Below are 69,667 nucleotides of genomic sequence, written 5' to 3'. Positions count from 1 at the left end.
AGATGAAGCCACCTCTCAGCTTAGCTCTACCGGTTTCCCTCACCCCCTTACCATCTCTCCCAGAGTAAGTCACTGGGTGCCTGTCTCAGGGGCTTCTTAGACACCCTATCCAGCCAGCGAGCTACTATTCTTTTTACCCATTTTCTTGACCAGCAGACTGACCCAGAGGTTAACTTGCCCAGGACATACAGGTGACAGAGCGAGAATTCGAGCAGGCAGCCTGGTTCCACTACGTGATGCTGCGTCAGGACGCATGTGTATACCGCGTAAAGCCATGTTCGTGCTCACGTACGTGTGCTCTCATGAATGCACCTGCCTGTGAGCGCATCACACGCTCGGCATGTTCTGCATGATACCGACACACAGGTGCACGTAAATGGATATCAGTCCCTTCTAACATCTACTCACACACACACACACACACACACACATACCCCTGACACCTACAACCCCAAAGACGCAGATGTGCAAAATCGTTCATTCACTCAGTGAGCAAATGAATGATCTCACCTGTACATCTGTCCATCAGATTTCAACTCAGACATCACCCCCAGCCCCCGGAGCCCTCCCTGTCTCCCTGAGATTAGGTCTGGAGCCCCTCCTCCCAGCTCCCTCAGCTGCTGTCCTCACCCCTGTTCCAGGTCTGTCTCCCCAGCTCATCTGAGGGCTCCCCTCGGGCCAGACATACGGTGCAGGGCCTGGCCCATAGCAGGCGCTCAGTGCACAGTGGCTGAACTGCATGTCACCAGCTCTGCCATTTCCCAGTCATGTGGCCTCAGACGCATCCCTTCCCTTCCTGGAGTTCCCTCACCTCCCAGGGAGATGGCGCTGTGGCAACCTATAGTCAAAGGGCCCACTCCAGTCTTAAGGAAGGAACATCGAGTAGAAATCTGAGGGAGGAGCAGGATTTAGCCAGAAGGAGAGGGAAAAGGAGACCTCCAGGCAAATGGAACAGCGTGTGCAAAGGCCCAGGGGTAAGGGAACGTGGCTTTTTCCCATTCGAAAAGGAGAAATCCATATGTCTGGAGCGTGGAGAGAATTCTCCATGAAGAGGCAGGATTGAGGCTGAGGGGCCAGTTTGGATTTCATCTCGGGGGCAATGAAGAGCCCTTGAAAATGTTAATGATGATATGTGATCTGAGCTTTTGAAAGGGCACCCAGACTTCTATGAAGAGACTAAATCGAGGTGAGGGTGGGGGCCAGGGGCAAGAATGGAAGTGGGGGGACCATTTATTTTAAGTAGGCTCCACACCCAGGGTGGAACCCAACACAGGGCTTGAACTCACAACCCTGAGACCAAGACCAGAGCTGAGATCAAGAGTCAGCCACTTAACCAACTGAGCCGCCCAGGCGCCCTGGTGGGGGGACCATTTAAAAGACTGTTGCCAGCAGCCAGGTGCAAGATGATGGTATCTCGGACTCAGGTGAGATCAGTAGAACCAGAGAGAAGTGGATTGTGTAAAGATATTTAGAAGGTAGAATCAAGAGACCTAATGACAGATATGGTGAGACAACCCAGGCCTCAGACAGACCCCCCATTCTGACAGATCCTCCTCACACACACCCCTGCCCCACCCATCCCCACCAGAAGCCGGGGAGCCATTCCCTTTATTCACCTCTGGTCCACTCCCTTTACCTTTACCCGCCACAGTGAATCCCGCATGAACTCAGAGCCAACTCGGTCACAAGGCTGTTCTGCAGCCGGCTGGTCCTTCAGGGCCTTGAACTCCTGTCCTTCCCAGCCTCCTCTTCAGGCAGGGCTGCCCCACAGCACTGAATACAAAGACACCAGTCCGCACTGGTCTAAGTGCCCCCTACCCCCTCCACCCCTGCCCTCCCCCACCAGCCCCTGAACTGAAGACTCCTGTTCTCACTCTGCCGCTTACTTGCTCTGTGGCCCTGAAAAAGTTGCTCTTCCTCTCTGGTTTCCAATTTCTGCATCTGTCAATGAGAGGATGGGGTGCAATGATCTCTAAGGATCCAGCCAATCAGAGCACGAGATAGATCTCCTAAGTTGCAGTGATTGGTCCCAGACTGCGTGCATTGCCCAAGCTGAGCCAATGAGAGTCCATCCTGGGACTTCAATTGAAATTATTATAATAAGCACCTCACTTCCTGCTGAGGTTGCTAGCTGGCAGCCTGTGAGCCTAGAGATAACAGGTACACCTGGGAAGAGCCCGCCTTAGAACGAAGCCAATACTTATCCCTAAGGGTGTGGTTCAAGCACCTGGATCCAGCCATGCCTGAAATCAGTTACATGGACCAATAAATTTCCCTTTTTGCCTAAGCCAGTCTGAACTGCACTTCTGTTGCTTGTCTCCAACGGAGTCTTGGCAGGTGTAAGTCTTTCCTCGCCTATGTATTATATCGTATTTAGTGCTTTCTCCCGTGATTCATTTGGGATGCCTTCCCTGCTCTCAGCTGAGTCTCCCAATCCTCCCATCCTTGAATGTAGCCGAGGTGCCTCCTCTTCCAAGAAGACTTCCCTCACCATCCTGGTCCATGCTGATCCTTCTGTGTCTGGAATTTCCCAAAATATGTTTCTCAACACTAACCTTTTAAAAATCCCACTTAATAAAAAGGATCGTATGGTCAAACAAGCTTGGGGAACACTGCATGCTATATCTCCTTCTGGGGGATTCACTGCACTGAGCCTATTAAGAATTCTGAGGGGCACCTGGGTGGCTCAGTTGGTTAAGCATCTGCCTTTGGCTCAGGTCATGATCCAGGGTCCTGGGATGGACCCCCATGTCGAGCTTCCTCCTTGGCAGGGAGTCTGCTTCTCCCTTTCCCTCTGCCCTTTCCCCTGCTCATGCCCTCTCTCAAATAAATAAATAAAATCTTTTAAAAAAAAAGAATTCTGGGAAGTTCTAACGTAAAGAAATCAATTCACATTGTGTTTCACAAATTTATTTCCTCCTAGAGCCCCTTCTTTTTTTCGTGGGATACCTAATAACCCTCGTGTTCCAAGGGCTCACGGGGTAAACACTACTTCATCCTCAACTTCCATCGATTCAACCTCTATACCCTTTGGGGGGCTTTTCAGATCAATTTCCCTAGTTTATTAAATGCCTACTGAGTGCCAGGCCCAGACCAAGTGGCTGGGAATGCGTGAATGGGTCAGCCACTTCCCAGACTGGGAGGAACCCGTAGGCTGAGGGACAGTCGTGCCTGACTGCATGAGTCTGACCAGGGCCCACCAATGCCATGTGACCTCGAGCAAGTCACTCTTCCCCTCTAAGCCTCAATTTCTCCATCTGTAAAATGGGAGGATGGGATGTCATGGTCTCTAAGGATCTGGCCAACCAGAGCACCAAATCCCCAACGCTGCAGTGATTGGCTCCAGGCTGGGCATGTGACTCAAGATGAGCCATCCTGGCACCCTGGGGTCCTTCTGGAAGCCAGCTGCCACAGGAAATCATAAGGCAAGTATGCATGTATTTTTGGTGGCGGGGTGGGGGGGAAGGCCCATAGCCCTCAATACATTCCCCAGTGCCTCCCTGACCCAAAGGAGGTTTACAAATCCTGGCAGTAATGAAAATTCAGTAACAAGAAACTGTTCGGGTGAGGAACTTAAGACCCGTGTGAAAGGGCAGGGGATTAAGGCTCTGAGTGAATGAACTTGCTCAAGCCTTTGAATGCCTTTATGTTCACCAGGCTGAGGAGGTTTTGATTGCCTGGCAAGTAAAGACTTTGTCTCTGATGAATTCCAATGACTCTACTTAATAAGCTGTGCGTCTTCAGGCAAGTTACTTAACCTCTCTGCACCTCCGTTTCCTAATCTTATAAAATGAGGATGCTTTCAGGCCCGATCTCATAGGGGAGGATGAAATGAGATCACGCAGGCAAAGGTCTTAGTCCAGGGTCGGACACCAGATAAAGGTGAAATAAAGGTTAGCTGGTGCCGTTGCAGCATGGTGAAAATCAGACAGAAAGAAAAGTCCTACGTGAAGAGAACAGCAAGGGTTCATGCTCCTTGGGGCCCGTGATGGCAGCTTCTAAGCCGGCCCCCGATGATCCCGTCTCCCTGGTTTCAGTCCTTGTATAATCCCCTCCCCTTGAGGCTGCACTGGACCTAGTGACTTGCTTCTAACATTAAAAAAAAAAGAAAAAAAATGCAACAAAAGTATTGGGATGTTGCTTTCAAAATTAGGTGACAAAAGACTCTGCCTTCTGGGCTCCTTGCTTGCCGTCTCCGGCTCCCTCCCGCGCTCGCTCTGCTGGAAGCCCGTGGTCCCTTGTGAGAGGCCCCATGGCGCAGTTCACACAGCAAGGAACAGAAATGGAAGAACTGAGCCCCTCCACCCAACAGCCCCCAAGGAACTGAATTCTGCCCCCCCCCAAGTGAGCTCGGAAGCAGGTCCTTTCTCTGTTGAGCCTTGAGAGGATGCGGGTACAAGTCAGCCTAGGCTGACACATTCATTACAATCTCACGGGGGACCCTGAGCTAGAGGACCCGGGGACCCCTCCCCCCCCCCGATTCCTCACCCACAGCCGTTGTGAGATACTCTATGTTATTGCTGAAAGCCACTAAGGTCGGGGTAATTTGTTACACGGTAACAGGAAACGATTATCCATCTGGTAATAGATAACTAACAGCCATAACATAAAAAGGGGGACTTTTTTTTGGCTCAGTTCACTGCAAAGACCCAGAGTGGAGTTTGTTTCATGTATGGCTGGATCCGAAAGCTCAGATGTCTACAGGCATCTGTCTCACCTTGGGTTTCTGTGAGAACAGGCCCGAGACAAGGACCTGGATGCCAGCAGTTTATTTGAGAGGGGTTTACAGAAAGCAGGCACGGGAGAGAGAGAGAGAGGAAATTGAGACAAAGAAGAAGGAAAGCAGAGAAAGGGTGTGTTTCCACATTTGCTGTGATAAGCCAGACGGGCTGGACTCCTCTGGAATCTCTGAGAAGCACGCTGCCTCCCAGCATTGTCGTTCTGAAGAGCAGGAGCGGGGGGCATTGACCCAGCAGCCCCTCGCTACCGTGGCTGAGAGTGGTCCAAAAGGGGCTTAACCTCCCGAGTGGCAGAGCTGCGCCCGGGCTCTGGCTGGGTGGGCTCCTCAGCTCCGGAGACACTCAAGGTGGACCCTGGAAGCTGTGCCTGAGAGCAGGACTCAGGAGAGCAGGATGCCGAAAGCCTCCTGCATCCCTCAGCTCCCCTCCTCTGAGATGCCTGTAGCATCAGGCAGCCTCTTCCCCAGTGGCAGCGACAGTGACATAGGCCTTCCTCTCCTACAGTTCAGCAAGTCTTGGGGAAAGAGTTTGTCTTTCCCTGTAGTTGCAGCAGAAGTCTTAGGATCGGGTTTCATTGGACAGGAAGGATCCCATGCTCATCCCCAAACCAATCACTGCATCAGTTGACCAGGGGTCTTGACCTATCCTTGGAGCCATGGACTAGGGGTAATGCCTCTACCGAAATTTCGGGAAGTTGAAGAAGAAAAAGAAATGAACACTAGCAGGAAAACAGACTGACATCTGTTAAGTCTACATGAGCCTGACTCATATTAGTGGGTTATGAGATCAATTTAGTAGGTGATAACTAGCATTTTTTTAAAATGTAGTAAAACAGTGGTCCTCAAACGTTAACTGCTTCAGAACCACCCAGAAGGCTTGTTAAAACAGACTGGTAGGCACTACCCCGGAGTTTCTGATTCAGCAGGTCCGGGATGGGGCCCAAGAAACTGCATTTCGAGCAAGTTTTCAGGTGATACTGATGCTGCTGGTCCAGGGACGGCAGTTTGAGAACCACTGGGAGAGAAGCTATCAGAGGGCACTGCATGTCATAAGGCTAAGCTCTGTCCCAGTGACATATGTGTGTGGACACAGGGTCACCACGTAAAAGGCATTTCTTAACTGAAATCTTCCCAGTGCCATGAGATTAAGTAATTTCCCCATAGTTGCAGTAAGAGCACAGCGGCTTGAAGGCAGGTCTCACGGGCTTCGGACCCCAGTGCTAAACAAAATGCTGCTGAACCACACAAGCAGCTCGGGATCCGGGCCAGTATCACGTTGTGTTTGCCACATGAAGTAGGTAAGGTACAAATACGCTGTTGTAACCAATAGACCCCAAATACATTGGCTTAAACAAGATAAAAGGTTACTCCCGTCTCATATGACAGTCGAGAGGTACATGTCCAGGACAGCTCTGCCAACCTCCACATGTGGCTTCCATCCTGGATCCAAGGGGTCTTCCAGCCGCAGGAAGGAAGACCTTTTAAGGGCACACCCAGAAATTGCCTATGGCACTTTCACTCCCATCCCATTGGCTAGATACCAGTCACATGGTCATATTAACTGCAATGGAGGCTGGGAAATGTAGTCTTGAGCTGGGGGATTGGGAACACTGGGGGACAACTGGCCGACCCTCCAAAGCCAGGCAGTGTGGCCTGAGGTGCCCGGCCGAGGCACCCAGGGGGAAGGAGTGTAGTCCATAGAAGGGTCCCTAAGGGGGTCTTCTAGTGGCAGTGTCCCCTACAGAGGACTGGATGGTGGCCCAGCGTTCATCCCCAGAGACAGGAGCCGGCGACCTTCTCCGGGACCCAGCTGTGGATCTAATGCTGAACTCCTACCCACACCATTCTAACTCGGCTTACTATTTTCTAATAGGTTTCTACAGACAGCACATTTTCCAGTTTATTACATCGTGTCAAGGAGAGCTTTCGATTTTAAGCTTCAAAGTTTATTTACTTAGAAAATGTTTGCTTTATCAAAAAGGATGCTGTGTGGATATTAATAATGCCATGTATTTCCAGCCAACAAAATAATCTCTCTGGTTGAATGGGAATGAGACCGTTAGACTTTATGCTGGAGCTTATTTTTACTGGCCCTGCCACTGAACTTCACCCCCCTGTTTCATTCCCAACCACAGATGCTTCTTTTTCTAATCTTTCAAAAAAAAAAAATCAGTGACTCATAAACAAGTACAGATTTCTCTTGCTTGCAGAAAAGGTAAATTGCCGGCAGAAATAAATTTGCAGATGCTAGAATTTCACAGAAAGGAGCTCATTGGTCGAGAGGGTTTGCTATGCTGCCCCGCTCCCACCTTCCCCTTCAGAACTCTAGCCTCCTATCTTCCCTACTGAGCCAAGCTGGGTGCTGTGAGGGCCTGGCGGCCCGGATGCTGGGCGTGGCCAGGAGGTGGGCCCCGCCTTTGAGAATGACTCCCCTGTTTATCTCCCGGTTTGTCCCAGTTCCTGGGCCTGGGATTGGGCCGGGGGGCCCCTGAGGCGGAGGACTCCTCCGGCATCCCGGCTCTGCACGGTACACCGACCTCGATTTATGTGGGTTACTCCCAGCCCGTGGATCTGTCGCCTGGCGAGGAGAAGGCCTGTGGGACCTGCCCAGGGCCTGTGGGAGGGGGTTCCTCACTCAGGTAGACTGTGGGACCCCGGTCAGCAGGAGACAGCCTCGGATGCCTGCGCATCCTCTTCCTAAGAGCTAAGGCCCTGGGGTAGGGTCTGGAAACTTCCCTCTCTGACACAGAACTCATGGCAGAGGGGCCCGGGGTGCAGACTTCTGTTTCCCAAGCAACGCTGTGTGCTCTCACCGTGCCAGGCCTCCGCAGGCATCACCCCCAGTCCTCACAGCCACCCCGGGAAAGGAGTGTACCCATTTTACAGATAAGGAAACTGAGGCATTGGGGGGAGAAGCCACTCGCCCACACTCATGTGCCCTCTAGGGACAGACCAGGGATTCAAACAGACCCTGCCACTGGTCTCATTTTCCTTCAGACCTGCCTTCTCTTTCTCCCTCTCAGTCTCCCTCTCCCACCCACCCTTCCCCACCAATCCGCCCCACCCCCACTTCACTCCTCTCCTGGAATTCTGACTTCCTCCTCCTCTCCACTGCTCTTTTCACACTTAGTAGAGAATCCAAGGGAGAAGATGAGAACATTTTCCCAAGGAAAACAATTGTAGAGGAGCCAGAAGTGGGGGTAGGAGGATCTCGGAGCCCAGCAGAAAACACTCCGCTTCCAGCAGAGGCAAAGGCCTCACAGACACAGGCCACATGAGGCACGGGTCTCTCCCCTCCTCCTGCCAGCTCCCATGGACAAGTTAGATTTGCAGCGGCCCAACCACATACCCAGCACCACCTTCGCAGCTATTTTTGGGGTTTTTTTTTTTTTAAGATTTTATTTATTTATTTGAGAGAGAGAGAGAGGCAGAGAGCTCGAGTGGGGGAAGGGGCCAAGGGGAGAGAATCCCAAGCAGACTCCGGGCCGAGTGCAGAGACTAACATGGGGCTTGATCTCACAACCCTGAGATCATGACCTGAGCCGAAATCAAGAGTCAGACACTTAACCAACTGAGCCATCCAGGAGCTCCCACAACTAAATTTTTAAACGTCTAACATCCCTACACTTCCCTCTCATGCCCCAAATCTTCTCTATTGATAATTGGTTTATTTAAGCTTCTAATTCCTATTAAAGTCCAACTATCTCCACTCCCTCAACCCTCTACTCTTGCAGAAGGGGTTAGTCATTTACACTGTGGTGTGAGTAAGTCTTTGACCCTTCCCTGGGAGAAGATGTTACCAGGAGAGGTTAACCCCAGGGAGAACCATGGGCTCTCTTGATGTCCACTCTTCTCCAGCAGCCAGAAGGACCTCAGGCTGCATCATCTCCAAACTCTCCGGGGCTGAAAGGTGCCAGATGTGGCCAATAGCCACCCCGGATCAGGTCAGGTGCCTCCCCGCACTAATTCCTAGCATGGCAAAGGCCTGACTGAGGTCCCCACAGGCAGCAGATGGTGAGCCAACTTCTGCGTTGCCATGGCAGCCCTGGAATGGGGGTGAGGAGCCCATGCTGTGTCTTATGCCCTAGATTACGTGAGGGCACATGGGTGGATGGATACGAGTTTCCACTGTTACCGTTCCCTCCCCAATCCCATCAGGTGGCTGCAGGGGTCTCTGGCAAGATGGGGCAGTGGCTGGGGGCTGGGACCTGGATGCCAACAGACCTGGGTTCCAGGCCACCCAGCTCCTTCCTTTCTGGCTGGAACAAGGCAGCGGTAAGGTCAAGTGCAACCAGGGGGCTTCCAGGAGCCCACGCCCCCCCCCCCCGCACGAAGGTTCAAGGACCTCTTATATGCAGGACCCTTAAAAACAGTAGGGGTCCCAGAGGCAAAAGATCTTTGGGGGCCAAAGAGGAAGGGGTAGATTGGCCAGGAGAAGCCCTGCCCCAGGACCTGCCTCCCCCATCCCTGCCAGTCGGAGATGCAGGTGCCCAGGTCTCTGAGTGGCACCAGCCTCCAGGGCAGGACCCCAGCCCGAGGGGATCCACCTCCCTCCAGAGCCCCACAGACAATTTCCACTCCCTGGGCCTGTGTGAGCTGTGCGAGCAGGCCCCATGGAAGCAGGGGTCTGAGGCAAGCTGGTGGGATCAGACACCAAAACTTGAAGCCCTTCCCCAGCCCACCCCAGAGCCAAGCCCTGGTTCTGCAGACCGACCGCTACGCATTCACAAGGCGGACAGTAAATGGTGTGCCTGTGATGCGTACGTACACACCTGCACACGCACAGCGAGCGTACACTCAGTTCACACCCATGCACGCAGTGTGTATAGGAAGCTCTTGGGCTGCGAACCCAGCGTGCCCCTGCCCCAAGGGCTCTGCTACCTACCGACGCATGCACGCACCCCGTGCATGACTTTTGCACACAACTCATGCCCGGGAGACCTACACATCGGACAAAAAAGGGCACACTGAGAACTTAGGGGAACACACCCACACACCTACCTGCCATGTCCCCAGGGAGCACACAGAACACACAACGCCTGCCCACATCCCCAGCACCCTCAGCCCCGCACGGCCAGCCCAGGGCAGGCACAGAAGGAGGCAGGGAAGCCCTCGCCTCCTCCCTGGAGACAAGCTAAGACCTGGAGGGTCATCCGCAGAGGCAGGTTGGGGCCTGGGGAATCTCTGACTCAGCATCTGCACGGCCCCTACAGACGATGAGGTCAGGGACCAATTCCCCCGGAGAGGACCCAGGAGGGAGGGTCTGGGCTGTGGCCAGGCCCCGCAGCCCTGTAATCATCCCGGACAGAGGTGGGGCTGGAGGACAGCCCCAGGGAGGTTCCCGGAGCCAGGCTGAGGCCTAGGGTGGGGCAGGCTCCACACTGCCTGGCTCCTTCCCTCTCTCTGGCACACCCACAGGGCAGGAGGTGGCAGGGAAAGAGGGGCGGGGGAGGAAAGCGACGCAGAAAGCCCCAGAATGGGGGATCGGGAGGCCTGGCTCTACTTCTGTCCCAGTGGGCCCTGCCCCAGTGACCCTATGGATACCCAGGGCGGGACCCTAGGCCCTTGCTGCCCTCTGGGCTCAGGGGTCGCTCACCACCTACAGATCCTGACCCCGGCACGCAGCGTGCTCCACGATCAGGGGCCCAGCCCGATCTCTCTGGGAGCTCTCCTTCACCAGGCCTGGACGGGCTTGCGGGAGAGGTCGGTGGAGAGGCTTCACCACCCAGGGAGAGAGAGCATGTTCCATGCGACTTGTGCAGGACAGGCTGCAGGGTCCTGCTTGGTCTGCTCTTTCAAGCGCCCTAGCCCAGAACACACATACCTCCTGGGGGCATGACCTCCGCGAACCATGGAAGGCTCTCCAGGCTACAGGTCAGAACATGTAGGTTCCGGCCAAGGACGCTGTATGACCTTGAGCAAGTCCCACGCTGGGTCTCAGCTCCACTGTCTTTAATCTGAGGAATTTGACTTAGAACTGGTCTCCAAGGGACATCCGGTTCCAAAATTCCATGTCACAGGGAGCAGCCAGCAGCTCCCCAAAACTGAGGCCTCCTGAGCACCCCTGGGGCAGGCAGCAGGCCAAGCCCTTTATACCCACCACCTCAGGATGAGGAAGGTGCTGGTCGGAGCCCCAGTTTACAGATCAGGGCAGGGCGGCTTAGAAAGGACCTAGGTCACAGCCCCAGTCAGTGGTAGCAGTGGGACTCAGGCTCACCTTATCTGACTGCAGACCTTAAACCCTTAAAAGCTCTACCAGGACATAGTTTCTCTAAGTGCCTTACGTGCATTCACTCAATCCACAGTCCAAGCCCGAAGGTGGCTTCCATGATTCGCTGGGTTTCAGAGAAAACAGAGGCCTCTCTGTGAAGTAACTCGCCCAAAGCCATGCAGCTAGAAAGGGGGAGAGCTGGAATCGAAAGCACGGATGACAGTGTCGTTCTAGAACTTCAGCTCTCAAGCGTTGCCCTGAACCCATCCCCGCTTCCCCCAGCGAGAACAACAGACAGTCCCCAGCAGAGGTCATGCTGTGGGTCAAAGCCACACGTTTCCCACTGACCCTGGGGATCCGTGACCTGCTGATGCGTGTCCCGTGTCCGTAAAGCTGAGAGACAACCACAAAACAACAATGCACACTTATCCCCTCTCAGCTGCCGGGGGCCTGGCTCAGCTCTGCTCAGCTCGGCTCCCCAGGTGGGTCTGCCCATCACCCGGGGGGCTGGGCTGGGCTGGCAGGTGGAGGATGGCCTCACTCTCACCTGGCTAATAATTAGCGGGCTGTCAGCGGGGATGCCAGAAGGGACTGGGCCTCCCATCTCTGATCCCCAGCCGGCTAGCAGGCTAGCCCAGAATTGCTGGCAGGGTGGTCTCAAGGGTCAAGGAGAGGGAGAGACTGAGAGGGAGAGGAAGGGACGGACCGGGAGGGAGAGGAGACACGCTTGGAGCCAGCACAGCGCCACCTCCTCCACTTTGCACTGGCCTGAGCAAAGCACCGGGACAGCCAGACCTGGTGGGCTGGGGACACGGGACCCCACCTCCTGAAGGGAGAAGCTGCAGAGTCATTTGTCGAGGGCGTGCTTACAGACAGAAGGGAAGAATGGGAAACACTTTTGCAATCGATCCACTGCACCACATGTCCATTTTCCACTTTCATTTTTACACACCCGCTTATTCTATCAGAGTCGTAGAAAATCAGAGCCGGGAGGGGGAGGCTTAGAAATCAGCTAGTCCCCAATCACCCATTCTACAGATGGGGAGCCTGAGGCCCCAAAAGGGAAGGAAACATGCCAGGGGTTGCCACCCCACGCCCTTTCCTTGGGCTCACGGAGCAGTGCAGACTGGCAGCCTTCTTGTGCCTCTTAGCTGCTGGTGCCCTTGCTCCCAGCCCACTGAGGGGGTGCTTGGCACCCAGGAAGCTGGTTTGCGTCTCAGCCCCCACCCCCTCCTGCTATCCAGACTGAACGCTCCGTATTTATATGAGTCACACCAAGCCCTGACATTTGTGTAATTGTCTTCCATGTACAAAGTGCCTTCACCCATTACTCAGTCCTCACGATCACCCTAAGGGGGGGGGGCGCAAAGCAAGAATAACAGCCACCCTTTGCAGTCACCGAGCACATTCTAACGGGCACACATTGTTCTAGGTGCTTGGCATATATTAACTCATCCCACTGAAGAAGGCATGCTTGTTACCCCAAATTACAGAAGGGGAGAGGGGGTTTTGAAGACGGGAAGGGGCTTGCCCAAGGCCACGTAGCTAATAAGTGTGGGAGCAGAGACACAAACCGAGGTCAGTCTAGCGCCCAAGCACAGGCTATGCCAAGTCTTCGGGGGAGGCCTGGAGAGGTGCCTGGGCTCCTATTTGTTATCTCCCCAGGGTTCTGGCCTGGAGTGGGACTGGGGCTGGGGCTCACCTCCTGGGAGAGGAGCTATGCACGAGCCCACCAGGAATCAGGGTAGCGGGGAGCTAGAGAGAGAACATAAGAGCTTGGCACATGGAGCTCAGCCGCCAGGGTTCAAATCCTGGTTCTGTTGCCCAAGAGCTGTGTGACTTCGGGTGACATATGTAACTTCTCTGCATCTCAGTGGTCCAATCTATAAAATGGGGATGATGGTCCTCACACTCACTGTCCAGACTGGCTGTGAAGATTAAATGAGTTACTATATAGAAGGCGATCAGCACGGCATAGTGAATGCTCACTAAACATCGGCTATTCTTGCATCTGCCTGTTCTATCACTATCTGAGTCTCTTGGCTTCCGGGATGCCAGACAGAGCGCCTGAACCGCTAACGAGTCAGCTCTCCAAGCTGCCCTGCAAGGCTCCAATCTCTCAGCGGGAGGGCCGTGAGGTAGCGTCCAGGGCTCTGCTCTTCCACCTTCGCATCCCCCGAGAGCCAGGGCCAGGCTTTCAGAGACTGCATGGCAGTGAGAACGGCGCGGCGCTCCCCGCACTGTCCGAATAAAAACAATACTAAAATATCAAAGGAGCACAAAGAAGCTGAACGGCGCTCTGCTTGTTTGGGTGATGAGAGCACGAGCGCTCTGTCTCGGATCTCGTTCGGGCTTATTTTCGTGCCTCCGTCTTGCTGGCATCTTGAGGATGTGCTCCAACCCACTTGGTGGCTTCCTGCACGGGGCTCCCAGGGGGCCTGAGGAGTCCGGAGTCACCAGGCCAGGAGCTGGAGCCCTAGGGAGGCAATGAGCCCAGCCTCTCCCAAGAGCCCCCACCCTGCGGGGGGATGCAAGAAGAAAACCCCCACCCGGGACGCTAAAAAAAACCCTCCAACCAACAATTTGGCAGCTGCGGTTGCCAGGGAGATGGTGAGGGATGCGCGTGGTGCTGCCTCCTGCTTGGCAGAGCCCCTGCCTCCACCCCCAGGGGGGCATTCTCCTGGTGTCATCGTGGGGGCGAGGGGCCAGGCCGGGAAACAGAAGCCCGCAGATCACATTCCCCCATTGTCCCCGCTGTCCTCAGAGCAGAGGGCGTGGACCAGACAATGGGCTGACGGACAATGGAGAACAGCAGATGGTCCCCCCAACCCTCCCCACCGCCAGCTGGTGCCACTCGGCTTGCCAGGCCTGCCGGAGAGGTCGGGGTGGGGGGCCCGGGCTCAGCTGGCTGCAGACCCCAGCCTTGCACCTGCCCGCATCGGGTTTTCGGAAAAAGGCTTGAACCGGGAATTAGGGCCCCTGAGTGATGGAAAATAAGACGGAGCATAATAACAGCCAACACTCACTGGGTCTAAAATAAATCTGTTCTTCATGTAAAATCCAAACTCCTGCAGGGCTCAGCACAACCAGACCTCGCCACATCCCTCCCGTGTCCCCACACTACTCTCTCCTGGATCTCGGCCGGCGTTGTGCTGCCCCTCCTGTGCATGGAGTGTGGTCAGTCCTTTCCAACTTCTGCACCTTTGCCTCTGCTGTTCCCACAGCCTGGAACACCACCCCTGCACGCAGTCAGCTCCTCCCTCTCATCAGGCCTCACCTTACATATCATCATCTCTTGGGAGAGGCTCTCTGATCGCCCTGTCTGAAGTAGATGACGGTTTGGCTCCTTCAAATAACACTTGTCCCAATTCATAATTAATGACTTTATCTGTTTGTTTCTTTCTTCATAATCTTTCTCCTCCCACTGTCCTGCAAGCTCCAAGAGCACAGGGACTTTGTTTATCTCATTCTCCCTTCTATCCCCTGTACCAAGTGCCTGGTGCATAGAAGGTGAACAGAACATACCAGGCTCCATGCACTTAATCCTCCCAACCCAGCCTCTGAGGTTGTTTTTGTCCCCATTTTGCAGAAGCAAGAGTAGAGGCTCAGAAAGGTTAGTAATTGGTTAAGCCAAGATGAGAATCTGGGGCTGAGCCAACTCCAAAGTCTCTGCTCTTCATCCCACTCCATTCCACCCCCCAACCCCAGCTGTACCAGCACCAAATCCCTCTGGAGGAACAGAGGTCCCTGCCCATTTCCAGGCCTCCGTTTCTCCATCTGTAAAACGACAACACAGAGCTTCATATCCCTGGAGTTCTTGTCACTCCGACAGCCTGAGTCCTCACAGAGATAAGCAGCCCAGCCAAGCCTCCACCACCCGCCTGCCCTCTTCAATTCACGGTCTCTCTGCTGCTTAGGCTTCAGGGCCAGCAGCCCTGGGTTGAAGAGTTTTAGCAAGGATTTGGAGAAACCAGAGCTCTCATACTTTGCTGGAAGAAAGGCAAAAATAGGAGAGCCACTTTGCGAAACACTCGACATCCACTTACCATGTGACCCAGCAACTGCACTCAAGAGGAATGGAAACATATGTCCACACAGAGACCTGGATGCCATTGTTCACAGCAGTTTTATATGCAATCGCCCCAAATTAGAAACAACCCAAACATCCATCAGTGGTGAATGGACGAAGTGTGACACCTCTCCACCGAAGAACACTCTTCAGCGATGACAAGGAACACACAGACCTAGCAAACCATGGCCGAGCCTCACAATAACTGCGCCGAATGAAAGAAGCCAGACACAGAAGACACGTCCTGTATGGTCCCATCGGTGTGAAATCCTCCAAAGGGAAAGACCACACGGAACACAGATCGGAGGTTGCCTGGGCCTGGGGGGTGAGGGAGGGGACACCTGCAACGGGGCACAAGGGAGATGACCGTGTTCGCCATCACGACTGCGGTCATGGTGACACCTGTGTACGCATTTGTCACAAGTCATTGAATTGTACACATGACATTGGCACACTTTCTTGTATATAAATTATGCCTTGATAAAGTACCCAAATGAGGTAAAAGGAGGAGAGCTTGGGTCCTGTGCCAGGCCCACCATGCCACCCTCTTGCTATGAGTCTATTTGGGGGCTGAGTCCAGGCCTCCCAGGTGCCAGGCTCTCATGCAAGCTGGTGAGTGAAGCCCAGCTGGGAGCTGATGGGAGCTGGCCCAGCCCCCCATTAGGGCTGCTCCCGGTGCCCCAACAACACCACTCCATGCGCCTGGCCCTGGACGGGGTTTGGGGCTCCCACTGTCCCTGCTCTCCCTTTCTGCGGGGGCCCTCCCTAACCTGGGCAGGGCCAAAAATTGGAGCAAAGCTATAAGTGGCACTACAGTCCCACCCCAAGGCCAGAGAGGGCATCCTTAGAACCTCCTGGCATCACTGATGGCCACGTTGTCCCCCGAGTTGGAATGCTTCCTCCCCATGGACAGGATGGCCCATCCCTGCCCAGGGGCGGTGCCAACAGGCAGGACAGCTCCAGACCCAGAGAACAGAGGAGTCCCTAACAGAGAGACCTCCAAACCCACACTCACACGTCCCTGCCTCCACACGTGAGCACCCTCTTTCCCACAGTGCAGTCAGAAAGGTAGGGCTACTGGACCTACCCCTAACATTTGCTGGGTCCAGGGCAAGCAGACAAATGGAGATCGTGTCCGGAGCATCCCCCCACCTCCTCTCTTCCCAATACCAGTTCCATCTCACTCTGCAAAGGGCCTCAGGGGCACAGGTGGGACCTCACATGAATAGGGCCAAGCACCATCCACAGGTGTGACAAGTGGCTACCCCTTGGACTTGGGACGCACACACCAGAAGTGTGGTCCAACTGTCAGCAGATAATCCAGGGAGGAGGCCCAGGCAGACACTGGAAGCAAACCTCGAGCCATTCAGCAGGGAATTTGGGGCCCAGATCCCAAAACACAGTCCAGAGGAGAAGGGGTGGCTTCTGGGTGGACACATCCCCTTGGCCTTGCAGGCTGCTTGCCTCCTGGGGATGGGTCTGGCCAGAGGAAGACCAGAGCAGGACCTTCTTTTTTTTTTTTCAAGATTTTATTTTATTATTCATTTGAGAGAGAGAGAGAGCTCCAGCGTACACACACACACACAGAGGGGAGGGGCAGAGGGAGAGGGAGAAGCAGACTCCCCGCTGAGCAGGGAGCCGGACTCCGGACTCCGGACTCCATCCCAGGACCCTGGGATCATGACCCGAGCCGAAGGCAGACACTTAACTGACTGAGCCACCCAGACGCCCCCAGAGCAGGACCTTCTAAAACACAGGCCCTGGGCAGGGGCCCCAGTGACCCAGGTCTAAGGGCTAAGGGTAGGAGTGGGAGGTGGTGATTCTGGAATCAGACGACAAGAGGTTTCAAAGGCCGGGCTAAAGAGCTCAGCCTGCAATTCTGAAGGAAATGAACACCCACTGACAGGTTTTGGGGATACAAGAGAGTCAAGAGCAGATCTGGATTTTGGAAAGATTCATCGAATACTCATTTGTGGATCATCTACCATGTTGTGGGGCCCAGGCCAGAAGCTAGGGTATGAACACAACCCCAGTGTGACTGTCAAGGAACCAGCCTCACCGAAGGGTAAAGAGAGCGAGCTTGATGGGAAAGGCAAAAGGGAGCCCCGTGGGCTGAGCGTCTGTTCTGCGCTGGGCTCAGTGCTCGGCATTTTAGCACCATGACCTGGGTTAATCCTCCCCCCATTTTACAGATGAGGGAAGTGAGTTGCCTGAGGTCACACAGTCGAAAAGGAGTTGAGCTTAATTGGAAACTGGGTCTGACTCCAAACCCAGGGTTTTGTCAGCTTCTGCAGAGAACGAGGCTCCTGGGGGCAGTGGAGTCTGGAAGGCCAATTGCCCCCGAGGACGGCAGCCCACAGCCCAGCCAGCAGAGGCCTCACCGGCCTTGTTAAGAAAGACCGAACAACCCTGCAGAGTACTTGATGCCAGAGGGAATGGCCGCCTGATTTCCTGGATTCCGTCCCTCTTGCCTTCCTCCTGGCCCTTGCCGGCTGGATGTCCCATCATCTCAGAGCAGTGAGAAGGGAGTAGGGGAAAGGAGATGCTCTCCTCTCCAGAAAGCTTAGTTCTTTGTATTCTTTAGAAGGTTTGGATTGGAACTGGCCAGGGAACACCAAAAAAGAAGATTTCTCAGGATTTACTCATGTGAAGACCCCAGCCAAGGAGCCAGGGAGTCTTCTCCAAGCACCACAACTCATGGGAATGTGTCCGTGTATATCCTTGTGTGTATCTAGGTGTGTGTGTGTGTGTGTGTGTGTGTGCACGTGCGTGTGCGTGTACTTGTTTATCTGTATGTGTCTGTATGTCTTTGTGCGTACCTGTGTCTGTCTGTGTTATCTGTGTGTGTCTGTGGGCGTGTCTGTGTGTGACTGTGTGTATGTGTGTGTCCATGTGTGCCTCTGTGTGTCTGGCTGGGGAGGTGAGGATCTGATGACTACGGCAAGTCCTCGGCCCCCGTGCTGTCTCTACAGCTCACCGGCTGCGGGACCCCTCACTTGGCAAATCCCTTGGGTCTCCCTCCCTCCCCTGTGACATGGGAAGAGTGCTGCCCTTGTCAGATAAGCTGCAGGGAAGAGGGATTGAGTGATATATTATGTGCATCGTTCCGGATACAAACAGAGTGTTAGATAGGGCAGATTTTTACACCACTTGGCCCTTTCTCTCCTACCTCCTATTTCTTTCTGATACCACTTTCATTCATTCATTCAACCCCCCCCCCTTATGTGCCAGGTGCTCTGGTTTTAAGCAGTAAATACCCTCTCTCAGCAATTGTGGAAAAAGAATAGAAACCAGACTCGAATCATCCTGGTTTAAGTTTGCTGTTGTTGTTGTTGTTGTTGTTGTTGTTGTTGTTGTTGTTGTTGTTGAGACTTTATTGTTGTTGTTGTTTTTAAGATTTTATCTTTAAGTACTCTCTACACCCAACATGGGGCTCGAACCTACAACCCCGAGATCAAGAATCACATGCTTGGCTGACTATGCCAGGCAGGTGCCCCATCCTGGTTTAAGTTCTTATTAATTCTTCCATTCAGTGTTTCCTGCATCCCTTTCTAGCTGTGTGACCTCAAGCAAGTCATTTTCCTCACTCGGTCTCCATTTCTTAAGTAGTAAACAGGGCATGGAAATAATGCCTGCCTACCTTGTTTGGGCATTGGAAAGATGAACTGAAAACAATAGGCCTTTTTCATAACACGACACAAATACTAGTTGTCGCTAATGTAAGCAGCCGCACTGCCATTTAAGGTACGAAGCTTTAAGTGTGCAGCTGGAGGAACGCTTGGGTTAGAAATGATAAACCCGGGGGCGCCTGGGTAGCGCAGTCGTTAAGCGTCTGCCTTCGGCTCAGCGCGTGATCCCGGCGTTCTGGGATCCAGCCCTGCATCAGGCTCCTCCACTGGGAGCCTGCTTCTTCCTCTCCCACTCCCCCTGCTTGTGTTCCCTCTCTCACTGGCTGTCTCTCTGTCAAATAAATAAATAAAATCTTAAAAAAAAAAAAAGATAAACCTGGCGGTAGTTCATAGGCGCCCGAGGAACCACGTCATCCGGCTTGCAGGAATTCGGTGCGAGGCTCTCCCGGTGGCAAGCTCTTCCTGACTCCAGGTGGCTCCGCTTTCTCTGGGCTTCTAGGTTCTTCATTCCTTGAGACATTCTCCTCTTGGGTTGCTCCCACTTCTCAGATTTTTCTGATTAATTGGCCTCTGGCCAACTTACACTCCAGAAAGCATCAGTGGTCTTTGCCACCAGGAGGCAGCCCCTCCCCCTCTCCAGGCCTGCATCCCCAAGCAGCTGTCCCCCCCACCTGTTACCCTGAGGGGCAAAACACTTCCCCCTCAACAGAAACTCTTCAAGAATCTGGGTCACCCACGCGTACCTTCAAAAACATTTTTTGGTTTACCAGTTGCCCGGCCTGGAATACTACCTCCTACCCCCTCCATATGCCAGGGACACACACCCTAACGTCCAGCAAAGCAGAAGCAGCTCAGGGTGTACCCCAGCTCTACCACCAATAACTGCGCATCTTGGTAAATTACTTCACTGCTATTCCTTCATTTGTACAATGGGAAGAATAATAGTACCTCCCTCATAGAGTTTCTGCGAGAATTCAATTAGAATGTGTGAGTTGTTTAGAATAGTGCCTAGCACATAGTCTGCACTCAGTAAATGTCAGTTTATTACTCCATCTGACATGACTCAAGTCAAGAAGCCTTCCCTGGCCAGACAATCTCTCCCTCTGAGCAACTGTCAACACTCATGTGGGTATTGACTTTTTCCTAGCTTCATCCCTTTCACAAGCGTGCACTGAGTTCCCACAGAGATCAACAAATTAGGGCACTGGCCCCAAGGCTCTCCAACCCAATGGGGAGGAAGAGGTCATCAAATCCTGAGTGCAAGGATGGAGAGGTCATCAAATCCTGAGTGCAAGGATGGAGAGAGTGAGGGGCAGGGGTGGGGAGGGCTGGAGAAGCCCAGGAGTGATCTGGGTTTGGTCAAGAATCTTCCTAGAAGGAGAGCTAACTGAACAGTCTTAAAACATGAGTAAGTATTAGGCCAAGAAAAGGAATAGGGACTCCTCAGACAGAGGAGACAGCGTGTGCAAAGGCCCTGGAGGAAGAAAAGGCCTGGCCCTTTGAGGAATTGCAAGTGATTCAGGGTGGCTTGAGCACAAAGGTGAGGGGCTTGAGATGGGCTTGGAGGTAAACAGAAGACAGATTACAAAAGGCTTTCGATGCCCTGTTTAAAAGCTAGGACTTCTCAGTGCAACCGGTATCCTGAACCATAGGCTGGAGCAGGAAAAGGACAATAGTGGAAGAACTGGTGAAATCAGAATGAAGTCTGTAATCTAGCTAATGGTGTCATACAATGCTAATTCCTTGGGTTTTAACAAACACAGGGTGGTTATGTGAGACTAACAGAGGAAGCTGAGTCTAGGATATATGGGAGTTCTCTGCAATATCTTTACAACTCTTCCGTAAATCAAAAATCATTTCAAAATAAAAAGTTTGGGGGTTTTTTTGTTTTGTTTTTTGGGGTTTTTTTTTGGAAAGGCTAGGACTTTATCTTGGGAATAATGGGGAAAGCTACTGAAGGGTTTATAGCCATGGAATAACCAGATATGAGCACTCTGGCTAAAGCGAGAGGTTGAAGGGGGCAAACCTGGACCCAGAGAGAGACGCACAAATAATCCAGGTGGCTGTGAGGTTGGAGAGGAGTGAGCAGAGTTCATCAGAATGTGGAGTTTAAGAAATCTGGTTTTGGGACACCTGGGTGGCTTAATCAGTTAAGCGTCTACCCTCGGCTCAGGTCACGATCCCAGGATTCTGGGATCAAGTTCTGCGTCAGGCTCCTTGCTCAGTGGGGAGCCTGCTTCTCCCTCTGTTTGCCACTCTCCCTGCTTGTGCTCACTCTCTCTCTCTCCCTCTCAAATAAATAAATAAAATCTTTTTTTAAAAAAAGGGAAAAAATTGGTTTTGATTGGATAAGAAGGTAAGGGGGCTGCTGAACCAAGGAAGACGCTTGAGTTGCTGATTTGTACGATTTGATCACAAGGATTCTTTGACTGCAAGTGACAGAAACACCTTAAGAGAAAAGGGCAAATGTATTAGTCACCCACTCACCCCTGCCCTGAAAACAAACTGAAGGGAAGCCAGAGGTGGAGTGACTTCAGGAACAATTGGAACCTGGCCTCAGGCAACTTCAGGACACCCTCTTCCTCCTGGTGTCTTGGTGTCTATCCAATTGCAGAGCTCAGGACTCCTTTAAAGCCTTGTAAGCTGCTGGGAGGACATCAGGCTCAGGAGGAGTCCTCTCTGGGAACCCCATTTGGCTTACTGTGAACTTGGAACAGCCAAACTTCCTTTCCCCAAAGCCCCAAGGGCTTCTGACGCCTAATGCTCTTAGTATTGATTGGCCCTCCTGGCCCTCCTGGCCCTCCTGGCCACACTGACTCATCACCACCAACTCACAACAGAGCCGCACATCTCATGCTGCTCCAATCCTCCCCAGAGGGGGCAATGTAAGAAGAAGGCTCGGGGCTGCCTGTGCAGGGTTTTCTTCTTCCTCACCTCAGATCCGGTCTGATGGAATGCCCACTCAGGCTTTTTCTCACTCTCTCCTCCTCCCCAGGAGTTACAACGTGGAGAAGAAGGCAGGAAGAGGGCCAGAGCTAGAGAAAACGAGGGTTGGGGGTGAGAAATGTTAGGTTGTTGGTGGGAAGGTGTACAGGTCAGCTCAAATCATGCCTCAGAGTGAAGCAAAAGATACAGGCCGTGGAGTCAGACATCCGGCCTTAAAGCTCGCTGACATTGACCAACCACGTGACCTTGGGAAAGTTACTAAAACTCTGTTCATCTTACTTTCCTCATCTGAAATGTGGTCATAGTGATCCCACCTCATGGAGTCTTGGAAGGTTTTAGTTTCATTTACTCAATTAGTTACTGTATGTGCTGTACTTAATACAGTCAATGAGCACTGGGGAAGGGTAGCTACTTGTAGTTCATTCTGTTGGCTTTATTTGTGCAACTCTCTTGGTTTTGAAAGAATGGATGATGGTCACATGGATGGATGGATGGATGGATGGATGGATGGATGGATGGATCATGGATAGATGGATGATAGATGGATGATGGATAGACGGATGATTACACAAATGGATGATTATAGAGATGGATGGATGGTTGGTGGTTGGATAGATGGATCACGTATGTTTGCATGGGTGTTTGGTGGTTGAATGAATGAATGGGTAGGTGTTGAATGGATAAGTAGAGGATGGATGGATGGATGGATGGATGGATGGATGGATGGATGGATGGTTGGATGGATGGATGGATGGATGGATGGATGGATGGATGGATGGTTGGATGGATGGATGGATGGATGGATGGATGGATGGATGGTTGAATGGATGGATGGATGGATGGATGGATGGATGGATGGATGGATGGATGGTTGAATGGATGGATGGACGGATGGATGGATGGATGGTTGAATGGATGGATGGATGGATGGATGGATGGTTGAATGGATGGATGGTTGGATGGATGGATGGATGAATGTTTGGTGGTTGGATGAATGGATAGGTGTTGGATGGATAGGCAGATGGTGGATAGATGGGAGGATGGGTGGTGGGTTAGATGGATGTTTACTCTGTTACATGAATAAGTGGTTGCATGAGATACTGAAATGCGTAATATATAGTTATTGTCCTCACTAAGCTCACAGTTCCATGGAAAACAATGAGACAGAAACAGATTATTACAACAGAGAGAGGCAGAAAATCCAGCCAGGGGAGTGCAGGGGGTAGGGGCAACCAGGAGTTAGCCTGTCAGAAGAGGAGAAATAATGATGGTAACACCTGCCCTCAAGGAACTCACAATCTAATTAAATAATTAGCCACTTCAGATTCTTTTTGAAATTGAGCCAGGTATAAATAAATCTCTAAACAGAACAGTTAAGTAAACAAGGTGTTCTTTAAAAGGCAGTGAGCTCAGATGTATAATAAATCCTGATTCAAAACATCATTTTCTCCTTGGAACAACCTCAGAGTTAATTCCCCAAATTTGCCAGAACGCACACATTTCTTTGTCCCTGCTGCTCAGCCTCACCTCCTCTCTGGTCCGCCTGCGCTACTGTGATAGGAAAATAAATACCCAAAGCCCTCTCCACCCAGCCCGCCTGCCTGCTGCAGTGTGTTACAAGGGGAAACAGATCCAATCCTCTCTGCACCCCTCCCCCGAACAAGCCATCAGAAACAGGGATCAAAGGACCGCAAGCTTGTCTTCCCATTAGTGCTTTAGGTTTTAGTCTTAAATGGGAACTAATTCATGGCATGAAGTTTGAAAAATACCTGACCAAGAGTAATTGAATGAGCCCCAGACCCAGCCCTGGTCCCAGCTCTGTCAATGGTCATTGTGCAGAGCGCAGGAGGAGGCAGGGTGGATGAAGTCCCCGTCTGTGAAACAAAAGGATCCAACAGAATGATTTCTGAGCTCTCAGTTCTGCTATTCAGCTACATATATATATATATATATATATATATATATATATATATATATATATATATACACATATATATATATGGTTCAAATGTGACCACGTCTATGCGGACATTGACAAACTGCAAAGCTCTACACCAGTGAATGGGAAGAGCCCTTCTTTCTGGACATTCAGAGGTGTGAGCTGGGAAGAAGCAAAAGTCACGTGGGACACCCACCTGGAGGTAAACTCTGTCACCATAACTCTGAAGGGCCTTAGATGTCCGTTGCCTACCTTTGGGTGGGGAACCGACACCCAGAGAAGCCTGAGGACCCCTCCTGGACTAGAGCCAGGTCTCCTCCTGACCAGGACACAGCTCATCACAGGTGCAGGCCTGGCCGGAGCCTTGGTCCTACAGGGTCTCAGATCTCAGGGTAAGGAAAGACCAGATTCCAGATGTCTTCCAGCAGCTTCCCCAGCAGCATCTGCCACAAGGCATGAGGCCTGAGGTTTGCCCAGGTGGAGACACCCACACTCTCTTGCGCTGGTAACAATGCTGTTCCATCAGCAGCTGGGGAGTGGGTGGCCCGGGAGGGTGTCACTTTCCACGGTGTGGTGCCGGCACACACCCGAGGGCTGCCAGCAAGGCAGGGAGAGGGAGTGAGTGTGGGGTCTTAGAGCCAATGGCAGTGGTCCAGAGTCCCCCTCAGCCACACTCTCGGGGCGCAGAGCCTGGCTCCAGAGGATACTTACAAGCTGAGTTGTGAAGCCAGGTGCTTGGCGCGCAAACCAAGTCCTGCCTCTTCCGTCCCACCTGTGCGGCTGCAGAATCTCATTACATAACAGTTCCCTTGTATGTCAAAGTGGCTTAATCGTGGGGTCTCCTTCAAAGGGCTGTTGGGGGGATTACATGAGCCAAGGGACAAAGGGCTGTCCTTACATCAACCTCCGAGATGAAGAGTTGGACACAGGAGTGTGTCAAGGAGGCCTCTGAGGAAAGCCCCGGGAGGGGTGCGGGAGGCAGGGCCAGGGAAGAGGGAGAGGTTGGCCTGCTCTGCAGCTCCAAGGCAGGGCTCGCTCCGACGCCCCCACCGAGTTCTCCCACACTGAGACCAGGGGGCTACATCCAGGGAAGGGGGGCTTGGGCTGAGAACAATTCCCAGGAGGCACCCAGCAGTGAGCTTTTAACCGGCAACACTTCTGGAAACCGGCTATGAGGGCCTTGGTCCTGAAGGGGAACCTCAACAGTGTACCCCGTCATCCACTTAAAAGGGTTTAGGACTCAATAAATATTAGCTCTTAATATCGTCCTCCCCCTCCTCAGCACCATCATCATCATCACCTTGTTTAACCCTCAAAACCACCCTGGGAAGTGGGTATATTAATATCATTTTACACCTAAGGAAACTGGGGCTCAGAGACATTCACTGACTTACCCAAAGATGCCCAGCTTATGCATGACGGAGCCAATACTGGAAAACCATATCGGTCTGTGATGAGTGCTCATGCCTCTCGACTCCAAGATGAGGGTCTGCCCATCCCAATCACCCTTCCTTCCAGAGCTGGACAGAAGGCCACCCAGCTAGTCCACGCACAGGAGTTGACCCCCACCAGGGCACCCAGATGCAGCACCGAGACTCCGTGATGGGGCCAAAGTCTGTCTCGTCTCTCCAAAGCTTTTCCCATTCAAGTGCAGGATCCTAAAATAGTCGAGCTCCCCACTTGACTGGATGGATGGATGGATGAATGGATGGATGGTTGGATGGATGGATGGATGTTTCAGCCGTAACTGTCCACTTCCAGGGTGAGAGAAGGGAGCCCGAGGTGGGGCCTTACAAGACCTGAGTCTCAGAGAGACACTCATGGCCCTGAAATGCTCTCGGCCAGATGCCTTCCCAGAGAGATGCTGCTCAAAGCCCTCCATGGACCTCATGACCCCACGATGAAAGCTGACTCCATCCCTGACTTACCCCCTCCCACTTTGGGCCTCCTCTCCATCATGCTAGAATGTTCCAATCCCTCCACACACCCTGCTTGTTCCCACCTGCACCTCGGCATAGACCCTTTCCTCCTGCTGCTGCAGCCCTGCCCCACCTCCTCCCCAGCCTTCCCCCTCTTCACCCTTTGGGTCCCAGCTTAGATGTCGTCTTCCCCCAGGAAGCCTCTGACCTCCAAAGCCCAGCTTAGGGGCCTTTCCTCGGTGCCCCCAGCACCCTGTGTTTGCCCCTCCTCCCCCCACCACACTGGGAACTTTGTAAGGTCAGGGACCATGTCTTGTCCCCTGCACCCAGCACTGTGATAAATAAATAGTGAGGGAATGAAGGAACGAATGAGGCGATGGTATGATTTAACCCAGTCCTCTAGAGATGACCCAAAAAAGGAGAAAGCCCTTACCCCAAGTCTCATTCTGCCCCTCTGCCCCACATGACTCCGAAATCTGACAGCCATCCAGGGAACGCTCCCCAGCCCAACACGATGAGAACCAAACTGGCTCCCGGACAGGCATGTTGCCTTTGTCCTAAAATCATAGCCACGAAGGTCCTTAAAAACGTGTCAAAGCCAGACGAGGAAACTGAGACCGTGACAGGCGACATAAGCTACGCACACAGCTAGCTGGTGGTCGAGCCTGACCAGCTGCTCCAGTCACCTATGCCTCCTGCGGCCTCAGTAAATCCGATCGGCAGGGCTAACCGTGAAGCCCCGCTGGCCCCTCTCTCTGGGGGCAGCAAGGGGAGGACACATCTCTTCTCCCTGTCCCTGCTGCCAGCGGGACACTTGGAAGTTCTCCCGAGCGGGCAGGTCCCTTCCCCCCCACTTCCCCCACCCCCCTTGCCTCCCTGGCCTCCAGGCTCTGCAGGGGTGGGGATGGGGGAGGCTGGCACCAGGGAGGCTGCAGGTTGGAAATAAATTCTAATCAAAGACAGAATCGTTCCATCTTCTCCCTCTGCTCCGAGGACAGCGTTTTCCCTGGGTATTACTCATATGTTCGGAGAGAAATCTTCTGAGGGTTCTCAGAGCCAGAGGGGAACTTGCAGGGTTGGGAGGATAAAAATCTTTGCTTTTTCCCCCCCAGGCTGGTTCTTGCTTTTATTATCTTCTCTCTCTCTGCCTCTCATTACGGGCAGGACTTTGAGGAGACAGATTTCATTGGGCCCTTCTCTCCTGGTCTTAAAGGCACAGGAGCCAGGGTGCTGACAGCTGACTGGAGGCCAGAGGCAGGGAGCTGCCAGGGGGGCATGGAGGTGGTGGCCCCATGTGTTGGCGGAAGAGGGGAGGAGACAGGAGGGGACACAGGGGATGGATTCCCCCGGCCATTGAGGGCAGGGGCCACTAATAAGGAAGGCACTAGAGAAAGGACAGTCTTTCCCAGAAGCAAAGACCAAAGCAGCTCAGAATCAGTGTTATTCTTGAGGACCTTAATTCCTGCCCATCCTTCATCACAAGCCCACCTCGGTCCCATCTCTGTCCCCAGATGGACCCACAACCCAACCACCCCCTCTTTTCTCACAGCTGGCACTTCCATTCTGGCTGACATTATCTCCTCTTTAGGTCACCATGGTGGCCGCCCTATCCTAGCAACACCCCCCCCTCTGCTTCCAGTCTTTCCCTCCCCACCCCACCCCACCCCCAGTCCCTCTTCTATCCAGCATGAGCTGGGCCACATCACTGCCCCTCTTCCCACTGAGACCAGAGTCGAACCCGAGCCATGGCCGACTGGGGCTCCTGTGCCTTCTCAGGCCCCTCTTGGCCTCTGCCCTTACCTCCAGGCCCCGGGCAACCCCACTTTTCTCCCAATCCCTGGAACATGGCAGCTCTCCTCCCCAGGTCTTGTCACAAACGCCATTTCTTCAGAGGGGTTTTCCCCATCCACTTCCCACCCCATCACCCCTGCCCTGTGATCCCCCTTCATCTCCAGGCTAGCCACTATGTCTCCGAGCTAACATGGTACAACCGAGGCCAAAATGACTTCTCCCTGGGCCCCCTCCCCTGGCAGGTGCTGGGGAGCGAGAGATTTGCAAGCCGGAGGTAAAGCAGCAGCCGCTATGTGCTTATTATGCTCTGAAGGTCGGGAGCAGGGTGCACCCTGTTCGCCCATCTCCTGCCCACCCTGTTGGCAAGGGATGGCACCCGGGCCTGCAGCCACCCCAGCTCTCCCAGATCTCCCCTCAACCTCTCCGAGTCCCGGGCCGGATATGTGCGCCGCTCCGTGGGGAAGGGTGCCTGCTTGTCCCGGAGCTCACCCAGCGTAGGTCGGAGGTGGAGGGAGTCCCATCGGGTCCCAGTTTGTCTTTCCCCATGCCCACATGCAGCTTTCCTTCTCGCCCCCAGCCGGACTGGCCTAGAGCGACTCACGCCTAAGCCCAGAGGCAGGGGCACGCGAGTCCCCACACTTGCACGAGGTCTAACCCCTATCATAAAGCGGTCTTCTGTATCATTTGAAATAATGCTGCTTCTCTGATGAAAGCCCGAAGGATATTCTCTCCATTTGAGCCCTTGTGAGTGCTGAAGCTTCGTTTAGTTATAATGTGCTCGTTTCTTTCTCACCACACTACCCAGGAAGATCCTGGAAGGCTAGGATCCTGTTCATCTTTTCACGGCTGTATCCCACTGCCTGGAACAGAATCTGGCACGTAGCAGGGGCTCGGTGGTTACTGAGGGGTGGACTAGCTACCATGAGCTGGCAGGACTTGGGGAATAAGAAGGTGCTGTAGACAAAAGGATGACAGGCCAATAAACACTGGCCACACACCTAGTGTATGCCCAGCACCGAGGGGACCCTTCCCTTCCGCCCCAAACTGCATCCCACCCAAAGCTGTTTCCCACCCCAATAGCACCTCTCCCCCTCACTGCCCACTTCCTCCAAAGAATGGCCAAGACTCCCCACCTCTTGACTCTTGGTTTCCACCTTGTGGTCATAGAGGTGGCCATACCCAAGGTCAACAGTGCCAGGGGACCACCAAGCCTTGGATTTCCCTGACGCTACTGACTACCGTTCTTTCCTGGTCTGGTCCCTGCCAGTTCTGCTCCCACCTCTCAGAGCATGCCCAGTCTTCCCATCGGCTGTTGCCTGGATTCTGTCCTCAGCCTCCTCTCCCTTCTCTCCTTTGCCCCACGTGTCTCTTTGTGGCCCCAGCCCCTTGCCCCAGCTCAGACAAGAACATTCCCCCATCATCTGACCCATCGCCACCAAGGTCATAACCTCAAACCCATACATCCCAGTTCAGGAAGTGTCCTGACGCCCCCATGTCCAATGGCCTGGGAGAATTGTGACATACTGACACAGTATTTGGACCCAGAAACACCGAAGTGGATGTGGCCATTGTAAGTGTATGCTTCTTATTATCAAGTACCAGTCCCAGCCTGCCTTGCTGACTCCGGAGCCCACCGAGCCACACAAACAGACCCTTGGGCGGCGGGGAAGGGAATGCCTAAAACCACGCACCAGATGCGTCCACTCAGCCCCAGTCCCCCACCGCACCCTGCTTCTCGCACAAGCCTCAGCACGTGGGTAGGACTTCATACACACCTGCAGAATTGGGGCATGGATGGATTGGGGTGGGGGGAGGGTAAGTGCTGATTCGAAACCCAAGGAAGGGGGTCAGAGTGCTTGAGGGGAGGCCAAAGCTCCCCTTCAGTCAAGGAACACAGGGATGCAGGGGTGGATGATGCGAATCTGCGAGGGAGGGCACCCAGCGATGGTGGCTGAGACTCTGGGGGACACTGGTGTGGGCAAAATCTTCACCCTCAGTTTGTAAGACTCCCTGCAAGGCCCTGTGTAATTAGACCCAGGGGACGACCAACCAGTCTCAGGCCACTCTGACACCAAGTCACAGCCAGCCCACTCTGAATGCTCCCTGGATCTCCAGCCGTCCACACCTCTACCTCTGCAGGGGGGTGTCTGCAGAGCTGTAGAGCTCCTAGCGTGAGTCTCCCACCCACATGGTGTCTGGCAGTTTGCAACGACCCAGTGTACAGCATCCAGGTAGGTACTCCTATCTCCGTTTTGCAGATAAGGAAACTGAGGCTCAGAGAGGTTAAGTGACTTGCCCAAGAGCTAACAAGAGGTTTGGTGTGATCTGAACCCAGGCCCATCTGACTGGAACCTCACCCTTCCCGCTCCAGCCTGCTATCTTTTGAAGACAGCTGAAGTCTGGACCCACTTGAAGTGCAGCCCAGAAGTGCACAGAAGATGCTGGATAACGCAGTCGACGTGCACATCTGGTGTTCCGCATCCGTGACATCCGCGCACGACTGGTGTTGAATAATGCGGTCAATGCGGCACAGTGAGTGCGCTTATCAGATGCGTGATGGTGATGACAAACGTGGCCGGGGTGGTGGGGGGTGTCACAGGAACATGTTAACTCCCAACAGCCCATTTACACAGCTGGATTATCAACCCAATTAGTTGCCATCCAGCAAGAATCAGGGCTCTGGAAACAGATGGATTTGACAGGTAGAGAGTAGGGCTGGAGGAGTCAGGGGAGAGCAGGGAACAGAGCCAGGAAAGGCAGCAGAGTAGAAATAGGGGCTGGGGAGGGGGGAGGGCCAGTGTGCCGGGGAGGAGGAGGCATGCCAGGAGCCAGCCAAAGTTTACAAGCCAGTGATTCCCATTTGACTGAGGGTCAAAAGAATCCCAGTGGTGATGATGATGATGGCAATAGTAGTACCCAGTGTGCTGCCCCTCACCCCCGAGGCTCCAGTGGGGTGTCAGACCTCTCCTCTCTGCATCCGCAGAGCCCTGAACTCACCTGCTGCCTCAGTGTTTGGTTACCTGTCTGCCTCTCAGACCACAAAGTGATTTAAAACCAGGCAGTCCGCCGCAAAGGTCTAATCACTTACCCACCATTATACCCTTCACAGTGGATGGCTGGATGAATGGATGCTTAGATGGCTGGATGGATGGATAGATCATGGATGGATAGAGGGATGGAGGGATGGATAGATGATGGATGGATGGATAGAGGGATGGATAGAGGGATGGAGGGATGGATGGATAGATGTTGGATGGATGGATAGATCATGGATGGATAGATGGATAAATGGAGGGATGGATAGATGATGGATGGATGGATGGATGGATGGATGGATGGATGGATGGATAGAGGGATGGAGGGATGGATGGATGGATAGATGATGGAGGGATGGATAGATGATGAATGGATGGATGGATTTAAAAAATAGGAGGATGGGGAGGTGAGAAGTGGTAAGATGTTGCAATGATGGCAGTCATGGTCATTTAAAGTCATATCCCGAGAGGGATTAGGAGAAAACTGAATCAAGGTTTAGCATAGACCCCAGGGTCAGGGACCACCATCCCAAAAGCCCAGAACTCATGCCATCCTCAGTAGAAGGGCCTGAAAGGATCTATGGGTCTTTGCTCCCTAAAGATGAAGACATCCTTTAGCACCCCTGGTCTATACCAGGACATAAGACAGTGCCCAGAATAGAGCCGTGCGCATCAGCCAGACCTCACAAAACTCCGACCAAATTTGACAAGGAGTAATATTTGAACACCTACTGTGTGCTCGGCACAGTCTTCTGCTGACCAGCTGGCCAGCTGGTTGGCTCCCTCCTTCTGGCTGGCTGGCAGCCTGGGCTGGGTCAGCCGGCTCACAGAGCCCATATCAGCTTGCACAGCAGTTGGTGTTTCCTTCACTGTGAATGCCCTTGTCTCCCTGGATGGAGGGAGAGTGTGTTGATGACAGGGGTGGTCAGAATGATTTAGTTTCAGCTCTGATGTGCCCTGCCTGGGGAATTCTCATTGTCATCAGGTGGTGACAGTTTATGGTTGTGGGTATTTGAAGAGCTCAGCTACTTGTTTTGATAGGCATCGTAAAAAAATTATTAACCAAGCAGATGAGAGATGAAAGGGACAGCCTGATCTGTGTGGGGAAAGCTTACCAGGGAGCTGCTGACCCAGGCAGAGGAAAAATATTGACATGCGGGTGTCCTCAGGGCATCCCAGGTGTTAATTATGGAAGCGACTCCCTGTGATCACCCCTCTTGAGTCCAAAAGGAAAGTGTTCCTGAGTCTGTCCCCTGACTATTGCAGTTTGGGGGAAAATAGCTTATCCTCTAGTGATAATAAAAGTAATGGGCCCTCCTCGTAAAATATTTAGAGAATTCAGGGAAGTGGAAAAAAAGGAAGTAAAGGGGCGCCTGGGTGGCACAGCGGTTAAGCGTCTGGCTTCGGCTCAGGGTGTGATCCCTGCGTTATGGGATCGAGCCCCACATCAGGCTCCTCCCTGTGAGCCTGCTTCTTCCTCTCCCACTCCCCCTGCTTGTGTTCCCTCTCTCACTAGCTGTCTCTATCTCCGTCGAATAAATAAATAAAATCTTTAAAAAAAAGAAGAAGAAGTAAAAATCCTCCAATAAGCCTCATCCCAAAGAAACCAGCATTGATCTTTTCTTCCCTCTTTTTATTTTTTCTTCTACATACTTGCAATAGCTGAGATGATCATAATAATTAATATAATAACCATATCTTAATATACGACAGGCATTATTCTAAGTGCTTTATATGTATTAATTTATCTAATCCTTCCAACGGCCCTTGGAGGTGGGACTATTAGTAAAGACCTGATTTACAGACGAGGAACCTGAGGCACCAAGACGCTAGCTTGCCTGAGCTCACAGCCACGAAGGGGCAGGGCTGCTTCCAACTGTTCCACAACACTGTTCTACTGTGGGTCCAATTTATATCCTCCTTTTCGCCTCGAGCATTCTGACATACGCGCTTTCCCATGTCAGCACACAAACTGCAGAAACATCATTTTTAATGGTTGCTAAATATTCCAAGTGGATGGACTACAGTTTACTTAGTCAGTCTCCTATTTTGGATCGCTCCTTCCTGAATGTTGGGTGTTCCTATAGCGTCAGCAGCACAGCGGCGAATGCCACTGCCTCCCCTTCCAGAGAAGGACTCACACACCCATCGCATCGCCACCACACGGAGCTGGCCCCAACTCCACACCTAGGACTTGACAGCAGCCACTCCTAGCCCCCAACGCCCCACCCCACCCCACCCCCAGCGGAAAGCCTGGAATCGGAACTCAGGAGGCTCCCACCCTGGACCAAATACATCACAACTCTATCCACGGCTGCCAGACAGTGTGGGCAGTGCACCTGTCCCGCCAGCCACCTGGGCAACACACCTCAGCTCTTCCAGCCTGCTTGCTGCCTTGTAAAACAGAAACACCGATGTAAATCCCGCCTACCTCGAATGACAAGTTCTCTGCGAGGATCACATGACATAATTGCCATAAAAAGGCTTTTGAAACTGGAAAAGAGCTTTACATATGCAAGAGATTGTTATTATTATAACATTAATTCAACGACATTCCCTGAGGAGCTGCTACATGCCAGGCATGTGGGTGATGCCCTGGGGAAACGGAGACCGACGGGAGAGCCCCAGTGCCACCCAAGAGGGAAACACAGTCCGATGGAGGAGGACAGACCAGCAATAACACACAGGAGGACAAGTGATTCAACAGAGGGAAGTGTGGGCACCGCAGGAGCCTAAGTGAGGGAGCTAATTCAGGGGGAGGGGTCTCAGGGAAGGCTTCCTGGAGAAGGTGACATCTCAGCTGAAACCTGGAGGATGAGCAGGATTTGGCTGGACAGAAATGGGTGGCAGACTGAGAGAACAGCATATGCAAAAGTGCGGAGGCATTAAAAGCATGACATTCTGGAAAGAAAGCGTGACCAGGGCATAGCAGGTTTACTGAGAAGTGGAAAGAGGGGCGGCTTACGGTGTAGATACACCCCCATCTGCTCTTTTAACTGCCAGTGATCCCCTAGCCGTTTGGGGAATGAGGAGGGTGCACACAACCCACTCCCCAGTTAGGCAAGCTCCCCAGGCACGCTGGCGGTCAACAGAGCGGCATCGCCCACTTTACAGCCTAAGGGCAGCACGGCATTATGGGAAGGGACCCGTGGAGTTGGGTGGGTGGGGCTGTGCGCCATAGACCAGTCTTTAAAGGCCGCCCCCAAGCCTCTGCCCACCCTTGGCCCAGCTTCCTCCAACACTGGCTCCACAGCAAGCCCCCCGCCCCGGGGCTCCCCCAAACCTCAGACTCAGAGGCTCGCCAGGAAGCTCAGGGAAAGAACTTACTAAGTTCTCGAGATACTCTGTCTTAGTCATCGCCTTTAAATCTTTCCAGCGATCCTCTGAGACCTGGATTCATGGTCCCATTTCCCAGATGAGGGTCAGAGAAGTGAAGGGATAGGCCCAAGCCACTCGTGGAAAGCATGCTTGGGGCTTAGGTTCATGTCGGCATCCGAGAGGCTAGGTTGGAATAATTGGTCTGCAGCCTCCCCACTGGTTCCCTGGGACGGATCCCACTTCCTTAAATCTCGTTTTCACCCCTGTCTGTACAGGAAGGACGGTACCACCAGCTCTGAGCGCTGCTGCGAGGCCTGGCTGAGATGCGTTCCGAAAGCATGTAGTGTGTAGACCGCTGCGCGGCTGCGGTGGTCCCAAACACCGTGTCTGGCGCTCCCACGTGTCCTGCAGGCACCCACTCCCCTGAGGTCAGGACTAGGGTCGGGTTAAATCTGAACTCTCTCCGCATTCATCAGAGGAGTAGATCAGTCCAATCCCGGGCACTAGACATGCTGCTGAGCTGACGGACTTGCAGGTTTGGTCACAGTCCAAGATGCCAGTCCTTTCCGGCTCAGATGGCACTCCGGGGAGAGCCAGGACCCTCAGAGCATCTCAAGGTCCCTTTCTGCCAGTGGTAGGAACCTAGTGAGGTTCCACCGGCCCAGAGAAACCACCCAGGGGCTTTCCTGAGGCCTCAGCCAGAAAGCAAGGGGGTGAAGGTCCTGCTGTGTGTTCCCAAACAAGACCCTAACCTTTCTGTGCCCCAGTGTCTTCCCAGGTGCAGGAGGCTCGGGAGCTCGCCGAAGTCCACGGAGGGTTTCTGTATTGCCTGCCCCACAAACATTTCTTCCGACGCTGCTCTAGAGCTGGGGAGATAGCTGAAAACAAGACATTGTCCTCGGAAAGCTGCCGCCCTCTCTCCATCCTTGTCCCTGTTAAATGGAGGTCATACTAGGGCTCACCTCATGGAGTTCTGAGGATTAAATAAATTTCTGGGTGGAAAGAGCTTAGTACAGGGGCCGGTAGCCTCACGTGCACAGCTCCCTGCTCACGGTGGAGTCTGCTTCTCCCTCTCCTCTCTCGGCCCCTCCCCACCCCACTCATGCTCGCTCTCTCTCAGATAAAGAAATAAAGTCTTAAAAAAAGAAAAGGCCCCACACACGCTGTTATTAGTAGCAGTGGTATCCGTGCTGGGTTCTAAGGACCGCATGAGCTTCTGTAAGCACAGCGTTTATGGTGACATGGGCAGACAGCAAGTAAGAAAATAAAAACAGCGATTTCCTCAAATGTGAGCCGCTACCATCAGCCCATTTGAGGGAGGAGGGAACTGAAAGCATGAGGACTCGAGTGACTTGCCCACAGTTTCATTCTGGTTAGTGGGAAAGGCTCTGAAACACACTCCAATTCAGATTCCTGGAGCCCAGCACATTTGGGGCTGGATAATTTTGGGTTGCGGGGGCCGGCCTGGGCACTGTTCGGCGGCACCCCCGGCCTCCACCCACCAGACGCTAGTAGCTCTACCCTCCTCCCCACGTTTCGACAACCAGAAATGTCTCCAGACACAGCCAAATGTCACCCGGAAGGCAGAGTTAGCCCCCGTGGAGAAGCTACTCTAAACCAACCCTTAAGCTCAGCTGCAAGGACTTTCAGGATCTGACCCGAAGCCCCCACCCCCAGCCCTGCCAGCACCACCAGAAATGCCTTATTCAACCACTACCCTTTCTCAAGCAAACCCCGGCGTGCCAGCCTCTGTCCTTCTGCACCGTCTTCCCTACACCCAGACTGCCTTTCCCACCCCCACCTCCATCTCCAAGGCCCTGCCCAAGGCCACCTGCTCCCTGAATGGCCCCCCAGCCCAGAACTCACTGTTTCCTGCTCCGCTCGCCACCTGGTTATCCTAACTAGTCATGCGCACGTCTGGCCTTGTCCGCTCCCTGTCCCGGGGCCCCACCCTCAACTCCAGACAGAAGCAACTTGAGGACAGGGGCTGTACCTGACTCACCCCTGTGTCCCCAGCACCCCAAAGAGGGGGGGCAGTCACACCAGGCTGGCTCCCTGCTCTGTGCGCCTGGCTGTCACAGAAGTGACTGGTGCCCAAGCAGATGCCGGGTTCTGGGAAAAGGCCCTGGGCCTGGGGAGGCAACATGCCATCCCTGAGTGGAGTGGTTAAGGACTAATAAGAGTGTGAGCCAGACTCCGACTGTCTCCACCTCCCGCTCCTTCGGAGGACTGTCGGAGGACAGGTTTGGCAAACCCTCCAGCCATCGGTGTCTCCATAGGTGAAATGGGGATGATTTCCAGTGACCCTGATCCATAGGATTGGTGGGAGCACTCCTCGTCCAGTGCGGCGCGTGCTCTCTCTCTCTCTCTCTCTCTCTCTCTCTCTCTCTCTCTCTCTCTCTCGGTTCCAGGACTAGGATTCCCAGGGGAAGGTGGAAAAAGGTGGGAAGCTCCTGCCCCGTGCTCCGGGGAGGCCTGACATTTGAACTTCTTGGATGGGGAGGGCAGGGGCTACCGCAAACCGGGAAATGGAGAGGCCACGGGGACCCGGAGGGCGGTGGCAGGCGGAGGCAGGCGGGAGGCCGCCGGGGAGGCCGCCAGACGCAGTAAATAATTCACACAGATGAACTGGAGATAAGTGCGGCTTCGTGAGGGATCGAGTTCAGGTCAGACTAGGCGCAGACGGCGGCAGGGGGCCTGTGGTCTCCCCAGCCTGGGAGGGGAGCGCTAACGCGGCCCCGGCTGGCTGCCGGGAAGACGCGGCCCCAGGTGCGGGCTCGGGCGGATCCCCGCGGCGGGCGGGAGCTCCCCGGAACTGGCCCGCGGGGCACCCAGCCCCGCCCGCCGCCTCCGCCCCGCCGTCCCCATGGCAACCGCTGGCCCGGTCCAGGGTTCACGGCCGGCCAGATCCTCAGCCTCCCCTCCCCCCTTCCCCCTGGAGGACGGGCGTTCGAGGCTCTGGGCGCCGAGCTCTGGGCGCCGGCCTAGCCCGACCGCTTCTTATCCTGGAGCGGTGGAAACCGGGGACCCTTGGGGTCAGCGCCCCTAGGGTTCAGTCCCAGCTCCAGGACTTTCTGGCTGTGCCAACAAGGCAGAAGACGCCACGGCTCTATGCCTCAGTTTCCCTTATCTATAAAATGGGGATAATAATCCTAGTAACTACCTCCTTGGGTTGTGAAAAGTAAATTAATTAAATGCGAAGAGTGTGGAACGATTACTGGTGTACAGTGAGCACCTCACAGGTGGCTCACAATTTTCTACATGGGGAAAGGGAGCCCCAGAAGGCCGAAAGAACTGCCCACGGTGAGGGTCCCACGTGGCACATTGGGATTGGAATGCAATCACCAGTCCTTTCTCACAGACACCTACGGCAGGTGCTGGCCGCCTGCTTTGGGGGTTCCCCCAAGGGTTTCCTAAGCTTCCTGTGACAGCCCCCCCTTCCCAGCTTCTTGAAGCTGCACTGTCCTCAAAAGGTCATTGACCAAGCACTGAGGTCCCTGAAGGCCAGAGGAGGCCTTTCCCCGGCCAGCCCAGCCTCCACAGCGCCAGTCAAGCACTACCCACCCCACCCCACCCCCATCCCTGGCAGATGAGTCCTTAAACAAACAGGGATTTAGTTCATTAATTAGTTCACTTCCTCTGCCCCAACACCCTCCCAGAACAAGCCCCTTAGGCCTTGGCTACCAGCTCTCTGTCTTCCAGGACACCCCTTATCCTGACAACTTCCTGCCATCCCTGCCTGCCCCCTATCTGCCCAGCCCCCATTGCCATTCTGTTAGGATTTCCCATGGCGCAATTCCCAGATCCTTCTCCTCCCTTCGGCCGTCCTCCCTGACCTCCCTTTCCCTCTCGTGACCCTTTGTCCTCAAACAGCTGTTTCTGGGTCAAGGACCTTCCTCCAGGCCCGTGGGCGTGCACAGCCCCAGGTTAAGGACAAACCCTCCAATGCGAGAGGTGACAAAATAAATCAAATCTTCCTCCCAGAATGGGGGGGGGGGGCGAGGTGAGGCTGTCTTTTCCAGGACTTCGGGTTGCACTGGAGAAGGGGCTGGGACCCATAGGCACAAGCTCTCTGTCCCTAGGGGCCACCCCACCAGCTCCAGCCCAGCTGCCAGGTTTCCCCGGATACAGCCCGGTCCTCGGATTTATTTTTGCATATGGTTTGGGAGAATCTCTGTTGCTGGAATAAAGACAACCTTTTTTTTTTCCTTCTGCTTCCCTCCAATAGGCAGATTTTATAAACCAGAGCAGCTGCCTGAGGTTTCCAAGAGAAAATTCTGCACAGTTTCTAACCAGGGTGACAGTTCCCCTCCACAGGAAGTTGCTTTTATTAAGGTTGTTGGGTGTGTGTGGGGGTGTGTGTGTGTGTGTGTGTGTGTGTGTGTGTTTTAATCTATTTTTTTGTAAGGCTCCATCTATCGGTCATCAGGCAGCACCTTGGGCCTTGTGGGCATTTTTGGTTTTTTTTCCCCGGTTTGCCTGGAATTCATGATTACATCTAAACCACAGTGGGCTTGCCCAACACAGGGCAAAGTTGAACGGCTGAAAAGTGGGTCATTCACATGACCTGAGCAGAAGAATCCCAAGTAATTTATGGAGCTACTCCCCCATCAAAATAACTCTGCACACCTTAAGTGGGCTACACACGATGGTTTCCTTCCAAAGAGGAAGGAAAGAAGGTGGGAGAGTAACTTGGCTGTGGAGACGCCTGACCAATGCCACCTCAGGGGATTTTCAAGGTCAGTAGCAACAGTGAGAAGTCATGCTGATAGCACGTACTGTTGATATGATGTAACAAGAAGGGCGACTTACCTCCGCGGTCCTCCTCCCAAAACCCATAACCCCAGCTGAACCATGACAAAAACATCAGATGAACCCCAGTGGAGGGACTGTCTACGAAATACCTGACCAGTACTCCATCAAAAACAAGGGAAGTCTGAGAAATTATCACGGCCCAGGGGAGCTTAAGGAGATTCAATGACCAATTGAAATGTCGTGTCCTGAATGGGATCCTGCAACAGAAAAGGAACATTAGGTAAACAAGGAATGAAGTCCAAATGAGCTGCCGAGTTTCATTAATAGTGGTGGACCAGTGTTGTTTCCTTAGTTGCATAAAATGTACCATAGTAGGGCGCCTGGGTGGCTCAGGCGGTTAAGCGTCTGACTCTTGGCTTTAGTTCAGGTCATGATCTCAGGGTCCTGGGTTCAAGCCCCGAGTTGGGCTCTGCACTCAGGGATTCTCTCTTCCTCTCCCTCCCCCTCAGCCCCTCCCCTTGCTCTTACAGGTGCTTGCTTGCATGCTCTCTCTCTCTCTCAAAATAAACAAATAAATAAAATCTAAAAAAGAAAAATGCACCATAGTAATGTCAGATGCTAACAATAGAAGAAACTGAGTCAGGGGTATTGACAATTCCGTGCTATCTGCACAACTTTTCTGTGAATCTAAAACTGTTCTAAAGTAAAAATGTATTTTTTGAAAAGTGGGACTCAGGCAACCCCCAACACCCAGTTCTCTTTGGTTCCCTCTTTTTGCCTGCACCAAGGATCCAAGCTGCTGACTTCGGCGGTACCCCAGCCCAACCTTGTTTCCATGGAACTGTCATCCTTTCCAAGCCCAGGGAAAACTCCCCCTTCCGCACAGCGGTATCCTCAGTGTGTGGCCCATAGCGCGTGCTAAGTTGATATTTGTCAAATGAATGAAACTTGAGGACTTGTCAAAGGAGAAGATCCAAGCAGAGGGCCACACTTTTCCCTCTCTGGGGCACGAAGTCCGTGCCTGCCAGTCCCCATCCGAGTCCCCATCCGGAGAGGGAAGACTTCTGGCAATGTGGTTAGAAGTGAGTAGGAGACTTCTCTTAACAGGGCCTTTGGAGAACAAGCATTCAGATTTACTTAGGATTGCATTTATTGGGGATGTTGAGGGGCTGATGAAGATAATAGTCAAGCGGACTCCTCCAAACCGCTCCCCATCCCTCTGCTCCCCAATGCCGCAGTGGTGCCTCCTGTTGCCCCTTGGTACCCCCTCCCTCAGTGGGTACTTCTACAAAGACGCTTCATGCAACAAGATCTGTTTGCTAGGTTTTGAAAGTCCCTTGCCTGGCACGTAGTAGGCACTTCATAGACGTTCACTGATGGCTACCACTTATTAGGCGCCAGGCTCTAAGCAGGGAGAGGAAGGAGTGCCTATTTAATCCTTTAATCCAGTGATGGGCAAGTCTCTTTCTTTTAAAACTCAATTTGCCAATTTCCCCCTTAGAGGTGCTTTTTGCTATCCCTCCAGGCTGTCAACCTGGACAGGCCACGGAAGCAGAATCCAGGGAGATGGATGCTTATTACAAGCATTCAATTAGTGAAGTTTGAACAATGCAGCCCTGGCTGCGGGATCGATGCATGGACGCTTGCAGACACCCTCCCCCACCCTGGACTTGTAATGGCCTTTTCCGTATTTATTGCCTCCTAACCGGATACTTCAAACATATTCTGCACTTGGTATAATTTGATATCTGCCCAGTCCCCAAAGTGCCTTCTCAACAAATGTTTACCCCTATGTGAGAGTATATTTAAGAGACTGATATTCCCTTTGGCTGAACGCAGTCCTCGGGAAAGGCAGACTCTTCCCAGGCGGAGGATCCTGCCTTGGCTGACGGGGTGGCCTCAGCAAGAACATTTTAATACATCACTTATTAAAATGGACCCAGAGCGTTGGCAGAGGGCTCCCGTGCTCCCCCCTTCCCAGCAGAGGGCAGCTCCAGGCCTTGGCTGACACATCCGAGCCCTGCCCCCCTCCTGACCCCTTATGCAGTTGTCTGTGGTGCAGAGGGGCAGAGCGTAACCTCCAAACAACGAACCAACTAAAGGACCCTGAAGGCTGAAGGACAATGGCTGCAGCTGGGACTGAGCCTGGGTCTGGGGTCAGATGATCCTGCATCCCCCATCCTGGAGCACGGGTTCTGGGTTCTACTCCCGCCGAGCCGACTTCCTAGCCAGGTGACCTTATGCAAGTTACTTAACATCTCCGAGCCCTGATTTCTCCTGTACAATCGCGATAAGAATAATGCCTACTCCCCAGGGCTACTGTGAGCCTGGCATACAGTAAAAGCTCAATTAATGTGGTGTGTTTTGTGGTCCTTTTAGCCGCTCTGGGGCATCAATTTCTTCACCCACCAGAGAGTTAATCGTTATGGGTTTCCAGGGTTGCTGGGTCGATTATACGAGAGAATAGAAGGGCAACCGTGTATTAAGCAGGTAAGCGGTAATTACTCCTGGTACGGACCGAGATGTGCCTTCAGCGTACAGCTCCCACCCCTCCTGGCTGACTGAGGCCGAGCAGAAAGTGGGCCCTGCCCCTAACTCCCAGTGTGGCACCCCTCCACCTTCTCACGGGAAAAGCACAGGGGAAAAGAGAGTCGGGCTCTGGGGTGCCTAAAGGCCCATCGGCTCCAAGACACTGGGATTCTCTGCGGTTGGCGGGACAGAGAGCTGGGTTCAGGAACGGGGTCCTGCACCTGGGAAAAACCAAGCTGCCATCCCCTATCATCCTGCTGGCCCCACCAGCTCCCACTTGCCCACCATTCCTATTAATGGTTGATAGGATGTCCAGCCTCTCTGCTGGGCCCTCCTGAGGCTCAAGGCCCCCACTGCCTGGGAAGGGGGATGAGACATCACCCCCTCCCCCACAGGCCCTCTGGAGCCCCTATCCCCCCACCCTCACCGCCACCACCCTGGGGCCTGTCTTACCTGATGTCTGAGTCACAATCAGGCTCCTGTCACTGTGAGCTGTGTTGTGACTCCCTGGCTGACAGTTTTACAACAAACACATTAAAAGCTCGTGGCACTGAGGCTCCTGGATGCAGAACAGCCCCCCCCCCCAAAAAAAACTTCTCCAGGCCTTTTTTCAGCCAAAATCCTTCTCCCAAGCCTTCCTCCCACAGGGACCAGCTCCACCACCATCAACTGTCCCCAGAGCCCAAAGAGGGTGTTTTTTGTTTTTTCATAATGAGCCTTTTCAAGTGGTGATTGGGGGAACCCTGAGACCTACCAGGCTGTGGGCCCCAGAAGACAGGCCCCATCCCTTATACAGTGACCCATGAACTCTGCAGTGGCCTGTGAACTCTGGAAGTCAAAGGTGCAGGAGAAAAGAGTGTGGGGGCTCCTCAGCCCTGCCTTTGAGGACAGATGGCCCTTGGTGAAGCATCCTATGGGCATATAGCGGCCTCTAACCGAGTGCTCCCGCCTGCTGGGTGTGGTGTTAAGCCTCCCACAACCCCAAGAGCCAGGAGCTGCAGGATCCTCACCTTACAGGTTTGGAAACTGAGGCTTCAGGTAGGGAAGTGACTTGCTCAAGTCCATACAGCTGGCAAGTGAAGACGCTGGAATTTTAATCCAAGTCCGCCAGCCTCTAAACATTGCTCTTAACAAAACTGCCTGCCTCCCCACACAGGGGACCTTCTCCTCTCCACACCCCACAAGGGATGGCAGAGACCACACACGGAAGCAGGGAGAGCCCTAAGCAAATCCAAATGGAAGGAACTCTCCCTTTGGCGATGGCCCTGCCGGTTCACTGTCCTTCCTGCCATTCGAGCCCAACCCACGGGGCCCTCCACATGGCCTTGCTGCCTCGAAAACCAAAGCTACCAGTCCCTCCTTCCCGTCTGCAACCAGCAGGCAAAAAGCAAGTCCCCCAAACCGAAGCAGAGACAAGAGAGGAGTAAGACACAGGGACAGCTCTTTTATTGTACATCGGAGAAAGAGCCCTGCGTGCTGGTTACAGGTGCGACATCCAGAATATAGAATTAAGAAAAAAGGGAACAGGGAAGGGAAGAAACCTCTTGAGGTCCAAAGTTGCAAACAAAAAATGGTAAAAGATTTCCTCACGCAAGAGGCGGGTTTTTTTGCAAATACCATGCAAAACAGGCAGCTGGTGTGCCTTAAGAGAACCCCTATAAATAACAGAAAAGACACTCCAAGCATTCCTTTACGTGGACTCAGAGCACAGGGAAAAAAGAAAAGAAACCAAAATGCCTTTTGGCATTTCAAGATATTTGGCACTCTTGTGATTACATTTTTTTTTACAGCCCATTAAAGAGAATAAACTGACACAATATTAGAGAAAAAAAACAGGCCGCTCACACAACAGACTGCAGGAAGGGGTTAGAAAAAGCTCGAGCATTTTTTTTTCTTTGTTTTTGTGGGGTTTTTTCCTGACATATAAAATGTGTCCATTTGCATTAACTTGGGCAAATAGCTTGCAGCAACAAAGAAACACAAGCTTTACAAGTCACTTTAAAATAAAACACGGATTCTTCCTATGTGTCATTCCTTAGAAAAGTTCTCTTCTTGTTTTAAACGCATTCCTGATAACTTCAAATGATGACCAAAATAAAACAGAGTATCTATAGAGATCATTTGCTGATTTTTCGTACATCCAAGGATAACAACATAAAAAAATAAAACCAGACAGCATTTCACATCGAAGTGCACAGAAGCATTTTTGCAAAAGATTAAATAATGTAAACACTGGGAACAGCCAAATCAGCGAAGAATGCCAACACCTCAAAACACCCGGTGTTGCCGCTTCATTATTTAAGTGGTTCAAAATCCAGATCTGTAATTGCGCAATATTCACTGTATATAAAAAGAAATGGATATTAATTTTGACAAATAGCTGCAACTGAGACTTTTTTATTTCTGTATATGTGTGTATATAGTGATTTTTAAATTTTTAAAATTTTTTATTTTATTTTTATTTTTGCTGAGGAGCCCAGAGCCTTCTCCTTCTCCTCCTCCTCCTCCTCACGCCTCGTCGGTCTCCCGGCCTGACACGAGACACAGGTTGTTGATTTCATCGTGGGTAGCAAGCTAGTAATAAATTTCAAAGTGCTTTCTCTTTTTCACGCTCTTTTTGCCAGTAACTTGCCGCCGTTCTTACTCTCCCTTAACTCATTGTCTTTGGAGGAGTTAGACACCAGGAGGTGCCTTGTCTGTCATATTTTTCAGCACGTCATCAATCCTATCATCTTCAATAACAACTGCAAAAAAAAGCGGGGGGGAGAAAAGGAGATATGAGCGTGCCTGGGCCTCGCCGGGGGTCTCCGACGTCGCCGGTTCCGCCCAGGGACTGGGAAATGCGGGAGGCCGAGGGAGGGAGGGGGAGGGGTGGGGTGGGGGTTCCTCGAGCGCCGACACGGCCCAGACCTCTTCTGTCTCTGCCGGGGGATCCTGCGCTGCTTCGCTTTGAACCGCTCCCACCCACCCCACTCGAACCCCAGGCAGCGTCCGGGTTCGGTTCTGAGAAAAGGCAGCAAAAAGGGCGCAAATCCCGCAGGCCAGGCCGCAGCGGAGACGCGCACTGGCCGCGTCCTCACCCCACCGCACCTCCCCCGGCGCATTTATTTAGAAAGAAGCCTCCCGGGCAGAAGAGGGTGGAGAGGAGGTGCCAAGGTCTCCGGGTCGGGGACCCTCGGGGGTGCCCCGAGCGCGGCGCGGGTGGCCAAGGCTCTGGGTGCGGAGGTGTGTGGTGCAAGGGGGAACGCAGGGAAGCGGGGGGCGGGGGCCACGGCGCGCGGCGGGTTCGGGATCTGGCCCGGCCAGGGCCGGCGGCCCCTCCTGCGCGCCCCCTCCGCGCCGCCCGCCGCCGCAGAGGTCAGAGCCTCCCAGCGCTGCCGGCCTCCCGCCGGCCCCTCCGCCTCTCTCACCACCTCTACCTAGCCTCTCCTTCTTCAGTCCCGCCATCAGTCTCTCGGCGTGGCCGTCACCTGTCGAGGTCTCTGGGTCTCTCTCCGTCTGGGGTGTCGGTCTCCCTCATTGTTTCGGCTGCTTCTCTGTCCTTCTCCGACTGGTGTCCCCGGCTTGCTGTCTCTCCCGCTCTGGCTCCCTCTCCCGAGCTTTGTCTCGGCCTCTGCCCCTCTCAGTCTCCCCCGATCCACCACCAGCCTCCCCCCCTACCAGCCCCCCATCTCTGCGTCTCAGTATCTCCGGGCAGCTGTCGGTCCCCCTCATTGTCCCCGCTCCTCTGGAGCTCCTCTCCGAGCCTCTCTGCGTCCCAGTCTCCCCCGGGCTTTTCCAGCTCCCGCGCCGAGCGCTGGGACTCGGCCACCCCCTCCCCCTGCTAAGTAACAATGAGAAGCCCGTGCGCCCCGAAAACCCCTCGCCTTCCCCGCGGGAGTGGAGTACCCCCAGCAGTTCTCCACGCCGTCTCTTGGGGAGCCCTGGCACCCCCCCCCGGGTTATATAGAGCGAGTGAAGCTGCGACTACACTGCGCCAAAGGGGAGGGGGTAGAAATCGAAAAGCAAACTTTAGCGCGGGTGGGGACCCGGGAATAACCTTCCAGCCCCGGTGGCAGCTCGAGGCCGCCACGCCCCCTGGGTGACCCCAGCGAGAATCAGGCTAAGGGGGAGGGGTTTCGGCGGCCGGCCGGTGCCCGACCCGCAGTGCGGGATCCCCCCAGCTCCGCGCGATGGGATTCCATTCGGTCGGAACCCGCTCCCGGGTGCGGAAGAGCCCCCAAACCTCGGCCAGGCCTGGGCGCCCAAGAAAAGGGGCGGCCGGGGAGGGGGCCGCGAACTCACCCCGCTTGCTCCGGCCGATCTGGCCCAGCTTGGGCGGCCGCTTGTTCTGCCCGGCGCCGAAGAAGTTGTTGGTGTCCTGCAGGCGGCAGGAGAAGATCTGGCCCACGTCGCCGCCGTCGCCGTAGGGGCTCAGCTTCTCGTCGCCGTAGGGCAGCACCTCCGACATGGTCGCGTCCGGGGGCTCCGCGGCGGCGCCTCCTCCGCCCGCGTCCCCGCCCGCGGCGGACAGGGTCAGCGGCGCTGGGGCCGGGGGCGGCCGGCCGGGGACGGCCCGCGGGCTGCTGCGGCGGTGGCGCCGGCGAGGGGCCGGGGGGCACCGCTGGGGCGAGAGCGCGCCGCCCGCCCGAGCGACCCGGCGAGCGCCCGGCGCTGCGCTGCGCTGCGCTCCGGCTCGGCGCGCGAGTGGCTGCTGCTCCGGCACCGGCGAGCAGGACTCACATCCTCGGCACGCTCGGGCGCTGGGCGGGGGCCGGGCCGGGCGGGGCCGCGAGCCGGAGAGGAGGGTGTCCCGGCGAGCCCGCGGGGCGCGGGGCCGAGGAGGGCGCACCCCGGAGAGCCCGGCGGGCCGGTCCTGCGGCGAGTGCGGGCGGCGGCGGCGGCGGCGGCGGCGCGGCTACGGGGAAGCTGACTGGGGAGCGGCGAGCCGCGGGGCGCCGAGGGGCGTAGGGGGAGGGGAGCGAGGGAGGAGGGAGGGCAAGGGGGTGGAGGGGAGAGGATGCCCGGAGGGAGGGAGGGGAGAGAGAAGCCGGGAGGGAGACGGCGAGAAAACCAGAGGAAAAAGGGAGAGGGAGGCAGGGGGACTGGCAGGGAGAGAAGGAGGGGAGGGAGAGAAGAAAGGGGAGGCAGCGGCGGGTCCGGCTCGCCGCGGCCGAGGGAGGAGCGGAGAAGAGCGGGGACGGGGCCGGCGCGGAGAGAAAGAGGGTCGGGGAGGGAAGGCGGAGAGTGGGAGCGCGCGGAGGAGGAGGCTGGGACGGAGGAGCCAGCCCGCGAGCGAGCTGCGAGCGAGAAATGCCGGCCGCGGCGCGGAGGCGAGGCGCGGGGAGGAGGGCGGGAGGAGGGCGGGGACGAGGGGACCCGGGGCCGCGGGGAGAGATCCCTGGAAGCCGCGCGACGTCACGGGGCCGCGCGGGCCGGCCCGGGCCGCGGCTCGCTTCCTGCCCCCGCCCGGGGCCCCCGCCGGCCCGCCCGCGCCCAGGGGCCCCCCGCGAGCCCCGCCCCGGCCCGGCGGCCTCCAGGCGCCTCCTCCCCCCGCGCCCCTCCCGCGGGGTGTTTACCCGGCCCCGAGCCGGTGCGCGCCGGACCCGCCGCCCGCTCGGCCTCCCGCGGGGCGGGGGGCGGGGAGCCGGGAGCGGAAGGGAGGGGGGTTGGGGAGGAGAGGACCGAAGACCACACGCCTGGAAGGACAGATGGACGCCGGTCTCCCAGGAGGCCGGACACTGGGGCGAAAGGTCGGAGGGCGCGAGGGCGACTTGAGGACGCAGCCTCCCGCGCCAGCCTCAAACCAGGGAGACCTCCCCCCACCACACTGGCGCCCCACTTCACACTCTTGCGACCCGGCCCCTTAGGCCTCACCCCCTCCCTCCCCCACTGCGATCGCCCTGGAAGGCCCTGCTCTCGGGCCGAGGCTCGGGACTCGGGCTCCCGCGGGGCCTCGAGGTGGAGGCGGATGGGGGGAGGGGGGCAGCCCCGCCTCCCGGAGGACAGGGGAGAGCCTCATTACGCCGGGCTCGCCCGGGATGCCCGGCTCTCGGCGTCCGCCGCCTCCTCCTCTGGGGACGCCCCGGGCCTGCAGTCCTCCGCCCTGGGGGACCTCCCTGCCAGCAACAGCCTCGAGCCCTGGGGAGAGACTGTGGCTTCCGTGGCGAGCAGCGAGCTCCCGGTCCCGGGAGGGACACCGGGGCAGCCCCAGAGGCCTGGGAGGCGCATCTGCCAGGCAGATGGTAACTCTGAGGGGGTAAGGTGCGTGAGGAGGGCTCGTTATCCTCGCCTAGAGCCAACAGCACCTGCTCTCCCCCTGGAGACCGGCTTCACTCGGCAGAGCCGGCCTGACCACCGAGAGGGGCAACCGTCCCAAGGTCGTGCAACCTGCTGAAGACTGGGCTAGGGCGAGGCCTCCACTGGCTCAACCTGCCGGCCCTGCGCCTGGTCCCATCCTCCGTGAAAGAGCACCCTCAGGTTCACTCTCCCCTTCATTCCAGAGCTCCGGGTGGGGGCAGGCGGGAGGGAAACGGGTGTGGCTTTTTAGTGACACAACAGCTGGTGGAGGGGGCTACCTGAGAGGAGCCAGCCCAGCCCACTCCCCCAACTATGCGAAAGTGTCCCCGGCCCAGAGGCCAGGCACCTTGGGGAGAGGGGAGGAAGGGGGCTGAGAAACGGGAGACAGAGACAGTGGGACACCTGGGATGGGTGTGGAATGGGAGTCACTCCTGGGTTTGTATCCCTATCCTATCATTGGCTAGCTGTGTGACTTCGGACAAGTCATGTCCCCTCTCTGAACTTCTGTAATCTCAGCTGTAAAATGGGGCATGGGGCTGGCTAGCTGCCTGGGTGCCTCACAGGACTCTTAGCAAAGCAACGTGGAAGCAGGCTCCTGGTGCTTCATGAGTGAGAGAACACTAGCCCTTCATTCATTCCTGCTTCGGAGCTGTGGGTGGGGGGGAATCCGTAAGGGATGAGCCAGCCCAACCTCCTCATTCACCGAGGGGACAACTGAGACCCTGAGAGAGAGGCTGGGGGGCTTGCCCCAAAGCCCACGGTGTGTCAGCTTGTCAATGCAGGTCTGCGGCTTTCCCTCCACCAGCTGCCCCATTCACCATTCACGAAGGCTCTGCAGAGTGTCTGCTTTGAGGTGAGCACCAGGCCAAATGCTGGAAGAGAAAACAAAAGCGTAACAAGCAGGATGATAAAGTACAAGGAGACGCTCTTACATTTGTATCCTGCTTTTCTGTTTTCCCCCCAAAGCATTTCATATCCATTATTGACCTTGCATCTCAAAATAAATACCTTCCGAGGTAGAAAGAGGAGACCTTGCACCCCCGTCTAACTGATATTCACAGAAAGGGGATTAAGTGACTTGCCAAGGGCACAGGCTAGTGATGGAGCCAGGAGAAGCCACTCTTCCCAGCTGTGGTCCCAGGTCCTTGTAGGGGACACTCCATGAGGGGCTGGGACCACCCTACTCACCCGGTTCCCTCCTTGCTGCTGAGTTATGATGCAATTTACTCATGGAGCACCCAGCACAGTCACCGCTGTACAGAGGTGAGCAGAGCAGCACAGGGAGGGCCGAGGAAGCCTGCACACACAGCAAGCGAGAGTAAGAAGATAAGCCTGCTTTTACATCCCATCTGTTTTTAGGTTTTCCTTGCCCTGTTTCAAATAAGGTTAAAGGAGGCAGCATTACGCCTTCCCAACTCAGTACCCACCCCCTTCCTGAAGCACACCCCCACACAAACACTTGACAGTGAGAAAAGCATTTCCATGACTATTACCTCCTTGGAGCCTTCTTTTAGCCTTTAGAAGCTGCAGGACTGGGACAGTCAGGCCCATTTTACAGATAAGGTACCTGAAAGTTGACTGCTGTCTCCAAATTCAAGCGGCAGTTCTGCAAGAGCAAGTGTGAATCAGCCTGGTGTTCCTCCACCCCTACCCCTCCCAGCTGCCGTGGTTACAAAGGCCGCTCTCAATCCTCCTTTCCGTCCAGCTTTCAGTGGGGGCATCCCTTTATCCCTGGGGCGCTAGACCTGGATGCAGACACATCCTGGGGATCCCTGCGTTCTCCAAAGCTGAGGGGCTGGCTCTGAGCCAGATGCCCAGGGCTGTATTAGGGATGCCAGGGCCAGATGGAGGAATGGACCAAGTAAGACAGGAGTGGAAGCTGCCCTCCCTGCTACCCAGCAAGGAAGACTGGTGATACACGGTCTAGTGCAGTAGTCCAGGGGGGAGGGGACAGCCTTCACTGCGGCTGCCACATTCAAATCCCTAACCTGGCATTTCTTAACTCCATGATTATTTCACCTCATGGTGCCTCAGTTTTCTCATCTGTCGAATGGGGCTAATAATTACTGCTGTTCGGTCAGGTTTGTTCCGGGGAAGGAGCTCATACACACATCATATGCCTGATACGCAGTAAGTCCTAGATGAACGCAGTTCTTCTCAGCTATTGACTCTCTTTGTGGCCTTGAAGAAGCTGGTTCTCTCCCCACAGCCTCTGACTCCACATTACAAAATAGGAAACTTGAAGAAAATCACGTCTTTTTTTTTTCCAAGCTGCAAAGTCAGCCAGTTTTCCCAAATCTAAAGTAGACAAAATCTCCTTGAGGCAAAAGTGAGGGACTTGCCCTCAAACTTCGTCTGAAAGCCCCTTCACGGGACCCTAGGACTCCACAGAATTGGGGACCACAGGACTGGACCATGTCCCCAGCCCCTTGGGCACAGACATTCCCGAGTTGAAGTAGGTCTTGGCAAGTCCCTGCTGTGCACTGAGCCCTACTCCAGCGTGGGTGGGGTACAGGGAAAGCCAGCCCCAGCAGCACCCAGCACAAACCCTGGCACGTAGTGCTTCCCTTTGTCTCCTTCCCCTCTCTCCGACCCAGACGGGGAAACCGAGGCACAAGCAGCTGCAGCAGAGAGCCATGGCAAGACTCGGAGAAGAATGAGGCTGTGGGATACCTCAGTGCCAGGTAGGCGGCCACAGAGGGGAGGGCGGGGAATGCAGAGACTTGCCAGGGCTGGCTCCGACCCTAGCCTTCCGTCAGCAGGGAAGGCCAGGACGCTGTGCGAGGTCAATGGCCAGCTGGTCACCTCCAGAGAGGCTAAGTGGCCTTGCAGCAGGGCACCCCCGCTCGGAGCCAAGTCTGGATGCCAACCCACGTCACCCCCAGCCCTCTCAGCTTGTGGACTGGAGCCTGGGCGCAGCCAGGCGGGCCCTCTGCCCCCTACCTCCACACTCATGCACAAATGCACGGACACACCGGGAGCGAAGCGTGTTAACTCATGGACGGCGGGGCTTAGGCCTCAAATCAAAGAACAATAATGCAAGAATTCATGCTTCTCTCACTCCTGAAGCAAATGTGTGTTGAGGACTTTTGTGGCAGCACCGTCTCTCCCCCGTCCCTCCCCCGGACAGCTCAAGGACCCTTAGTTTCTTCCCTTCACCTGTCTAATCACCAAGACATTTTCTTCAGAAACCATCTTACAAGAAACCTTAGTAAATAAAAAAATAGATAAAGGGCAAGCCATTGGGGAGCTAGGGGCTCAAGACCCACCCTTTGGGCCCCACCCACCCCCAGGGCCATTCTCCTAAAAGGGTCTCCAAAGAATGCCCAGAGCTCCAGACAGCTCAGGGGGAAACCACCCGTAGAGTTTATCTAGTCCAGCCTCCTTGCCTTACAGATGGGGAAACTGAGGCCCAACCGGGCTTGCTGGAACCCAGGGCTCCCCCTGCTCTTCGTGGCATCAGCATACCCAGAATTGTATGGGGGCGGGGAGCTCCAGCAACAAAGGATTAGTCAGAAAATAAAAGGGCTTTTCTCAACAAGGAAGTTTGCTGTGTTTCAGATAAAATAAATAAAAGGATCAGAGGGTAATTTTTAAAGTTTTCATTGTACCCACAGCCCACAAAGGAAGAGTCCCACAGGCTCTTCAGGAAAACCTAAGGAATGGTGAGGACAAGCTTAGGGGCCAGATGTCACCAGAACATGAAAAGGGGATAACTGGTAGTGTCCTGAATGTGCTCTTCCCCACCCTCCTTGTTTCACATACTCACTTGGAGGAGGGAGGGAGGGGTCCCAGAACTCTAAGAGAGCAGCTCTGCCTGTTGCCCCCCAAACCAGACGGAGCAGCTGGGGTGCTGGGGCTCTGCGCCACACTGGAAAACAGTAGCCCCTCTTGGGCTGGGAGAAAAGAGCGCAGCGGACAGGCCTGGCGCCAAGGTGCTCTCGCACGTCCTCACGACCCTAGGGGCAGACAAGGGCAGGCTCACCCTTACCCCTGTGCACACGTCGGGGAGGCTCAGGAGACTGGGAACTGTGGTCTGGCTCTGATGCCCGGGCTCTGAATACTTTACCCACGTGTCGGCCATCGTCTGTTCAGAGCTTGGGCCCAAGAGGCCCAAAGTCTGCTGACGAAAGAGCCCCTGACCCCACCAGGGCAATGAGCTGAGCTAAAGGGGACGAAGAAGGAGCTGACCCCAGCAAGTTCAGAAAGGGCCACCACCACCTTCCGATACCAAACTCCTCCTGCCCAGTCACTACCAAGAGCTTACCAGGCCCCGGATCATGCTAATGGCTGTAGACAATCCACGCTCATGGTTACCTTGGGAGTGACTGTCATGTGTCTTACACCATCTCTAAGGGCCTGCGGCCAGGAAAGTTGAGTGGCTAGCCCAGAGCAGCAAGGGCCCAGGAGAGGCAGCCGGGCTGATGCAAGCCTGAGCTCCCAACTGTTGGGCAACACTGCCTCCCTGAGGACACCTGGGCCCTTAGAGTCACCAAACCAGGGACAAGCCCATTACGGTCTCTGCACCAGGGCCTACCCCCAGATATGGAGGGGGTGTAGATGGGAGAGTGCAAACCTCTTGCAGGCCGAGGACTCCTTGATGATCTGATAAAAGACATGGATTCTCTTTCCCAGGAGCAGAAAACTGTGTACCCGGTTTCTAGGGGATCTCTGAACCCCCAGGGCCCCTTAGATAAAGAACACAGGACTAGATCCCACAAATGCCAGTCCCCACCGGTGTCTCCTGCGACAACAGCAGGGCTTTTTACAGCTGAAGGCCAGAGGCCCTCACCCCTGCTTCTCCCCCAAACCTGGGGTCAGACCTGTGGTGGCTCAAGCCTGAGGAATGTAGCCACTGACTTCTGAGCCCGCTGAGGGGCTGTGCATGGCTCTGGACCCTTCTGCCTCCACTGGCTGTTAGTCAAGCACTTGCCCATCCCATGGATGCCATGCCATTTCAGGTCCATGGGGACGGGTAAGGCTGGCAGGACAGACGGGAGGTACTTTCCCACTCCACAGGAGGGAAAAGCCGGTCCCAGACAAGGAAGACAAGCTGCCCCGCTGGAGACAGAGCCAGGACCAAGACCCCAGGTCTCCCAGCACAGAGATCGGTCTCCTGGACCTGATGAAGAGCAAGTAAAAGGGGATAAATCAGAAGACCCGAGCCAATCCCAGCTACACGCCTTCCTACCTGTGAGACGTGGATGCCGTCACTTTCCCCTCTGAGCCAGAATTCCTCTCAGCTCTGAAAGGGGGGTGACGAGATCAGCCTCAAAGGGAGATTATATGAATCAGGTGAGGTGCTGTTGGGCCACTGCAGGCAACAGCCCCACGCCATGAGTCCCACAACCTAAGCTCTTCAAGGGGTGGGCAGAAGGGCCCTTTCTCCCTAGGAAAGGAACTCCCTATGGAACAGGAAGGGGAGAAGAGTGAGGAGAGGCCGCTGCATGGTCACAGAGCCCTCACCATCCTTCCCTGCCTGAACAGGGGATGGGGAAGGAAGAAATCCAGTGTGCAAAGGCAGGTGCCAGGCACAGGTGAGAAAGATGGGAAGAGACAGACCCGCAGAAGCAGAAGCAGACAGATGCAGAGAGGCTAAGAAAGCTTGGGGAGGGGGGCGCCTGGGTAGCGCAGTTGTTGGGCGTCTGCCTTCGGCTCAGGGAGTGATCCCGGCGTTGCGGGATCGAGTCCCACATCGGTCCCACATCGGTCCCACATCAGTCCCACATCGGTCCCACATCGGTCCCACATCGGTCCCACATTGGGCTCCTCGGCTGGGAGCCTGCTTCTTCCGCTCCCACTCCCCCTGCTGCATTCCCTCTCTCGCTGGCTGTCTCTCTGTCACATAAATAAATAAAATCTTTGAAAAAAAAAAAAGAAAGCTTGGGGAGGAAGACAGAGCCACACGCAGAGGAAGAAACTCTTACCCGCACTGGGAGGCAAGAGGCAAACAGGGCAGATGACAAGAGGCAATAGAGCAGGGGACAGAGGAGCTGGGCGCTTGGACGAGGGGGCAAAAGGCAAAGGCAGGACAGAAGAGATGAGAGCAAGGACAGCAGGCCAGGCAGAGAGAAGCTTCCTCCTTTCTCCTGCTGAGAAGATGCTTCTGGGGGGAGAATTAGAATCTATGCCATACAAGTTTTTTAAGCATCCTTTACCGGTATGAAGTCATTTGGGTATTTTAAGAACGTGTGATGCATTATGCATGTCTCGTTTTTGTTGAAAGAAATCATGGTTAGTATATTTAAAGATGTGAATGCCTGGAAAATTATCAGGGGAGAAATGGGGGATTTTTTTCCCCCAGAATTTTCCGGGCTTCTCAAAACTTTCACATCTGCACCCAGCTTCCTGGTGAGTTGGGCAGAGAAAGGAAGGAACCAGAGAGAAAAATCCCTGCTTCTCCCCTTTCCAGGCTGTGCCCTGCCTGACCTGGGATCAGCAGTCCGGGATCCTCCGTGGCCTGTTCCCTGGTCCTCAGGGGAGAGAAAATTTGCACAGACCTTGGGAAGCACACAGCCTTGGTTGCTCCTGAGGCCTTCAGCCGGCCTCAACCATGGGGGCACAGCGCCACCTGGAGGTTATGGCAGAGACTGCAGCAATAGGAGGGATCCCATGCCGAGTCCGGCGGTGGGAAGGGTAGGAATACAGACAATGGACCAACTTACTGCAAGCCTGTATGAAGCTCCATCCTACGAAGCACCTTCAATACTAGGAAAGATGATAAGGGGCTGGGAGACCTGCAGTTGGGGCAATTTGGACATTAATGTTAATATGATCTCATTTATACCTCCCTCCCCCCAGCCTAGAGAACATTCAGGTTACCCATACAAGGTGCCTGGCACACTCGGTGCCTAATTAATGCTTGCTGAGTTCAGTTGTGACCCTCCAGAGTTGTGGCCCAATCCCGGAGGGATCTGAATTTGAGGAACGTCATGGAAGGCAATCACTCTGGCAAGGACAGAGGGTAAAGGGCAAGAGAGGAGGCCCCCCGCCCAGGCCCGGTCAGCCCCTCTAACCAACGCCAGTATCACTGACTCAGCCTCGTGTGCCCTACTCTTGGGGAAGGGAAATGCCAGGTCCCTTGCTGGCATCTGGAAAACAATAAGGCAGCTGCAGGGGAAGTGACTAATGAGCACTCCAGGGAGCAATTCAGGACATCATACATCGAAACTTATCTCATTCAAAATTGATAAGTTAACACTATCTAATTAGAGAGAAAATGTGCTGATCTCCCCGGCTTTATGGGGATGTGGTCCTGAAGCTGTAACGGGCAGCTAGCCTGAAGAGGGCCCAGCTCTCATCTGTCAGACCCGAAGGGCCTCCAAACTGCCCTCCTCTCTCCCTCATCCACTCTCAGACATGCAAAATATCAGGGTGGATGGAGGCTTGGAGGGCTCCACATCCAACTTTGCTCGGTTTATAGACAGAGCCGAGGCCCAGAGAGGTCAAATCACTCCATTAAGATCACACAGCACCAGAGCTAGGCCCTGAAACCAGGCCAGCCTTTGGGCTGCTAGTCCAGACTATTTCCCAGCACACGATGACATCGTGCCAACTTTCCTGTGCAGAGTCCTCAAAGCCCTGGTCAGCTCGCTGGATGTGATGTTCTCTTGTACAGTTTATTCACATTGGCTCGAAGCCCTAAGAGAGGCCCTTCCCTCCTTACAACCAGGTCATGGCCCTCATCTCTGGTCCAGTAACTGCCTCCCACACGCAGCCTCCCAGGACTGCTTACCCCACGTCTAGTTCACTTGCTAGTCAACTCACGCATTCCATGGACATTCACTGCTTAAGCTCTTGGGCTTGGAGTCAGACGGTGTGGGCTTAAGTCTTGACTGTCTTGTGAGTTTGGCAAGATACCTGACCTCTCTGGGCCTTGGTTTCCTTCTCTTTATTATTTTTTTTATTTTTATTTTTTAAGATTTTATCCATTTGAGAGAGAGAGAGAGAGAGAAGCAGGCTCCCCACTGAGCAAGGAGCCCAAAACGGGGCTCAATCCCAGGACCCCCGGATCATGACCTGAGCCGAAGGCAGACACTTAACCGACTGAGCCCCCAAGGAACCCCGGTTTCTTTCTCTTTAAAGGAAGAATAAGACAAACACGTAAGTCATGGTGCGGATTAAATGGCATGGATCGTGTAAAGACCCTCGTGAGTAGCCAGCAAAGAACAAGCCCCAATGTTGGGTCTAACTAGTGAATAGTGACAACCTGGGGAAAAAGAAGATGTAGGTCCTGCCCATGACATGGGCCATATGGTTAAGGGCAGGAATGAGCAGACTGTATTATGGAATCTCAGGGGAGGGGCCACCCCCCCCACCCCGAGGCACCTACCCCCCCACACCCCGAGGCACCTAGGAATGGAGGGGACACCACCTAAAGCTGAGTTTGAAAGGGCAAGTAGATGGCCAGCAAGGTGAAGAGCCAGGAGTCCAGGGGCAGGACTCAGCACGGCCTGTCTCGGGAACCTCACCGCCTGTGCGGCCCGAGCCATAAGCGCGGGACAGAGGGATGCCGAGAGGCTTGGACAGGTGGCCTGGCCTGGGGTACACAGGCCTTCCGATGCCATGGAAGAGTCAGGGCCTGGGCCTGGAGATGACAGGGAGCCTGGGGAAGGGCTTTAAGCAGAGGAGGGAGACGGTCAGGTTGGTGTTTCCAGTAGGTCATTCTAGGCTCCGTGGGGTACGTCTTCTCTGCGTGGCTCCCCTTCTGCAATGCTGGCCTGCCCTCGGCTGGTTTGTTTTGAATGGTCAGGGAATCTGCTCTAAGCAGGTCAGTTTCAAAGGCCCATCCCGGCTACACTGTTCTGTGAACCACAGATACGCCCAGCAACTGAGGGTCATCACGCCTGGCCAATATGGTTTACTGCCTTGCAATGAGGGTATATTAAGACAACTCTGAGCCCTGTGAGGGCAGAGACTGTGTCATACTCATTTTTCCATCTCCAGGCACACAGATGGCTGAATATACATTTAGCAAATGTTCGTTAGATGAATAAATGCCCATAAATGATCTCAAACATGACCGGCTCTTCCTCTGCGCATTCCAGAGGCCCTGTGGGATCATCAGCCTCGGACCCAGCGTCCAATGGGGATTTTCATGGCCTGGGCCCAGGGTTGTAAAGGGTGCCAGATTGGCCAAGTTTGTCGTGTCGTTGTTTGCTTTTTCAGTGTTCCACATATTGTTGCTTCTTGAATTTTCTATCATAATTCTGAATGAGTTAGGATTCCAAAGACCTGCTGTCCGGCTTCTGTTCCATCAAGATAAGCTAGGGAACCTCAAAGCCTCCCCCTGTGGTGCGTAAAACCGGGGTGTGACTGGTGACTGCTGAGGTGCTGACTGGCCAGGAAAACGCTGCGTCGGCAACACTCGGTGGTCTGCTGGGTCACTTCCCTTCCCCTCTCAGGCTTAAAGTGATAAAAGACAAAAGGTGGAGGCATTCTAGTCAGACCCGAGCACGTCACGTAACGCACAAATTGGGGTAATACGGTCTCCCCTGCCTGCTTGCCCTGAGTCTTAGGAACCCTGCCTGTAGGGAACCTAACACAGGCTGGCTCACGATGAGGGGCGGCTGGAGGCAAACACAGAACCCTTCTGAGCCTCACTTGTAAAGTGGGGATAATAATGTCCGCTCTGCAGAGCCCCTCCCCCCCCCATTCATGCATGTAAGGTGCCTCGCAGACATTCAAAGCGCCAGGAGCGGATACTCCAGAGGACTCCTCTCGAAACTGTCTAGCACTAAAGTGACTGAGCATGAGGGTGGAATTAGCAAAGAACTGAAAACTCACAACTACCCCAAGGTCAGTTCGGCACTGACGTCCTATGGTCCTCGCCGCCCTGTCACTCCCCAGCCCCCCGCCTGGGCCCTGCCTGTCTCCAGGGAGGCCCCATCCCGCCCTCCGGGAGATGAGAGTCCCGAAATGGAAGGCGGGAACGGCCACAGGAGCAGGCGGCTGGGAGACAGGGTCAGCCCCACCTGGGCTAGGACTGAGCAGGGACCTCAAATCCGGAACCTGCGTACATGTGTGTCCACGTTCCCGGCCAGCTGTCCCTTCCCAAGGCGGGGAGCATGTACTGTGGCTGGGTCTCCCCGGCTCGGCTCGGAGGAACAGTCGAGGCAGATTTGGTCTGCCCAGATCTGAGTGGGGCTGGGGTAGAGCTGGCGGCCTTCCCTTTTCAATCACTCCAGTCAGACTTACTCCCGAAATCTGTGCGTAAGATCACCACATACACCGGCCACAGGGGGTTCATTCATCCTCTACTGAAAGCGGGACCCGGGCGCCTGGGTGGCTCTTCTCGGGGTCCTGGGATCCAGTCCCACATCAGGCTCCCCGCTCGGCATGGGGTCTGCTTGTCCCTCTCCCTCTGCCCCCCCACCCACCATTCATGCTAAGAAATAAAAAAAAATCTTAAAAAATAAATAAATAAATAAATAAATAAATAAATAAATAAATAGGGGTGCCTGGGTGGCTCAGTCATTAAGCATCTGCTTTCATCTCAGGGTGTGATCCCAGAGTCCTGGGATTGAGCCCCACATTGGGCTCCCTGCTCCGCTGGGAGCCTGCTTCTCCCGCTCCCACTCCCCCTGCTTGTGTTCCCTCTCTCGCTGGCTGTCTCTGTCAAATAAGTAAATAAAATCTTAAAAATAAATAAATAAATACATACATACATACATACATAAAATCTGTATCTTCAGACAGAGTCAGGGCTGAAGGACAAGGAAAAAGGGGGGGTGCTTTCAAGGCACTCGGTCACCCCTCACCCTGCCCAGCCCCCAACACAGCTCTATGGAAACCCAAGCTCTCCCCACCTCACCAGACAGGGCTCGGTACTGGCAAGTGGCTTCTCACTTCTTCCCGTTCCTCCACAGCTGGCCCCCTCCGCGAACCCGGGAGCGAGTATCCCTTGGGGTGGGGTATTCCTGTGCACTGAGGAAATCGGCCATCGCCAGTGAGCAGGAGGCCAGGGGCTTTGAAACAGCTTGGAGATTGAATTCAGACTCACCACCTACTAGCTCATGCCCCCAGGCCATCGAACTTCCCCTCGTGGGCCATATCCTTGTCTGTGACTTGCAGACACCATGAGAGCCTGCGGTTTTGTGAGGACTAACTCGCCTTGAAATGAAAGCTCGGAAGAGCGTATAGGACGGTACTCTCAATGTTCGTTTCCTCCCTGCTGTCCCCCAGCGCCCCACCCCGGTCCCATCGTCTCACTGCCCCTCTGTGCAGCACTTCTCAGTGAGGCCAGAGCCACCTATGGGCTGCTCTCCAGGACGCCCGCCCCCAGGCCTCCGCCTCACCAAGCCGCACACCCAGGCAGGAGCCCCACAGCACCTCCTTGCCAAGGAAGCCAACACACACAGAGGCTTCGAGGTCCCTACGCCATTCCACTGCGGTGAGATGCCATCCCATCTTGGGCAAGACTCAGCCAAACCACCGAACTTTCGCTGACAAAGCAACAGGCTAACACTTGGTTGTAATGTGTTTAATTTGTGCCGTCCACACTGGACCCTGCATAGAACGGGTGTCAGCCCCCCGAGAGCCCCCCCCCCCAGAGGAGGATAGGGGATGAATATTCAAAGCCAGGGAAGGGAGAGAAGAGCTGTGTACAAGACTTCTGACTAGTCGGAGGAGGTGAGAGGGGTTCCCCCACTTCTTTCCACAAACTCAAGGGGGGCAGGTGAGGGGGTAAACAGCAACCCAGGAAGGGGCGAGGTGATTCCACCCACAGGATAACGTCTCCATGTGAGGAGGCGGGACCCTGGAAAAGGCTCTGTGCGCAGGGTGCTGGCTGGCTTCTCTGCCTCGGTGACAGCCTGGGAGACAGGCTGACACAGCCAGGAGGCTGGGGCAGCAGCGGCCTTATTGCTCCCTGAGGCGGTGAGGACTTCCAGGCTGATCTCAGGCAGGGAAAGCCAGAGCCAGCGCTCAGCCCCCTCAGGCCTCAGGAACTCCCGATCAGGGCCGGCGGTATGCTCCAACGGCCCTCCCTTTACGTCACGGAGACACCAGGAGGGCCACAGCCAAGCTGCCATCTTCACCACTGGGGACAACAGGACAGTCCGACTGTCCCTTCAAGAGGCCACTCTTCAGCCTACTGACCAGAGCTCCCATCTTTCAGGTAGAAGGCGGACGGCAGGCTTCACTCTCTTTGTCCCGACATACGCGTGCACACGTTAAGAGGTAAGGAGGTGAGGGGAAAGGAACACAAAGTGACATGTCCAGCCTGGCCTTTGTCCTGGGGGTCTAAGCAAAAGGAAAAAAGGCTGTGACAGTCTCGTCACGGGCGACTCTTAAGAGACGGCTCCGCGAGAGTCTGACTTCGCCTCCCTGCTGGCTGAGTTACTCAAGGTTCAAGTCCACAGGAACCAGCAATTCCCCAGAAAGGACCAGAAGAGCTGGATATCACCGCCTTGGGCCCTTAAGCGATGAGGTGTCGTCAGTCACACACACAGTCCGCCGGTTCCAGGAAGGAACGCCAGGCCACCACACCCACCCCAGGGGGGCTGTCTCAGCCAGCCGCAGAGGGGTCCCCTCTCACGGTGGCAAGGCAACATCCTAGTGTTGGAGGTGTGACACCGGGATGGCTCCCCCGGCCCCCTCCCTCGGTCACAGCTGGGATAACCGCTGCCCCCACCACTCTGCTCTCCTAAAGGCCTCGAGACGAAAATTCCTGAGAAGGGGAGGGGGAGGTCCCCTCACCTCCCGCCTGGGGCTCTAGGACGGTTAGCTGTTGTACAAGGGAATCACCCGGGTGATCGCCTGTCTGCAGATGGGGCACCGCTTGGGCTCCGGCAAGGCGCGGTAGCACTCGGCGCAGGAACACACGTGCCCGCACTCCAGAAAGACGCAGGACTTGAAGCTGCTCAGACACACGACGCAGGCGCTCTTCAGACTCTCCCGCTCCTCGGGCTTGGCGCGGCTCAGCAGCTGGGCCTCGTGCTCCCGGAACTCGTTCTCCATCTGCTGGAGGCGCCGCCTCTCCTGCCGCTGCAGGTAGTGCCTCCGGAGAAGGAAGAAGAGCGCCGCACAGGTGGCGAAGCCGAAGACCAGCGTCAGGACCTTCCAGAGCCTGACGCTGGAGTCCTGGCGCTGCAGCAGGCTCTCGAAGTCCTGGCTGCTGAGGTAGTACTGCATGCCCTGCTTGGGCGGCTGCAGACGCACGGAGTTGTTGTCCAGCACCAGCTCGCCCACCCCCGTGAGCGTGGCCCCCACCTTCAGCATCTCCTCGGTCTCCTGGATGCCTTTGGGCCGCTCGCCGCTGATGTAGTGGCCGATGACGTCGGTGAAGGACTGGATGGACGGGTGGAACTTCTCATACACGGTCTCCAGGCCCAGATCCTGGGAGTCCAGCGGCTTCAGCACGCGCACGGCCACGGCCACGCCGTCCTCGTGGGGTACCAGGTCGAAGGGCACGGTGTTGGTCCTCTGGTGAATGATCTTTGAGTAGTCGTTCCTGAAACAATGGGAGAACCCGAGATAGGAGAGAGGACGGCAAACACCTCATGCCCAGGCAGAGAGGGGGTGGCCCAAATGCCAGGACAGGATAAAGTCCGAACTAACTGGAAGAAAGTGCACAGAGCACTATTACCCTAGGGCCTCACGAGAGGCAAGCTCCGTGTCTGAGGCTCTCAGGCCGCATCAGTGGGCCCCGAGCACTGTCCTAGATCACCGCCACCATTACCTCTCTTCGCCACTTTCAAATAAATATCCAATTCCTTAAAAAAGTACAACAGAACTCCTGTATGATCTGGCAATCCCACTTCTCGGGGTATACATCCCAAATAACTGAAATCAGGGTCTCAAAGAGATCTCTGCGCTCCTGTGTTCACTGCAGCGTTATTCACAAGAACCAAGACATGGAAACAACCCAGATGCCCATCAGCAGATGAGTGGAGAAAATGTGATACGCACACAGTGGGACATCACTCAGCCATAAAAAGGAGGGAAATTCCGCCATATGTGACAGTGACATCCGGGATGAGCCTGGGGGACGTTATGCTAAGAGAACTAAGCCACTGTACAGAAAGACAAATACTTACATAAGGGACCTAAAATAGTCACCCTCAGGGGCGCCTGGGTGGCTCAGTTGGTTAAGCATCCAACTCTCGATTTTGGCTCAGGTCATGATCTCAGGGTCGTGAGATCAAGCCCCACGTCGTGCTCTGTGCTGAGCGTGGAGCCTGCTTAAGATTCTCTCTCTCGGGGCGCCTGGGTGGCACAGCGGTTAAGCGTCTGCCTTCGGCTCAGGGCGTGATCCTAGCATTCTGGGATCGAGCCCCACATTAGGCTCCTCCGCTATGAGCCTGCTTCTTCCTCTCCCACTCCCCCTGCTTGTGTTCCCTCTCTCGCTGGCTGTCTCTATCTCTGTCAAATAAATTAAAAAAAAAATCTTTAAAAAAAAAAAAAGATTCTCTCTCTCTGCCTCTGCCCCTCCCCCTGCTCACATGCACACGCACACATTTTCTCCTTTTCTCTCTCTCTCAAAAAAATAAAAATGAAATGAAATGAAACGAAACGAAACGAAACGAAACAAAACAAAATAAAATAAAATAAAATAGTCGTACTCATGGAAACAGAGAGCAGAATGGTGGTTGCCAGGGGCTGGGGGAGAAGAAGCTGGGAGGTGCTGTTCAGTGGGTATAAAGTGGCAATTACCCAAGATGAACACATTCTAGAGATGTGCCGTACAACTTTGTGCCTCTAGCTAACAGTACCGTATGCTACATTACTGTTAAAAAGGGTAGATCTCATGGGACGCCTGGGTGGCTCAGTCAGTTAAGTGTCTGCCTTCAGCTCAGGTCATGATCCTGGGGTCCTGGGAAGGAGTCCCACATCGGGCTCCCTGCTCAATGGGGAGTCTGCTTCTCCCTCTCCCTCTGCCCTTCCTCACCCCCCACCCCCGGCTCATGCTCTCTCTCAAATAAATAAAATCTAAAAAAAAAAAAGTTGATCTCATGTTAAGCATTCTTACCACAATAAAAAATACAAAATAACAAAGCAAAAACCCACTAAGAGTAGCTGGAAAAACCGTTCTCCCACAAGAATATCGTCGGCATGAAGAAACCGGTCTAGGCCTTGTCTCAGGGGAACCGGGAGATGTGGAAAGAGTACCCAGGCCAGCAGCATTCGAGCCGCCCGACGGGGAGGCTTGGCCAGAGGAGACAGGACACGTACCAAAGGTGGGTGGTCCGATTCCACACCATCTTGTGCTCCTGCAGCGTCAGCCGCTGAATCACGCCCTTGCAATTCTCCACGAACTGGCTGTTAAGCGTTTCTTTAACGGACCGAACAGCCCCTACATGGAAACAAATGATGTTACTTCTGAAGAATTGTTCTGCCCTTTCCTTTCAAGGTGGCTTAAATGTTGTTCTGAGTTTGAGTCCAATTCATCAAAATGATGAAAATGACATCCCACCAAGCTACGTCTTGCGGGTACCCTGCTAAGCGCTTGACGAGGGTCCGTCATCTCAGCTTTCCAACCACCTGGAAAGGTTGGGATTCTCGTTCAGATGGGGCAAGGGGAGGTTCAGAACGGTTGGGTAATTGCTCCGGGATCACACAGCAATCACCCGGGTCTTTCTGACCCTAAGGTCCAAGCTCTGGACCACCGCCCCATACAAAAGGCCCTTAATATCAGCCACGAAGATTTTTATCAAACTTCGAGAAGACGAAGTTTTTAATTTTGCCAATACATAAACATACCTTCAATAACAGCATAAGGCACACATTTTCCTGGAGCTTCTGAGAGAATGTTCTTTAAGTCTTCACCCAAGTGGATTCTTTTAGCTCCCTAAACGCAAACAACACATTCAACGGGCTGCCGAGTACTGCGTGTTCCACCACACTTCCAGCCCCAACAAGAAAAAGACCATTTACTGTTTCCACGTTTGAGAGAATGAGAAGATCAGGCAGGAAGGAGATGATGGAGAATCGCGTTCCCAAGCTGTGCCCCGGCAGTGTCACCACATAACCAGGCATCTGCCACCCTTCGAATGGGGGTGCCAGCGACATTCTTTCCCCAGTTAACGGAAACACACCCTCCTCTTCGTCTTAACTTTTTTTAGTGAAAATATGAAAGGTACTTCTCCGTTTTCATGCCACAGACTGAACATAATTTAATCTCTTCTTGACGACACAGAAGCACGCATCTAGAGGGCTTATGTGGAAAGCACCGAAGCCAGTGCCTAGGATGTGGCAGGGGCTCAGGCAGTGGTGGGTGCTGCTCTCAGCATGCCCCTGTCAATAAACGCTCTGCATTACACGTGACAGTACAGGGCTGCCTTCGCCTTATGGGGCTGGTGCTATTCTACTCTCCAGATCGTCCTGCCACCCTCTGACAAGCAGGAGAGCGTGGTGACTGCTGCGGCCACCCCCCTCCGATTCGGTTTCCAACCTGCTGTGCATGGGGACCAGGCCAAGGACCAGTTCCTGAGCGTTTATGTGCCAGGCACTGTGCTGGGCACTGGGGATTCAGGGATGAATCAAGGACACGTCCCGCTCTCAGGGTTTGCCATCAACAAATCTGAAGGCCGCCAGATAAGTAAGCCCTCGAGGGGTGAGGACGGACTGGGTACTCTAAGGTCTCTGAGGTCACTCGAAGCTGAAGCTAGCACTGTACAGTAAATGACAGGAGCCAGGTCAATCCAAACTTATGAACCGCCTACGCTGTGAGGATAGTACAAATAGCAGCCCAGCAACTAACACTTAGTCTATCGACTCCTTTGTTCTGTCTTCCTCCCCTGGACTACTAAACTCCAGGACACCTCGGACCTCGCTTGTCTTGTTCACTGCTGTCCCCCTGGTGCCGAGAACGTTGCCTGACCCACAGCAGGCACTCAGTACATATTTGATGAATAGGTTAGTGAATGAACAACACTTAGACTACAATTGGTCCTTGAACAATGCAGGGATGAGGGGCGCCGACCCGCCACACAGTCAAAAATCTGCATAACTCTGGCTCCCCCAAAACTTAACTACTCATAGCCTGCTATTGACCAGAAGCCTTACTGATAACATAAGCAGTCAACGAACACATATTTAGTAGGTTATATGTGTTATATGCTGTATTCCTATACCAAAGCAAGCTAGAGAAAAGACAAGACTTTTTAAAAACCATGAGAAAATACACTCACAGTACTGTATTCATTGAAAAAAGAAATCTGCGTGCAAGTGGACCCACACAGCTCAAACCTATGATGTTCAAAGGTCAAGTGTATATACCAGGCACTATGCTAAACACTTTAAATGGATGAATTCATGTAATGCTCCTACCGTCCCCATACAGAAGACATTATTATCCCCAATTACAGATAAGGAAACTGAGGCTCAGAGAGGTGAAGGGCTTTGCTCCATGTCACACAGCTGGTGGAGTATCCACCACAGGATGGCCAGTTAGATTTTGTTTTAAGGGGAGAGGGAATATGGTCAGAAAGACCTGGGGTGGAATCAAGCTTCAACGCATCTATCATGACTATCATCTATCATGAGCGACTTAATTTACGAGTCTCAGTTTCCAAAGCTGTAGAAAATGGAGAGAAAAGTGTCACTGGATTTTTATGTGTATTAAATGATGGGAGGGCACCTGGGTGGCTCAGATGGTTAAGCGTCTGCCTTCAGCTCAGGTCATGATCCCAGGGTCCTGGGATGGAGCCCCACGTTGGGCTCTCTGCTCAGTGGGGAGCCTGCTTCTCCCTCTCCCCACTGCTCGTGCTCTCTCTCTCAAATAAATAAAATCATAAAAAATAAATAACGCATACGGTGTGAAGGAATCTAGCCCAGGGGCTGGCACATACGAAGCAAGCAATAAATATGCATTCCCATCACTCTGAGAGCTACACAAGGATAAGACTCAAACCTACTCTGCAAGTTTTGTAATCTGATCAAGAAAATAGAATCTAAAATATTAGGAATTCCAACTCTTTCCAGGAAAGAGCTATTTCATCCTCATTTGGGAACTAACTGGCAAAAACTTTTAAGGTCAGCCAAAAATGGATCCTGGAGAGCTCACTGCTTCAAAGGTCCCACATTCTGCCAGCCTGATGCCAACCTGATTTCAAACTTTTAGAGTCAGAAAGTGGATTATCTGTTACACCTCTAGCCAATGACTTCAACGGTAACTTGCTTATTTAGAATCAGACAAACAATTGGGCAGCTGGAATCACACTAGGTCGCCATTTGCACCACAAATCCAACTGCTTGGTGACCTGGTTCATTCCAGATGGAGTCCCAAACTCCCCTCCGTGGCAGGGATTTCACACACTGGTTTCTAAGCCCTTACTGAAAACAGTATGACAAGGAACTAAATCAGGTTTAGGAATCCTTCTTCAAACAAATGTCAAGTGAAGCCCTAACTGTGGTATTGTGACATTTCAGCCAAAAGGAATCCACAGACATCTACTGGGCATCTACCACTTGTCAAGCACTGAGGTAGAACCTAGAAGGGGACCGGAAAAAAAAAAAAAAAAAGGATAAATAAAACCCTGCCTCTGACCTAAAGAGCTCCATCTCTCGTAGGCCAGTCAGACATTCACAATAAAGCAATGTGGTCAATCAGAAAAAAAAGAAAAAAAATTCTACGCTTGGAATTAAAAGACCTAAGCTCAAGTTCCAACCAGAGGAGCTGTTAAGACCTTTGCTCTGAGTCTCAATTTCCCCATTTGCAATCTGGAGAGGACTGTCATTTTCCCTACCTCAAAAAATTGTGAAGAAAAAAAATAACAAGATGAGAATGTGCTAAGCTGTAAGGGCAGCCCAGGAAAGAAAGCGTTATTTTTAAAATAACTAAAATATTAAAAAGGAAGAGTCTGTATAAGCAAGGAACTGAGTGGGCAAAGTCTAGGGCTCCTGCGCTGGCTGCTCCCTCCATCTGAACTGTTCTTCCCCTAGACACCTGCACGGTCTCCCTCACGTCCTCCTGGGCTCTGTTAAATGTCACCTGATTTAAAATAGCAAACCTCCCTTTCTCCAGCACTGCATTTCCTCTCTTCCGCGCATGATTCTGTAGTATTTTTCTCCCCATCTGTCGTACCATCTGATGTACTTGTTTACTGTCTGGCTGGCTGTACCAGAATGGAATCTCCATGAGGGCAGGGACTGTGGTCTCTTCTACCCAGGCCACAGCCCCAGCACCTGGAGCAGAGCAGACGGCCCGTAAGTATTTGTCGAATCAAGTAATGAAGTCGAGATTCTGAGTAATGAGAGCGGCTGAGGAAAAGTGGGGCCGTGCAGCGGTTATCACGAGACCCGAATTCTGATCCCAGCTCCTCCCGTGACTGGCGGGGCGACACCTCTCTAGGGCCGGTTTCCTCTTTGGGGCAGTTTCGGACGCTGGAGAGGCCCGAGGCGAACGGCTGGCTCACCATTACCGGGGGCAGGGGTGAGCCGACTGAGGCCAGGCTGGCTCCAGCACTGACCTTGAGCTCTTGGGCGACCTGGGCCTTCTGCCGGTACACGGAGTACAGGACGGCGGTGACGACAGAGCTGGTGCCCAGGAGGATGAACTGGCCCAGCGACGGCCGCCCTCCGCTCTCCATGGCTGCGCGGAACCCTGAGCGCCGGCGGCGACGCCGAGGTCAGGCCGCGCGCCCCCCGCCCTCCGCCCGGGATCGCGCCCCCACACGGCCCTTCCGGAGGCCCGCTCCAGATCGCCCGGCGGTTTCGTGCCGCGCCGGGGCCGGAAGTGGGCGGGGCCGAGAGGACCGGAAGACGGCGTTGCCGGGGTGATCGCCGGGCTGCGGCGGCCTTCACAGGGGCGGTGCCTCCTTCGCCGAGGGGAGGGGCGAGGCGGGGGGCGGGGGGAGTCAGAGCTCGCTTGTCGCTCGTGACCTTTTGCCCTTGGACACGCGGCGCACCCGCGGTGATGGACGTGCTCGCGTCGTCCTGGTTTCGATCCCTCTGGTTTCCTGGGGATATCGGGTTGTTCGATGGGTTCTTGATGGCTCCAGTCAATAGACTGAGAGGAAAGAAGAGAACTAGTGTGTAGCAAGCACTTTGGGAGTATTGCACATTTAAGCTCAGGGCAAACCTTGAGCCTTGGATTTTATTCTTCCCCTTTCCAGATGCGAAAACTGAGGCAGGGATGGTTAGGGGATGTGCTCAGAGTCACACTGCTGATGAGTGCTAGAGAGGAATTTATCGGGCTCCAGAGCCCTTACTGCCAAGAGGGCAGATTTTATCACCCAAGTAGCCCCTTAATCTGTCATCACCACATATAACAACCTATTGTTTGTTAACTAGTAACTACAGCTACTATGAGTGCCTATTATGTATCGGGTATTGTGACAAAAGGTTTCCACACATCCTATTTAATCCTCACAACACGGCTATGGAGCAGGTTTCAGACTGTCTTCTACCCTCTTTAGTAATCTCCTTAGTAAAATAATCAGAAGATTATTCATGATCATGAATTTGTTACACACACACACACACACACTTAAAATTAAATCTAATTTTTTTTTTAATGGAACTTGTCCAAAAGTTAATAACACATTGTGTTGGCAAAGGTGCAGGGACAGTGACTCCCATATATTGCTGATGGGTGTGAAACTGGACATTCTTTATAGAGAACAATTAAGCAATGATGATCAAGATTAAACGTGCCCGTACCTATTGGCCTAGCAATTTCACTTCCAGAAATTCTTCCTACATAAATACTTACACATCTGAACATGGCAAATATACACGATTATTCATCACAGCAGTTTTTTTTTTTAAAGATTTTATTTATTCATTTGACAGAGATAGAGACAGCCAGCGAGAGAGGGAACACAAGCAGGGGGAGTGGGAGAGGAAGAAGCAGGCTCATAGCGGAGGAGCCTGATGTGGGGCTCGATCCCAGAACGCCGGGATCACGCCCTGAGCCGAAGGCAGACGCTTAACCACTGTGCCACCCAGGCGCCCCTATTCATTGCAGCAGTTTTTAATAACAAAAGAATGAAAACAACTGAAACGTTATCAATAGTTAATTGGTTAAATAAGTTTTAAAAATATGTGTATATGAGCCTAGTAAAGTAAAAAAGCAAAGTGCAAAACTGTTTAAGTATGATCCCATTTATTTTAAAAAGGAGGGAGAAAAATACATACGTTTATATATGTCTAGAAGGATTCATAAAAAGCTGACAATATTGGTTATTCACATAGAAAGGAATCTGGGGGCTAGAGAAGAGAGTGACTTCACTCTTTTATACTTTTTAGCGTGAAGGTATGGCATATTTTGAATTAATAAAACTTGATTTTAAAAGAACAAAAAGAGGGACACCTGGGTGGCTCAGTCAATTAAGCGTCTGCCTTTGGCTCAGGTCGTGGTTCCAGGGTCCTGGGATGGAGTCTCCCATTGGGCTCCTTGCTCGGCAGGGAGCCGCTTCTCCCTCTGCGTGCTTCTCCCTCTTCCTGCTCTGCCTGCCGCTCCCCCTGCTTGTTCTCTCTCTCTCTCTGACAAACAAATAAAATCTTTTAAAAAAAATAAAAATAGGGTTGCCTGGGTGGCTCAGTTGGTTAAGCGTCTGCCTTCAGCTCAGGCCATGATCCCAGGGTCCTGGGATCGAGTCCCACATTGTGCTCCTTGCTCAGCAGGGAGCCTGCTTCTCCCTCTACCACCCCCCCCACCCCCGCTCTCTCTTTCATGCTCTTCTCTCTTTCAAATAAATAAATAAAATCTTCTTAAAAAATAAATAAAAGAACAAGAACATGCCACCACTACCCATGATTAGGAGAGTTTCCTGTATCTGAGGCTCTGGCTGGACACCAGCAGATAGAACCGTTTACAGCCAGCCTCTGCCCTCTGACTGTTCAGGATCCTGGGGAGAAGCAGAAAGGGACAGTTATCTATGATCCAGACCCAGGGAAATTAGGGCAAGCAAAGTACCACCAGCGTAAGGAGGTGCAGTTTATTTTCCTCACTAGGGAAGGAATCTGAGTTCTGTAAACAGAACAGAGGGTGGAGCGGAGAGACAGGGAGTGGGAAAGACTTTTCATGCAGAGGCAACAGGATGAGCAAAAGTGCAAAGCCCCCGAGAGCTGGCTGGTATAGTCCAAGCCCAGGACATGCGATGACGGAGAACGGGGAGCAAGTAATTCAAAAGGAAGATTGCAAGCAGATCCTGTAGGCTCCTAAAAACCAAACCAAAAATTTAAACTCCCTCCTTTTGGGAATGTGATCTAATAAAGCTGTTTGCAAACCAGCAGAACATGATCTAATCTGTTTTCTTATCATCAAAATTCCTACATCCCCAGCACACAGCAGGGGAAAGAACAAAGAAGGGGCCATAAAAATGAAAACAGGTGTGGTGTCTCCACTACTAGGGGTCCTTGTTTATGGCTTCTGACCTTCTGGGGCCCTCTTGCTTATTCTACAGACCCTCTCATGGCCTCCTTGAGAGCTCGTTCAAAGACCATCACTCCTCAATGCAACAGTTCGGTTTTAACTAACCCTGCCATTTCTTTGCCAAAGGCTGAAATCCTTCATTAGCCATGCTGAGCACGGTCCTATTGGAACATTTTGAAATGTACATC

General features: G+C 53.9%; 3 protein-coding genes across 3 annotated transcripts; all 3 read right to left on the bottom strand.

Annotated features, from left to right (window-relative positions):
• Window positions 1–42,303: 42,303 nt before the first annotated feature.
• Window positions 42,304–45,457, bottom strand: CAMK2N1 (calcium/calmodulin dependent protein kinase II inhibitor 1). The gene is made up of 2 exons (XM_045782535.2): window positions 45,164–45,457; window positions 42,304–43,623 (listed from the first exon to the last, which is right to left on the bottom strand). Exons 1-2 carry the CDS (start codon window positions 45,327–45,329, stop codon window positions 43,553–43,555), a joined length of 237 nt encoding a protein of 78 aa, XP_045638491.1. The 5' UTR covers window positions 45,330–45,457; the 3' UTR covers window positions 42,304–43,552.
• On the bottom strand, window positions 45,458–46,880 carry LOC148107229 (uncharacterized). Its single transcript, XM_087858717.1, has 2 exons — window positions 46,814–46,880; window positions 45,458–46,658 (listed from the first exon to the last, which is right to left on the bottom strand). Exons 1-2 carry the CDS (start codon window positions 46,878–46,880, stop codon window positions 45,598–45,600), a joined length of 1,128 nt encoding a protein of 375 aa, XP_087714843.1. The 3' UTR covers window positions 45,458–45,597.
• Window positions 46,881–58,625: 11,745 nt separating this feature from the next.
• Window positions 58,626–66,854, bottom strand: MUL1 (mitochondrial E3 ubiquitin protein ligase 1). Its single transcript, XM_045782488.2, has 4 exons — window positions 66,571–66,854; window positions 62,861–62,948; window positions 62,333–62,453; window positions 58,626–60,611 (listed from the first exon to the last, which is right to left on the bottom strand). Exons 1-4 carry the CDS (start codon window positions 66,688–66,690, stop codon window positions 59,882–59,884), a joined length of 1,059 nt encoding a protein of 352 aa, XP_045638444.1. The 5' UTR covers window positions 66,691–66,854; the 3' UTR covers window positions 58,626–59,881.
• Between the last annotated feature and the right edge of the window lie 2,813 nt (window positions 66,855–69,667).

Source organism: Ursus americanus, chromosome 33 (genome assembly GCF_024610735.1).
Source record: "Ursus americanus isolate L20-20 chromosome 33, mUrsAme1.1.p, whole genome shotgun sequence".
Classification (NCBI taxonomy): domain Eukaryota; kingdom Metazoa; phylum Chordata; class Mammalia; order Carnivora; family Ursidae; genus Ursus; species Ursus americanus.
The sequence above is the reverse complement of the archived record's forward strand: the minus strand, read 5'-3'. Positions and strand labels throughout refer to the sequence as shown.

Excerpts from the sequence above, each read along its gene's own strand:
- CAMK2N1 (XM_045782535.2), bottom strand. The coding sequence starts at position 45,329 with ATGTCGGAGGTGCTGCCCTACGGCGACGAGAAGCTGAGCCCCTACGGC. Across the intron at positions 43,624-45,163 it reads GATCGGCCGGAGCAAGCGGG|TTGTTATTGAAGATGATAGG; the intron begins GTGAGTTCGCGG and ends TTTTTTTTGCAG.
- LOC148107229 (XM_087858717.1), bottom strand. The coding sequence starts at position 46,880 with ATGAGGCTCTCCCCTGTCCTCCGGGAGGCGGGGCTGCCCCCCTCCCCC. Across the intron at positions 46,659-46,813 it reads CCATCCGCCTCCACCTCGAG|GCTGGCGCGGGAGGCTGCGT; the intron begins GCCCCGCGGGAG and ends CCCTGGTTTGAG.
- MUL1 (XM_045782488.2), bottom strand. The coding sequence starts at position 66,690 with ATGGAGAGCGGAGGGCGGCCGTCGCTGGGCCAGTTCATCCTCCTGGGC. Across the intron at positions 62,949-66,570 it reads AGGTCGCCCAAGAGCTCAAG|GGAGCTAAAAGAATCCACTT; the intron begins GTCAGTGCTGGA and ends GTTTGCGTTTAG. Across the intron at positions 62,454-62,860 it reads GCCTTATGCTGTTATTGAAG|GGGCTGTTCGGTCCGTTAAA; the intron begins GTATGTTTATGT and ends GTTTCCATGTAG.